The following is a 60,948-nucleotide window of genomic DNA, read 5'->3' as shown; positions in this document are numbered from 1 at the left end:
AGGCGACAGCTTGGATGCTTAGAGCTGGGGAGATTTAGAGTGTCCACTGTAGGCGGACAACCCCAATAGTCCCGCCTTTTTTTGTCCACAACCCCAGTTTATTTATCCGCACCCATAAAAAAATTATCCGCAGCTATAAGGTGGACACTTCCAATAGTCTCAAAATTTTTAGCCACTTATCATTTTACTTTTTTTCGTCTATATTAAATCAATTAAAATTATCGGAATGTAAATAATTAAAAAATGAGGTAATTGAGACCGAATATTCGTTGTATTGGAAACGGTAAAATTATACAATGAACATTTAAAAAACAATACAAATAAAAAAACAGCCACCGCTTACTCGGTGGCGGAATCGGATTCCTCCTCATCTTCTCCGCCACCTCCCCCGCTGCCGCCGGCCGCCCCAGTACAATCCTCATCAGACAAGCTGGGAAGGATAGCCGCCATATCCTGAAGGCTGGGAAGGATAGCCGCCATATCCCGATTCGTCAGTGCTGGGTGATTCGTCGTCTCCACCGTGCATTTTTAGAGAGTGAAAGTGTAGAGAGTGAATGAATTGAGATTTTTTGAAAAGAGTGTAAAATGGATGGTGGTGGAGTGGTATTTATAGTAGAATTTTTTAAAATAATAATAAAAATTAATAGGGGCCGATCACCGGCGCACTATAGATCGGCGCGCCTATAGGCGCGACGATCGGGGACCGGCGCGTCCTCGCACATAACTCGCCGGAGTGCCGTCCACCCCAACAAAAATCGTCCGCCCCGGGGCGGACGCTCCCTCTACTATAGGCCGGCAGGGCGGTATCGGAATGGGGGTGGCCGGCGTAACCCCCTATAGTGGACACCCTTAGAGTGAAGATAGAGATAGAGATAGAGATACAGATAGAGATAGAGATAGAGATTAGAGAAGGGAGGCAGAAGTCTGATAGTTATGTTTTTTTAGGGTTTTAGTTTTAAATATTAATGTAATACTATCACATATATAATATACTTATATTAATATTTAATTCAGTTTTTGGGTTTTTCAGTTTTTTTAAAAGCCTGAATCGAACCGAAAATTGAAATTTTTAATTTTTAAATCGAACCTGATATGAATTCGGGTATTCACAATCATAGAATACAATGATGTCGAGGGCCATGAGTTGATTGGGGTCCGAGAAGAGGGTGGACACATGTCAAGGAACCAAGCCGAATTCAGAGGTCTGATTCAAACTAGAATTTTACTATGAAGATAAAGTCCAAATGCACTCCTCAGAACATCATTGTCTTCATCGTCGAAAAAGCTTCGCGAGAGTATCTTACATGCCTCAATCGGAGCCCGGATGAGGAAGTTATGATCATTTTAAGAAAGTCGCGCAATGCAGAAAGAAACACGCTGGCGGGTGTTTTTCCAACCCAAAAACACTCGGTCTGGCGTTTTTGCTGAGAAATCAGTTTTTGTCTAGAGACTTCACGCGGGCAGGTGAAATGAGCCGTGGAAAACACCCGGTCGGGTTTTTTGTCCGGGATGTGGCTTTTTGACCAAGAATTGTTTTATTTTGCTTCTTTTTCACTCTAGTATAAATACTCTTGCTAGGGTTTATTTCATGGCAGCTTTGAACTCATTTGTAAACAAACAAAGTCTCAATATTGAGCATCCTTCTTCATCTTTGAAGACTTATCAAAATCCCTTGTGGTTGAATTTTAATCTATTGTCGGGCTTAGATTGAATATTAAGGTATGCAATTCTAATTCTTGAGTTGCTAGTTTTGTGGAGCCATTAGATTCTTGTTTCGGTGAAAATTGTCTTGGGTTATCTCCATTGTTTTGTAGAAGGTCCATAGGTTCCAAGCATCTATCTAAATCATAACGCATTCATCTTCTTCCTTTTTCACCATTTTTATTGTTTCATTTCTTATTGGGTATGTTGAGTTGTTGAAATATTTATAAGAGCAAGTCCGGGGCAAACATATGTTCTTGAATCTCTAAGATTCACATTAGAACCGAGCCGAAAAACCGAAATAACCGAACCGAATTTTAAATTTTCGGTTTGGCTCGGTTCGGATATTCTATTTTCGATTTTTTTGCTCACCCCGAGAAGCCCGTAGCTCTTGTGAACAGATCAGTTTGCAGTTTATTTAAGAGGTATAAGTCTTTTAAATTAATGTACTACTTTCTATAATTATGAGCCTATACATCAAACAGAAACCTTAAAAGAAAATTTTCAAACATTCACGGGGATAATTCTAAAAATTTCTTTTATTTATAAGGAATTTCTCTTCAGTTTCTTCGTTGTAGATGAAGTTATGTCTATTTTCTAGCCAAGTCCTTATATAGTTGTATTATTTGATAAACTCTACCTACACAAAGATCATATAAAGAGTTTGGAAAACTGATAAGAAGATCTGCGACAGAGCACATAGACATCACACGTGGAGACGTCGTGAGAGATCTTCGATCAATTTTCTAGTAAAGTCCTATTATTTGATAAATCATTAACGATATCTTACCTGACTGCAGAATTCATGTTTTAGAATTTAATTCCTTATGTATAGTATTTGTGTTCTAAACATGCAATTTATTATTTTACCATAAAAATTATTAATCCTATAATCGGTTAAATAGATTCTATTCCATGAATTTATTTGTTTTTATAGTCTTCTGCTGGAAATCCAACAACTATATGGACGTGGGTCATTTGTGGCCCAAATTGACTTTTGTGAGTGTTTCATGGGAAAGAAAATTTAAACTCATATTATCATTTTAAGTAATATATTTATTCTCTCATATTTTATTCTAACTTATACTTTAGTCTCTCAATCTCTATTTTATTCGATTTCTCTCTTACTTTATTCTTCCCACTTATTTTAATAAAGACTCCATCATTTTCTTAAATTTCACGCACAAAGAAATTTGAAATCTTTTAATGGGATGGAGGGAATATTTTTTTTGACCCAAAAAGTAGTTTATTGAGACAGTTCTTCATGTCTTATAAGACGTGTATTTTATTCTAACAATAATATCTATGCAATATCAATTTTTTTAAAAAAAAATCAAAATAATTTGAAACAGGAAATTGACACAAATATATTGGATATCATATTTAGTTCATCAAATACCAACAAATTGTTGTTTCATGCAAAAACATATTGGTTTCTTCTGCCTGTTCTCTCCAAACTTAAAGCAAAAAAAGAGAGGCTATGTATGTACACGTGTGGATCTCCTTTTCGGTTTTGTTGGCATCTCAGCAAGTTTTATAGCTACCTGAAAGAACGATAAAGGTTTCTTTTACCGCGGTAAGGGGAATGTCACCTGCTCAAGGCTAACTGGCGAAAAGGTTATCCTTGGGGGCTCAGACGGTAGTGTGGGAACCGTACAAGCCGGAGAAAGCCTCAAGTGTGGCGCAGGCGCCCTCAGACCACTGACTTGATGATGGTGGAGATCTGAGCAGCTGGATATTGCTGACCTATGTTCAGTTCTTGATCCAGGCGTATCAAAAATTAGTCGATGTGCCTGCTCCACTGAAAACTTTGTTGCCACTGGGACAAGGAGGATATACGATTATCAATTGTAAGCAAGTACATTTTCTAATGCTAAACATAACTTACAAACTTGCGTGTGAGGTGCACTTTTGTTATCCGTCTGCATCAATGCCTCGACAAATGCCTTATTGACGAATATTTTGTTGTATCTACTGTCAATAGCTTTTTTCTCCTCCAGAAAAGCCTCCTCAGCAGTCTGAAGCATTGCGTCATACTTCTTGCGTATCTCATCAACCTCTCTCTCGTATGCCAATCTCGATTGCAGTTTCTGCAGGTTGATCATTGGAGGCCCAACTGTTATGTGAGTTAGACAAGCTAATACTCGTGATTTGGCTCTAAATGTGGAGTTAGGATGACAAACCATATCTTTGTGCTGTTTTGAAGATTCAGTTTTGCATTTCTCTAGTTTTTCCAACTCCGTCTGTAGAGCTTTACAGACAGATTGAAGTACCTCAATATGAGTTCCTGGGCAGGTTTCTCGTGCTCTTACAGCTTCATTCGTATTTGGAGCTCTTTGCGTGGGGGCTCCTGCACAATGTTGCAAAGAAGATTCTGATTCCAGTTGGTGATCACTTTGATCAGGATCAACACAAGGCAACTGCGAAAGTAGAGCAGCAAGACAAGTCAGAAACTCGAATTTCTGGAAGACACAAGGGCACTCCAATGAAATAATATACAGTCTGGCCCAAGCAAATTCAGTTTGAGTAGAAATAATTAAAATTAGGATAAAAAGAATTAAAATACTACAATAAGTAGTAGTTGGCCTTGTCTGGGCCCATACTGGGCTTCTAATGGGCTTGGGCCCCTGGCCGGTCCAGATAAGACCTAATTGACGCTTGTTTAAACTGGTGAGCCTGTTTCGTTTTACTGCCAGACCGGTCCTATGCTAGCTAATACCGGGCTTAGGCCAAGCTAGGTCATGCCACTTGACAAGTCAACTAAAACCTTGTAAAGATAAAAGATGAAAATCCAATGCAAAATTATTACCAGAGACAGGAGCTTGGTTAATGATGGCTTATCCAGTATTGGAGTCCGTGTGTTCCTCGGAGAAGCTGCTTCACCTTGTGAGTTGGCCATGATGTTAGAATTTTTCTTTCCCTCACTAAATAATGTTAGCATAAACAGGAAAGAGAAACATCAGAAAGAAAGAGGCACATCCATAATAAGATACAAAGGATATTGGCAAAACCTGAAGTTTGGCAAGCAATGGTTCCAGCCGTTGTCCTGCATCTCTTGGTAGGTCCACCACATTCCTCGGGTGAAAAATCAAGCAATTGAACACCTTTCCTAGTCCTAGGTGATTTATAAGAAAAATACTTCCAGCTAGGCGTCCTCCCTTGGAGTATATTTATCCAGAAAATGTAGGGTGGTTCTTTGGTTAACATCTCCTCAATCACTGAAAAGTTGTCCATGAGAGGATACCCTAATTCACCTAACAAAGATATATCGGTGGGGTAAACACCTCCAATCTGCTGTACTTTCAAAATTGTTGAGCTTTTGATATCAGCATTACTCTTGTCATTGTTAGGTAATAGGTTTGATAGCTCGTGGAAAACATCTTCCACAAACGAGTTTCCATAAGAATCAATTGTATTTGTATCTCTGACTGCATGGAAGTCTTGAAGCTTTTCAAATGAATAGTAGGCACCCCAGGTAAGCAACTCATGGCATGTACGCCGGCTTATATGGCGCACATCGCCAACTGGAGCCATGCCTAGCTTGGTAAGAATCAATGCCTTTTCCTCTACAGTATATGCTGAATATAATCGGAACACCTTCACCTGTTTAAATTGGGAATCCAGATTGATCTTCCGTAGAGCCTTCAAGTCATTCATTGGGTCCCAATCACTATTGAAGAAAATAACAGAGTCTATGGATTTAAGTTTAATGCTTGGAGCACATGCACGAGTTTCCATCAAGAAGACGAATTTCCCACCATCTTTTTCATTGAAAGTGTCAAGAACTTCTCGTCTTTTCGACCGACCTATATTTCCATCAATACGTACAAATGAATCCCCACCAAACTTTTCATGAATAATATCATCCAACATATCTCCTATAGTGATTGGTCCAGAACCTTCAATTGACTGTTTCAAGAGATAAATATATTTGTATGTAAAATCCCTCGTAAGATTATATAGGTCAACCGTCTACATCAAATGTACTGAGAAACATAAAAGAGAAGCAATATAATTCAAAGACCGATAACTTAGTAGTCCATAGTGGAACAACTCAAGAATCAAAATGTAAAAAATGCTTTTAGTTGGCCAAGAATCAGAAATATGAGATTGATCAAAGCACCTGATAGAGGATAAGTACTCTTAATCCTCGCTTGTTAATCTCCATTAGGGCTTTATACAGGAGATACAATTTGCTACTCAGTTTAATTTGTGTATCCCATTGCTCAGCTTGCGGAATACCTTGTATCAGAGAGGTATGCAAAGACTGATCCACAAGATAAGGATGATCACAGCACTGGAACAGAGTGTTTGTCATATCACAAAGTCAGAAATAGTTAAAAATCATCAGACAACAATAGGTACAAACAAAAAGTAAAAATCAGCATTTGAGTATCAATTCTAAAGCTAATAACTATAAAATTTGTTTGAATCTGAACCTGGAGCCTCAAATTCCAATGAAGATGCTTACATTTTTGGTTGAGACAAGTATCTCATGAAGGACTTTTAGGTTGTCAAACTTATAAGAAGAGCACAAAAGAGTTGAATTTGAAAACAGAGATCCACAATACTGCTCTGTCTGTATGTTGGATAGCCTCACAGGAACCCAGTACTCTATAAATTCAGTTGTGGTAGATTTGTTCTCTTCTTCATAAGGATGCACAATTTTCTCTTGCAGTTTAGACTCATCCCCATTGCCCCGACTCTCTAAAACGTTGTTCTCTATATTCTGCAACTTTATTTTAGTAATGTCAATGGTTAAACCTTGGAATAGCATAAGATGGATATAAAATCCAAAGAACTGAAATATATAGATTGGTGAAAGCACAGGAAACCATATGTAACTTCCCCCACCAAAAAAAGGGTTAATTATATAGTTTTGAGCTTCTTTCAATAATGTAGAACCACATCCTTGTACTCTGTAAAACATATGAAAGAACTGTGATTCAAATCATTCAGTTGAATAGCGAAGATCATAAAATAGATCCTCTTCCAATCAGCTAGACGATCTATGCCGTTGAAGAGCATCAAAAAGATAATAAGGTTTTAAATATCTCAAAATAGTTTTAAGCACATAGTACATTGGTATACATCTAGTGTTCATTTAAATGAATGCAGTATGTCAGGAGAAATAGATGTTGCCAAGCATATAGAATGTCTTTCTAACACAAAATATCCTGTGAACAAAGTTTTCAAAGTTCCTGGTATCATTCAGTCATTCACAATAGCATGAAAGTAAAGAAATTTATATGAAACTCTGTGTGATAAAGTGTTAGCAAAAACAAACTCATGCAATAAACACAGAAGATCTAGTTACAGACTCTCCAAATTTCTTGGTAAAACTAAATATGCATAAGTTTGTCAAACAAAAAAGGCTTTAGGAGACTCCATTCTAAAGACCTAAATCGTTGCTCCCATTTCAGAGTGACCTTGAACAACTTTTACAACCAAGCAGCCAGGCTATTTTCACTAAAGCAACTTTAACGTTTGGATATACTCTTTTAATGATATTTGGGTCCCTGAGAAACAGAATTCAATAGTCTATACATAATTGTCAACAATATGAAAAGATAGCAACAAAAGATATCACAACGAATAAAATTCAGTTAATATATGTTTTGTGCATCAAAAATATCTCAGTGAAAGATTCCGTACAAGAGAGTAAATAGTGATATTACTAATCTCAAATGTGTTAGATGAAACAGAGAAAAAAAAGGGATCAAGACTGACAAAAGTAATAGGATAATACTATGAACAAGCCCTATCTTCACTGTAAAGTGCCCAAACTGTGATGCTGATAAGACAGAACAGTTACTGTAACTTGAAATAGCAGAAACTAACCTCAGTCTGAGCAGCAAGTTCTGGACTATAACTTTTTTTGGCATGACCGGAATTACTTACCCACCTCAGTTGAAAATCCGTCCTACCAAGAAACATGTCATTCGCTTAAAACATTCAGTTATCCTCTAGGAAAAGGAAAACAAAAGAGAGGAGAAAAGGTTTAAATGGTGGATGAGATGTCAGAGTTTCTCATTTATATTCTTAGCATGAAATAGTTCTCGCAGTTGCACTAATACAATAATCTAATTCAATTTGCTTGCCATCTTTTACATTTACAAGGAAACCAAATCCATGATATGCTATCTTACTTAGAGCTCAGACTTAATATACAAAACCCAGTTTGTATCTGAAATATCAGTTAATCAAAAGATGGAAAATCATAAGATGATGCTACTGTCATCTTAACTAACACTCTTTTAGTGGGTGTAAAATATTCAAAACTTCATAATGGTCTCTAATTAATATTTTTGCAAGATATTATACTAATAACTCTGTGGAATAAAAAAAAGAAATATAAAAATAAAAATGCAAATAACAAAAGAGATTAAGTCGATTCATTTACTGTCTCATTTCTCTATTGTTGATTTGCACATTTCACTTACTGACCACAAATTTGGAATTGTTGGGGCTGCTTCGGCATCTGTTACATTGTTAGTTTTAGACTTGTTTAGAGAATAAAGATTAGCTCTCCTGTAACCGGAGTCTTGTTTTTATGTAATTCAAGATTGGATATCTCGTCAACTTTATGTATGTCCCTTCTTTCAGGTCATTAAATGTTTATACAATTAAATGATGTTCAAAATTCATTATGGAGCATTTGGAGTCTGTAAATTCAATGATGGAATAGCATCTTAGACAAAAGATTTTTTATTTCTGAGAAAATAACTGGTACCTTTTCGGTTGTGAAAGTGACCGTGAGCCATTAGTATTGGTTGATTCATTGTCACTGGAATCTTTTGGTCCCGTAGCATTAACATGAGCTTGAGGCAGATAACTCTCTTTCTCAATTGAAGGGTCTGTCAAATAAGAGTTATATAATTCAGAAGAAACATATAACAGCATAATCAGAAAAAAGCCACTCTACAGATGAAAGTCTGACTCTGTTGACATGCATTAAAGATACTCTTAATTGTATAAAATGAACTTGAGAACTTTAACAAATCCTATTGTATACACAACTTCTTGATCACAATTAATTCTAGCTGCGATGTATAGACATGAAAATAGGTAAACTTAACCAAACCTGATCCTTTTTGTTTGACCAGTGATTTCAGCCACCCTCTATAGCTTCGGCCATTTAGCTTCCTGTCTTTTGAAATCTGGACAGCATACATTCCTTCCTTCTCTGTATTTTTACAGTTTCTCGTGTCACAATTTTTTATAGCATTTGCAGTTTCCCTTTCCATTCCCATAGATCAATAGTATCCAACTCTGTTCAAAGGGACATATAGAGAAATATTACCACCTGTGCATTGTTTTCTAACTTCCACATTAATTTGCTGGCATCCTAATTCAATTTGTTTATCTAAAGGCTCTTTCTGTTACTTGAAATATTCTCATTAGTCTTCCTTTTATTAATCTGGAGGCTTTTAGCCAATGCATCCCAATTTCACAGCATCTTGCTTACGTATTACTTTATCTATATGGTACTATCAACCCATTATTTCACTTGATCTTGATGGATATAAGGTGAATAGCCATGACTTGTGCTAAGAATACAGAGTAACTAAATACCTTATCTGAAAGTGCTCGAGTAAATAAGAAACGATGTACAGTGTATCCAAAGCATAGAAACATGCTAATAATCCCGGAAATTTCATGGTTAAAATGGTGTTGCAGGTAGAGTTTTAGTGGCTTACAGAGCAAGCTATAACCTAAACTCACCACAGAGATGATGAAGCTTCAGTCCTCGAGTTCAGGCCTTTCCGTCTAAAGCCAGTAGCAGCAGATCAGCATACACTATATAAGAATAACCAGATTAGTTAGATATCACATCTATTGGTAAATGGTATCTCAACTAAAGAAGAAGAAAACAGTAAGCGTAAGAACTTTATGCTGCCTCAAGCTGGAAATAGAGAGAAAGAGAGCATAAAGTTTATCATCTGAGTGCAATATCAACAACCAACGAGGCACAATATCTTGTTGGCAAATGGTGAAAAAATACCAACACAACTTCAAAAGCACAAAAGGAAATTGTACAGACTACAGACCTAGGTAGTACTGGAAAGAAAACCTGAACGAACTCCGAAACCTGAATCCAAATAAAATATGATACCCTCTCCAAAAAAAAATGGAGTCGAAATGCTCAAATAGCAAATGTTGAAGGAAAATTATGGACAAGAGAAAATCAAATGCCGAGATTTGAAGGATAATAGTAATAATTTATAGACATTCACCAGACTTGGTGAAGTTGAGTTTGGATTTCGATAGTGCTAGTGAAAATTGTGATTTGAATATACGCAGAGAATAGAGTCAAACGTAGTAGAAACGCAACTAAGCTCTAGAATCACCGCCGATTCGACGAAAGGTGTTGGCGGCGAAAAAAGCAGAGCGACGGAGATTGTAGATGGGAAAATTGTTGATTGAACGAAACGGCAGGCAAGAGCTCAACCTCTGTTTTGCGAGATGAAGAGTGGATATGTTGTATTGTGTTTTATACATACACGCGTTATGTGGTTATTGGAGGAATGGTCTGATATGCGCCTGATGCTGTACTAAGGATCTGCCAACATTAGCAGAATTGCAGCAGTTGATACGTTTTGGCGCTACAAATCAGAACCGACCCCACCTGTGATAATGACTGTAGTACAAAATTAGTTATAAATAAAAATAATATACAAAAATTGGTAAGTTTTATTATCATAAAATTGGTCGCATGTAGACAGAGAGATACTATACACTTATATTCATGGACTGATCAAATAGAAAAAGTAATACTTCCTCTTTCTGGAGATAAATGTTTTGGATTTTAAAAAATTGTTTTATTTTTGTATAAAAAGTGAATAAAAAATAGTACTCCCTCCGTTCCATGTTAATAGAGTCATTTTTCTATTTCGGAAAGTTCCAAGTTAATTGAGTCATTTCTATTTTTGGCAAAAAGTAATTCTCCATTTTACTTTCATCTCTCTTTTTTTATTATCTCTTACTTTTTCACCATCCATTTAACACACTATTCTTAAACTCCGTGCCGAAAAGAAATGCTTCTATTAACAAGGAACAGAGGGAGTATTAGTGAAGGTCTGATAAGTTGTATTCAAGGCCTTGGTTACTGGTTAGTATAACGTGCATAATTGGATTATATCTGCTAAACAGTTGCTAAAGTGTGCAGGGAAAGGGTTCTAGTCAGTATGGAAAGAGTCAGATAACTCAGGTGAAAAGAGCGCCAAAAGGGTGCGATACTGACCAGGATGCATGCCAAAAAAGGCTCGAGATGGAAAAGAAGGATTGCTGGGAAAGATCAACCACAAATAAGGGCAAAAGAGTCATTTCACGAGAAGAGTCTACCCTAAAAAATCAAGGGAAGTCCTCCCTATAAAAGGAAGCCACTTGGAGAAAAAAAAAGAAGGAACTTTACGACCTCTACACTTAGTTAGAATTCTCTCTCGGTAGATCATTCTTTTCAGCATTGTCCTACATCTTCTCGTTCCTCTCCACAACCATGGTCACCTGAAGTTCACCAGTTCGCCGGAGTTCCACATTATCTCGTTCCAGCCAGTTCGTCGCGTAGTGATAGTCGTTTCATCGACCGGAGTGGCAAAACAATCTTTAATTGCTTTCGTAGTTAACCTTACTTGTTTTTCTTATGTTGGATCTGTTGCATTTTCAATACTTGCTAACTTTGAAGTACTTTGGTTGAGATCCAAACGTTTTATTACTATGAAGTTGTTTTTGTGCATCGGTTTCTGTTTGATTCAGTTTCTTTCTGCCTAGATAGTATAGATCTAGTTGCTACTGTAATTTCCAAGTGTTGAATGCATATTTTCATTTCTAAGTTGATCGTTCTGAGTTTGTGAATTGAGTTTGATGTTAGATTTAGATTTAAGTGTTAAGTGCGAAGGCTTAGTTCACGTGATTTCTGCCACCTTGCATGCTACCCAGTGAGCGTAATTTCAGTTTCGCTAGTTTATTCTTTTGATTTGGAGTTTAAATTGTTAGATCTGTTTTCGTGAGTTGTTAATCTGAAACTCTCGTTGATGAATTCTGGGTTTGTTGATCTGAGTTTATTCATGTGGAAGAAGATAACACCTACATCTAAGTTTGAGACCACTTTTGCTTTTTAGTTACTTTTTGCTTTTGTCCTTTACTTTTCTCTACTTTTTCTGCTGGTACCCTACAAATCTGTTAGCCTAGTCACCTAACTACCACTTATTCTCTGATATTCTGTTTAGCCTTTTATAGTAACCCGTACCTTCCAGATATTTTCTGAAACATAATGTTCCCTCAATCTCACGTACACAGCTGCTTGTTAATCATCTTTCACACCTCCCAGTCAGTAGTGTACCACCTTAATTTCCAGTCTAGATAGAATCTCAACCCAAAGCGTGGTAGCTAACCAACAATTCCAGAATATCACCACAATTACCAAAGCGCATTCATCTCTGTGGGATTCGACCCTTACATCCACTATACTAGTCAGTGGAAGTGGGTTGAGGAATTATTGATACCAGGTTCAGGCATAGCTGGGACTTCCATCCTGATCAGTAGGATACATCCTTTGCTTAACGCGACACCTGCTCAAACCTGGCACTTATCAAATGGCACCGTTGCCGGGGATGAATGACGTTATTTACTGTTCTTGTGTGTGATACTTTGGCGTACATATTGTGTTATAACTTTTCTCTTTTCTTTTTCTTTCAGTTTATGAGAAGCAGTTCGGCTCCTGACCATTGGAGACTGAAGATACTTCAACGAGGGACTATACTCGTGACCACTCGTCCCGGCCCGTCGACAGCCCTGTCTGACCTAGGCACGAGTAGTGACGAAGAGCAAGACACCATAGAAGGAGGAATACCAGAACAGATGCTACAGTTGGAGGGTAACCAAAGGATAATGGCTGCCCATATAGATGAAGACCCGGAGATAGGGACGCTGAACGCGCATTGATAAGGCTAATTTCATGCATAGGTCTAGGGGATAAATTCATGAAATTACGGGGTCTAACACACGTCTTAAGCCATGTGTGTAGAAGAATTTTGCCAGGTCCAGGAAAGAGAGAGGACAATCACATGGTCCGAGGAAATTGGCGAAAAAGTGAGCATTGTGGAGGAAATTGCAAGACGGAGGAAATCTCGGAGCTGAAGGGTAGAATGGAGATTTCTACAAAGGCTTCTAGAAGATTATGTCCGCGCCTATATAAAGAAGGAATCATGCATTCTAGAGGGACCTTCTCGGTGGAGGCCTCGTTACGGATTGTAGCTAAGAGCTCACTTTTCTCTTACACACTTGGGTTCTTTTTGGGAAATTCGGGGGTTCACGTCTGGGTTCACTTCCTGTTTACAGTAGTTTCATTTGGGTGTAACACCATCCTGTCGAGGGCGAAGAAACAATTTCCAATTTATTTCTCGTTATTTTGTGGATTTCACCGAGCTTCGCTGTTCGAAGCTCGACACTCTGTTTACCCTTTATTTTGTGGGTTTATGCAAGCTATTTTCCATAATGTTGATGGTGTTTGTTTCTGCTTCAGTTACTGTGTTTTTCTGGAGTTCGAGCTAGTACTCGTTTTGGATGCTTTTCGTATTTGCTCACTGAATCTATGTAGAATTGTTTGAATTGGTTGTTGATCGGAGTAGATCTTTAGAATCGGAAGTTATGGGGATGATTCAGGGTTGTTGTAGGACTCGGATCGCTTGGATCCGGAGTGGATTAAGCATCCGATGAGAGATCTGAACAGAGTTGGTTTAATTTGATGCCTAGCCTTCGTGTTTTTATTTCGCCCCGTCTAGTTTATGTAGATCTGTGTTATTTTCGGTTTGTTGCAAGTTTCCGACGACCAAACTTTTATATTCTGTTCGAATTTCTGTTTCCTTAATCTTCGTGTCTGATTCAGCTAGAGAAATGCATGTCGTTGTTAGTTAAATTCCCAGTTCATTAATTGCAGCTTTTCTGTCGTACCTAGCTAAATTAGGTAGTCATTTACACGGTCTAGGAAGTGAATTTAATATCTAGCAGTCATGAGGACGTTTGATCTCAGCATGTTTACAGTTTTCTAGGTCCAGTGTTACATTTCTTGCCTAGGTCTAGTTGTAGTTATACCTCAACCCAGTTTGCGTGGCAGCAGCCGCCTTTGTCAAGAGTCTTTAAATGCTTTCTTACGTGTCCGTCTTCGTGGGATCGACCCCTGCTTCTCTATACTAATCCATAGTATTCGGGTCGAGGGATCTTTGAAGGGGAGTTTTGTGTGTACAACGACAGAGCATTCCGTGTTCCATTGAGTTCCTAGACCAAGTGATCTAGTGGGTTCATAGGAATTGGTATCTCGACCTAGCACAACACATCACCCTCTCTCCCTTCAAATGGCGCCGTTGCCGGGGACTGGATGGCGTAATTTGTGATTGTGTTTAGTGGATTTTGGCGTACATAGTTCTTAATTTTTCTTTTCCTTTTATTTTCAGGTTATGAGCAGGGACTCACTGTTTGGACACTGTGGTAACTCATCTGAGTGGAGGAACGATCAGTTTATTTGGCAAGTCAAGAACACAGCATCTACGGTCACCACCAGATCGGGATTATCTACGGGGAGATCCATTTCCGTTTGATTCGGAAGTGAAGAGGATTGGAACTCGTCAGGAATGGAGGATCCTAAATCATCTTCGAAAATAAGTACAGAGGAGGAAGAAACAGGGGACATGGCGAACATAATCGATCCAGATCCAGAGATCGGTTCGCTTACTGCTCATCTAGATGGAGAGCCAGCTCAAGCTATAGTAATGAATCCGCGGCAGAGGTCCATTGAGATAAAGACAAACGTGCTCGGCATCCTACCCCCATTCTCTGGACGAAGGAATGAGTGCCCATATGAGTTTTTGAATGAATTCAGCAAATTGTGTGGCATATAGAAAAGGCCGAATGAGGCGACTGAGGAGGATTATCGCCTGCATGCAATTCCGTTTGCCTTGAAGGGGGAAGCCAACACATGGTTATTGAGGTTACCCCCGGATTCTATCCGCACATGGAGGGACTTCAAGTTGGAATTCTTAGATTATTTCTTTCTGTCCAACAAGACGAATGCGCTGAAAAAGAAAATATTAGAGTGTAAGCAGGATTACGACGAATCTTTGAGTCAGTATTGGTCGAGATTCAAGGGGTTGTTGGATGCATGCCCGAATCACCGAATGATAGAGGCAGAGACCTACTCTCTGTTTTATGAAGGAGCAACCCCTGAGTCTAAGGACTTAATGAATTCCTCGAGTGGGGGAAATTTCACAAGAAAGAAGGGAAGTGAAGCAAGAGAGATTCTGGGGAAGTTGATACACGCTAAGAAGGCATATGATAACCCCAGGAATATAGTAAGGAGAGGATCGATGAATGCTATGAGAGAGCAAGAAGATGATAAAGTAGAAGCAAGGATCGACAAGCTCGAGAAAGCTCTTTTGAACTCTATTGAAAAGACAAATCCACAAGCTTCACAAGGGAAGGAGAAATCTCCTGGTCCAGGAGATAATAAAGTTCAACAATATTATGGGACCCAGGAAGGAGATTATCAGACCCAAGTCAATGCAATGAGAAGTTGGAATTCCGATGGGAGCTGGAATCCAGGGAGACAGAGAGATGCACCGTGGAGGAACCATCCAAATTTCAGATGGACTGATAACGAACAGAACCAACCAGCACCACAACAGAATTTGCAGTTTGCACCTCAGGCCAAGAGACAAGGTAACTGGTTAGGAAAGAATCAAGAAGGGCAGGGCAACTGGATCAATCGGAACCAAGGTGACCACTCGAGTTGGGGAAACAGAAATCAGAATAATCAAGGGAACTCTTATGTACCACCGCACCAAAGGAACTTTCAAACCACCTACCAAGGGCCAGAAAATCAGTACAACAATAATTCAGGTGGTCAAGGAAACATTCGCCAGAATCAAGCGAGTGGATCGAATCCGAGTGCAGGCCCAGGGCCAAGTCAGCCCAATTCTAAAACACCGAGAAATCTGGATGAGATGGTGCATTATCTCGTAAGTTCTCAACAGCATATGCAGAACAAATTGCAGTCAAATAATGACGTAGTCCACAAGCTTCAGGACGCTCAGCAGGAGCAAAAGGCGGCGATGGATATGCTGGCAAAACAATTGTCACAGATAGCCACTTCCTTGAGCGAGATGAGGGGAAATGAAGGCAAGATTCCCGCCTCAGTAAGGCCACCTGATAGAGCTAATATAAGTCAAATTACCTTGAGATTTGCGAAAGGATATGAGGGGCCGGTGGTAAGAACGAAGGAGGCGACAGATCCCAAGGAAGGCTTGGAGGGAGAGGATACAATTCCTAGACCCAGACACTTGAAGGGAGATAGTCCTTTGGTTAAAGATGACCTTAAGGCAGGAGATTTGGAGAGACCACTGCCTAGACCAATTGAACTATTCTTCCTCGATCCAGAGCCGGAGTTGGGAAGTGAGGCAGCAGGAAAGGAAACTGGAGAGTTCTCAGCTGAAAGTTCTACAGGAGCGGGGAAGCGACTGAAATCCTTCCCAAGCCGGGGGAGCCAAGAAGAAGAAGGAAGAGCCGGTAGACTTCATGGATATTTTTGGGAAGTTGGAAATCAATCTACCATTCTTACAGGCCCTGAAATTGCCAGTGTTTAGCAAATTCATCAAGGAATTTATAGCTGGGAAGGCTAGACTGATGGTTTGGCGAATTTTTGATGGTAACAAATGCGGGTGAAAAATATAGATCACGACACAAGGAATTACGTGGTTCGATTTACTGAGGTAAATCTACGTCCACGGGAAGAAAGGAGGGCAAGATTGTATTGCTTGATCTGGTTTACAGCTTACAAATACAGACTTGCTATATGATATTTGATGTCTAGAGCCCCTCCTCTATCTGATCTAAGTTCTATTTATACATTGAACTAAGATCGTGGCTTGCATCACCACTAACTAGGTCGTGGCTTGCATCACCACTAACTAGGTAGTGGATGTCGTGGAGGTCATGAGATCCTGCATGGGTCCACTATCTCTTTGTTTGGTCCGCTATCCTGCATGAGACCCTGCATGAGTTGACACCACTAAATAGATCGTGTAGTGGAGGTCGTGGAGGTTCTGCATGAGTCCACTATCTCCCAGTTCGGTCGAATACTGAGACCGAACTTCTGAACTATTGCCGAGCAGCTTTTGCCGATCTGAGAGTAGAGCTTGATTGGTCGGCTTTTACCGAGCTGTAGGCTGGGGCCGAACTCTTTGGTAATGCCGAACTGATTGGTTGGGTTTTACCGAGGTGTAGGTTGGGGCCGAACTCTTTGGTAATGCGGCTGGGGCCGAACTCTTTGGTAATGCCGAACTGATACTCTTCCTTGGGCTTTGGGCTGATGGGCCGTCACTGCTATTGGGCTTGTTTAGTACGTACCCCATCACTACCCCCCCCGAAAAGCGAAGTGAATCACTTCGGCGAAGCGAGTCACTTCGGCATTCTGGATAAAGGTACGGGGGAGGCTGACGTCAGGGGACGTGCCTTGCGCGTGACTGCATTAAATGCGACAGTAAAATCCGGCCGTTGAATCCTGAAAAGGTGGGATTCGAAACGGTGCGATGATTTTGAAATCTTCTCCGAATCTGATAAATACGTCCTTTCTTCATCATTTGAACACTTTTGCTATTGCTTCTTCTGCATTCTCTCTCTTTTGCGTAAAAATTTCCTTCCACTTTCAAGAATTTCTTCAGAATTTCTTCAGACTTTCAAAGAGTAAGAACCATGTCTTCTTCTTCTTCTTCTGAGTCAGGTAGCGGTAGGAAAGGGGGTAAGGGGTCTTCTAGCCGGAAAGAATCCGGGGAGAAGACCGTAGAGTATTTTCACAGCATCTTGAGTAAGGATACTGTGATATCCTTACACGAAAAATATTTTTTTCCTGGGGGGAAGGTTGCGATTCCCGACGACCTTCATAGGGCTGACTCGCCGCCGGAGGGTTACGCCACCGTTTATGAAGCTGGCTTGGAATGCGGGCTTCGTTTCCCTCTTCCCCCTGCCTTTGTAGAGCTGCTAGATTTTTTTCAACTCCCTTTAGGTCAGGTGACTCCGAACTCTTGGAGGCACTTATCGGCCTTTGCTGCCGAACTGCGTAGGCTAGATAAGGATCTGTCTCTGAGGGCAATCCTTAATTTCTTCCAGTTTAAGAGGAAAGGATCTTGGTTTTACTTGATCCCTTTACAGCCCTTTAGGGCTTTCTGCAAAACCAAGTGGCCAAAGTGGCAACATCGCTTCTTTTTTTATAATAGGACAGCGGCTCCGGGCTTTCCCTGGAGAGGGCCGAAGTCCGTGATTCCTCATCCTCGGTTAGAACCGTTGGACGAGCTCGAGGGCGAGCTCAATAAGATTCCTATGATTAGGAAGCAGTACCTGGAGTCTGAGCTCGTCAAGGGCGACTTCGTGTTCGACTCCTCGTCTTCGGACGAAGAGGCTGAGGGTGAGGATTTCTTTTTTATGCATTACTGCCTTGACGACGAAAACTAACCTTGTTTTCTTGCTTTTTGGCAGTGAACTTGCTAAACAAGTTCGGTCGCAAATCCTCCGAATCTAAGGAACCGGAGAGGCCGAAAACCAGCATGATATAAACGGGAAGTCCAAGGCCCGGGCTGACCCGACCACGACTCCCCTTAAGCTGCCCGGAAGGCCCGTCACGAGATCAATGAGACAAAGGCTTCGGGAAGGCGTTTCAAACTTCATTAGGAGGGGAATGGAGGAGGCAGATGGAATGCCCGGTCGGGCGAATCCACACCTCCAAAACGCCCGACCGGGCGTTTGCGCGCTGAGCATCGTCCACAGTCCAGAAAGTTCGCCCGACCGGGCGATTTCACCATCCCAGAACGCCCGACCGGGCGTTTGTGCGCTGAGCATCGTCCACAGTCCAGAAAGTTTGCCCGACCGGGCGATTTCACCATCCCAGAACGCCCGACCGGGCGTTTGAAGAAGCAGCGCCGAATCCAGAAAGTTCGCCCGACCGGGCGATTTCACTTTCCCAAAACGCCCGGCCGGGCGATTCAACTTTTACATCCGATTTTCCTTGTGTTTTTAGCCCTTTTCTTGGGTTTCCAACCCTAACTATAAATATCCTTTTTGTAAGACTTTAAGGGCAGACTTTGATGAATGTTATTATGAAGACTCCTTTGAGAGCATCTCCCATGTGAGATTTCTATCCAAATTCCTACATTGTAGGTTGCTTGTTTTATGTTCATTTGGCTAAATCAAGTATAGGTATGCATTTATGGTTGTGTAGTCATGAATGTGGAGCCAATGGAGTGTTTGCTTTGGGTGAAAGTAGCCTAGGGTTGCCCACATCTCTTTGTGGGAGGTCATAGGTCCTCAAAGAGGATTCCTCCTTCTTTACACTTTCTTCTCACCTTCTTTCTCTCCATCCAAAACCATTTTGAGTTTAGTTTTTGTGGCTAGCTCAACTTATCTTTACTTTATCTTTGAAAACACAAAAAAATTGAAATCAAACACCGCTTTGGGTATTTCTTGGGCACATGGAAGGTTTCCCTCACAAGGAACCTTTATCATTTGGTATCTAGAGCCTAGGTGCCTACCAAGTGTTTGATTTTAAACCTCTATGAAATTTCATTTTCCTTGTTTTTCCTTATTTCTTTTGTTTTAGCCTTTGCTTGTTTATTGGTCAATTGTTGTAGGATTGAGCTGATTTTTGGTGTGCATGAACCTTGATATATGAACTATTGTCCTGAAAAATCTCAGCCAAAAATTCTATCATTTGATAGGTCAAATTAATGTGTGAAGTTGCTGCCCTGTTTTGTGCCCTAGTTTGACAGATTTGGGGAAAACGTAAAATCGAGGGTCTTCTCGAAAACCTGCTATATTGGGGATATTTTTCCCTCTTTCTAAACCCTTTAATCTTGTTATCTACCAAGTTTCATCAATTTTGGGGTTGGGTAGCCATATCAAAAAAATTTCCTAAAGATCAGCCAAGAGTTACATAAATTTTCAGCTCAACTAAGTTTGTTTGTTAGCTTCCTTAGGCATTGAACCTTACTTTCACATGCTTGATTGGCCTTACTTGCTTGGTTATATTGCCTATGTGTATACCTTGATTGATTTGTCTTAGCGCTTGCATTTTGGAAGTTGGATATTGAGAGTGAGTGAACCTAGCCCTCACTATATTCTAAGCCTTTTTCCGAGTGACATTGGTGAGTGAATTGGGGGTGGGATTACCAATTGGGAAGTGAGTTCTTACTAAAATCTCCCCTTCTTGTGTGTGTGAGTGTGGATTTTACTAACCCTTAGGACTAGATCCTAGTTTTTTTTTTATTTCTTATTGTAGGTACCATTGTGAATGCCACCTCGTACTAGATCCACCACGATGGGGGATCCGCAACCGGGTGCGAGCACGAGTCTTAGTGTGGCGGGGGATGAGTTGAAAAACTTGATGGAAAAAATTATGACGGATTTGAGGGATCTAAAAGAAGGCCAAACCACAATGCATGTCACTCAAGATGCTATGTTCGGGGATTTGAAGGAACTCAAGGTGAACCAAGCATCCATCCATGAAAACCAAACTTTTCTCCACGACGAGCTCAACGCTTTGAAGGCCGTGCGACTATCAAGGTCAAACACCCCTAGGAGCAATCACACACATCATGATGCCTCCGAGGGGAGTAATGGAGAGGAAGAGCCATATGGTTGGTACGATCATGGGGGGCGCGGGGGACAAGGAGGAGGACGGAATGGGAATAGGAATGGTAGGTTCGGGAACATGATGGGCGGAAGAGGAAATGGAAACATGGGGCACCATGGGTGGAATGGTAGGCATGGAAGATATAGAAACTATGAGGAGGAGATGGAGCGGCGGTATGATGATCCCACCAAGTCTATCAAGCACACATTTCCCGAGTTCCACGGCAAGTTTGATCCCGAGGCCTACTTGGAATGGGAGTCACAAATGAGCAAAATTTTCTCACTCCATAACTTTTTGGAAGGTGATAAGGTGAAGGTGGCAATAGCCGAGTTTCGTGGCAATGCGGATACATGGTGGAATGATACGATGAGGAGGAGAAGGATGGTTAGGGGAGGGGAAGTGGGTTCGTGGGCGGAGTTGTGTGAGCTCATGAGGACTACCTTTGTACCAAAGTCCTATTTCCTCCGACTTCGAGGGGAGTTTCAAGATTTGAAGCAAGGGACGAAGAGCGTAATGGAGTACTACTATGAACTCCTATCATTGATGAGCAAGGTAGGGGTGGAGGAGCGAGAAGAGGCGACTCAAGATCGATTTATCCATGGCCTTAACATCAACTTGAAGCACAAGGTGCAAGTGGAGGCATTGAGGGGAATTTCCTTGGACGAGGTGATTGGGTTTGCCGACACTTTTGAGAGGCAAAGTAAGGAGTTGGTTTCTAGCCGGGCTAAATGGGCGTCTAGCCAAACCGGAGGGACGGGGACTAGCAAGTGGAGTGCTCCCGGCAAGAAGGTGGAAAACATGGCCAATCCAAACACCCAAGGGAGGCCGATCGCGAAGGCTCTACCGGGTACTCAACCTATTAAAGCTATAGCCCCTATGGAAGACAAGAAGGTTCAATGTTTCAAGTGCAAGGGGTATGGCCATTATGCACGCGAGTGCCCAAACCAACGGGTAATGGTTATCGGGCAAGATGGTAGCGTGTATAGTGAGGAAGATGAAGAAGATGGGGAGGGTGTGGGCACTAAAGAAGTGAGCCCGGACACCGACATAGCTTTTTCTAGTGGCGAAGAAGAAGATACACCCTTAAGGGCTATGGTTGTACTCCGAATGCTCAATGTACAACCCAACCTTGAGGAGCATAAGGAGCAAAGGTGCAACATCTTTCATATGAAGTGTAAGGTGAAGTCCAAGACGTGCTTGGTCATCATAGATGGAGGGAGTTGTACAAATGTGGTGTGTGACCGGTTGGTGGCCAAGTTGGGATTGAAGGTACTTAAACACCCAAACCCCTACAAATTGCAATGGTTAGGGGACTCCGGAGAGTTGAGGGTGAAGGCTCAATGCAAAGTTCCATTGAAGATTGGAGAAGTTGAGGAAGACATCCTATGTGATATCATTCCTATGACGGCATGTCATGTTTTGCTAGGGAGGCCATGGGAGTTTGATAGAAGGGCCTACAAAAATGGCTTCACGAATGAGTATTTCTACATGCTCAACGGGTTGAAGGTTCGTTTGAAGCCATTGCTACCTAGTGCCGTGTTTGAGGCTAGCCAACATCTACAAAAGGAAAGAGAGAGAGATAGGGAAAAAAGGCTAGTAGAAGAATGTGAGCTAAAAAAGCCAAGTGAGAGTGGGGGTGGTGAGAGAAAAATAAAAGCGCCCAAAGGAGAGCACCCACAAACAAGAGGGGGAAAGGAATGTTTGATAGCTAGTAAAACCGACCTTGGGTGGGCACTAAACAATCACCCCTCCGTTCTCCTCGTGGTCCGTAAGGATTTGTGCTTAGCTACTAACCTTGACCCGTATCCTTTGATTGTCCAAAGTGTGTTGCAGGAATTTGAAGATGTATTCCCGGAAGAACTCCCGAGTGAACTCCCTCCCATGAGGGGGATCGAGCATCAAATTGACCTTTTGCCGGGATCATCACTCCCAAACCGGGCCGCATACAAGGCGAACCCCAAGGAGACACAAGAGCTACAAAGGCAAGTCGAGGAACTCCTTGCCAAAGGTCTAATTCGTGAATCTCTATCTCCTTGTGCCGTACCCGTCATTCTTGTACCTAAGAAGGACGGAAGTTGGAGGATGTGTGTAGATTGTAGGGCAATTAACAAAATCACCATCAAATATAGACACCCTATACCTAGGTTAGACGACATGTTAGAGGATCTTTGTGGCTCTATATGTTTTCTAAAATTGATTTGGCTAGTGGATATCACCAAATTCGCATGAAAGAGGGAGATGAATGGAAAACCGCTTTCAAAACCAAATTTGGCTTATATGAATGGCTTGTGATGCCTTTTGGTTTGACTAATGCCCCTTCTACATTCATGCGTTTGATGAATCATGTACTTCGTCCTTTTATTGGGAAATTTGTGGTGGTATATTTTGATGATATCTTGATTTATAGTCGTAGTGTTGAAGAGCATGCTAGTCATCTTAGGAATGTGCTTGAAGTGTTGAGAATGCATACTTTATATGCCAAGTTGCCTAAATGCACTTTTTGTGTTGAGGAAGTTGTGTTTCTTGGTTTTGTTGTGGGAAAGGAAGGAGTGCGGGTAGATGAGGAAAAGGTGAAAGCCATTAGGGAATGGCCAACACCTAGGAATGTGAGTGAGGTTAGGTCCTTTCATGGCCTTGCTAGCTTCTATAGGAGGTTTGTTAGGGATTTTTCCACAAAAGCTTCACCCTTGAACCACCTTGTCAAAAAAAATGTTGAGTTTAAGTGGGGGGAGGAGCAAGAGAGAGCGTTTAGTACTTTGAAAAATGACCTCACGCATGCTCCCTTACTAGCACTCCCCAATTTTGATAAAACTTTTGAACTTGAGTGTGATGCAAGTGGTGTGGGGATCGGGGGAGTTCTCATGCAAGAGGGTAAGCCCATAGCTTACTTCTCGGAAAAACTAAATCAAGCCCAATTGAACTACCCCACATACGACAAGGAGTTGTATGCTATAGTCCGTTGCCTTGAGAATTGGCAACACTACTTGATGCACAAGGAGTTTGTGATACACACGGATCATGAGTCTATTAAGTTCTTAGGAGGTCAACATAAACTTGATAAAAGGCATGCTAAATGGAGTGTTTTCCTAGAGACTTTTCCCTATGTCATTAGGTACAAGAAGGGAAAGGACAATGTGGTTGCCGATGCTCTTTCTAGGAAGCCTTTTGAGACCTTGCATGATGGCACTTTACTTGTGAGTGATACCGTGTGTTTGAGAAAGCGTGTGCTTACTATGTGTGCCTCCAAATATGTTGGATTTGAGTTTATTAAAGACCTTTATGAGCATGATCATGACTTTTCTTCTATTTACGGAGCTTGTGAAAAAGGTGCTTTTGATAAATACTATAAGTTGGATGGCTATCTTTTTAGAGAGAATAGGTTGTGCATACCTTCATGCTCTTTGAGAAACTTGTTGATTAAGGAGGCTCACCTAGGGGGCCTAATGGGTCATTTTGGGTTGCTTAAAACTTTTGACATACTAAGTGAGCATTTCTTTTGGCCTTGCATGAAGAAGCATGTTGAAAAGTTTTGTAGTAGTTGCTTAGAGTGTAGGCAAGCCAAGTCTAAATCTAACAATTATGGTCTTTACACCCCTTTGCCTACTCCTACACATCCTTGGGTAGACTTGTCCATGGACTTTGTTCTAGGTCTCCCAATGTCTCCTCGGAAAAATGATAGCATCTTTGTGGTGGTGGATAGGTTTTCCAAAATGGCTCACTTCATTCCATGTCGGAAGACAAGTGATGCCAAATTCATTGCTAGTTTATTTTTCAAGGAGGTTGTAAGAATCCATGGGGTCCCGAGAACTATTGTAAGTGATAGAGACGTCAAATTTTTGAGTTTCTTTTGGAAAACGCTTTGGGGTAGGATGGGCACCAAACTTCTTTTCTCTACCACCGCACATCCCCAAACGGATGGTCAAACGGAAGTCGTAAACCGCTCATTGGGAACTCTTCTCCGTGCCTTGGTTTTTGAAAATAAAACTTCTTGGGAAGAATGTTTGCCTATAGCCGAATTTGCTTATAATAGGACCATACATTCCACCACCCAACAATCTCCTTTTGAGGTTGTCTATGGTTTCAATCCACTCACCCCGTTGGACTTGTCCACGGCCGATTTGCCTTTGTCTTATATGGTTGATGTAGGTGGGATGAAGAAGGCCAAGTTTGTACAAGACTTGCACACTCGAGTGCAAGAACGAATCCGCAAGATGGGGGAACAAGTAGCTCAAAGGGTGAACAAAGGGCGAAAGAAAATGTTGTTCAACCCCGGAGATTGGGTTTGGGTACACTTTCGGAAAATACGTTTTCCCGACAAAGCAAAATCCAAGCTTGCCCCGCGAGGGGATGGCCCATTTATGGTCCTAGAGCGTGTGAACGACAATGCCTACATCATTGATCTTCCCGGTGAGTATAACGTGAGTTGTACTTTTAATGTGGCTGACTTGAGCCCGTTTGATTTTGTAGGGGACGACCCAGATTTGAGGACAAATCCTTCTCAAGAGGGAGAGGATGATATAAACGGGAAGTCCAAGGCCCGGGCTGACCCGACCACGACTCCCCTTAAGCTGCCCGGAAGGCCCGTCACGAGATCAATGAGACAAAGGCTTCGGGAAGGCGTTTCAAACTTCATTAGGAGGGGAATGGAGGAGGCAGATGGAATGCCCGGTCGGGCGAATCCACACCTCCAAAACGCCCGACCGGGCGTTTGCGCGCTGAGCATCGTCCACAGTCCAGAAAGTTCGCCCGACCGGGCGATTTCACCATCCCAGAACGCCCGACCGGGCGTTTGTGCGCTGAGCATCGTCCACAGTCCAGAAAGTTTGCCCGACCGGGCGATTTCACCATCCCAGAACGCCCGACCGGGCGTTTGAAGAAGCAGCGCCGAATCCAGAAAGTTCGCCCGACCGGGCGATTTCACTTTCCCAAAACGCCCGGCCGGGCGATTCAACTTTTACATCCGATTTTCCTTGTGTTTTTAGCCCTTTTCTTGGGTTTCCAACCCTAACTATAAATATCCTTTTTGTAAGACTTTAAGGGCAGACTTTGATGAATGTTATTATGAAGACTCCTTTGAGAGCATCTCCCATGTGAGATTTCTATCCAAATTCCTACATTGTAGGTTGCTTGTTTTATGTTCATTTGGCTAAATCAAGTATAGGTATGCATTTATGGTTGTGTAGTCATGAATGTGGAGCCAATGGAGTGTTTGCTTTGGGTGAAAGTAGCCTAGGGTTGCCCACATCTCTTTGTGGGAGGTCATAGGTCCTCAAAGAGGATTCCTCCTTCTTTACACTTTCTTCTCACCTTCTTTCTCTCCATCCAAAACCATTTTGAGTTTAGTTTTTGTGGCTAGCTCAACTTATCTTTACTTTATCTTTGAAAACACAAAAAAATTGAAATCAAACACCGCTTTGGGTATTTCTTGGGCACATGGAAGGTTTCCCTCACAAGGAACCTTTATCACAGCAGCTCGGCGTCTGATGCCGAGAAGAATCCGAAGAGGCAAAAGACCTCTTCGGATCCAAAGAAGCCGGAGTCGACTTCGGCAAATAGGAAGGGGAAGACCCAGAAGCCCCCAAGAGCGCCGGAGAAAGACGTGGTCTTGGCACCTCCTTCGGATCATATCTGTGAGCCCTTTTTATGGCCCACGGACTTCGCCGAGGTGAATTCTCTTCTTGATTTTCTTGCCTTGCTTTTTTTTCTGTATTTTGTGTGGCCCCTCGGTTGACTTTTTCCTTTTTCCATTTTCAGAGGAACGATATGCTCTCCAAGCTCGTCGCCGTTGAACTCTCCAAAGCGTCCAACGATTATGCTGAGATGCAGAGGAAGTTGGCGGCTGCTCGTCACCAGGCCGAACAGGCTAAGGCAGACTTTGAGAAGGCCCGAGCTGCTAGGATCTCGGCCCAGGATGAAGCCCAGTTTGCCAAAAACCAGCTCGTCATCCAGCGAGAGCAGACGAAACGGAGGGATGCTGCCGCCGTGGTTGCCCAAGGGGAGGTTCTCCGTGCTTTCGCGGAGAAACTCTTTCTGAGCAATCAATTTTCGGCCTTTGTCGGTGATCTGCTGAAACTGATGACCGATAATGCCGAGCAGGGGCCCGAAGTCGTCCTGCCGCTGTACGGCCGAGAGATAGCAGCTCGTCTCCAGAGTCTGCCGCTCCTTGAGGAGCTTGCTTCGTCCTCGGTCCTGCTTTCTGCTGACCGAGTTTGTAGTTGCCGAGCTGACCGGGATGAGAATATGGAGGCTATCTTTGCCTCCTTAGGGCCAGTTTCACCCGCTCCAATTTTCCACGGAGAGGGTGAAACCGAGCAGCTTGATCAGCAGACCGGAGACAGGCAGGCCGAGCAAGAGGTGCTGCTGATCGGTGATGGGGGCACCGAGCAGGCTGGGGGGAGCAAGGAGGCCGAGGCTGAAGCTGAGGCAGACAAGGAGAAGGAAGCTGAACCTCACCGAGGAGCCGGAGACGAAGCTGGCGGAGTATGATTTCGTCTCCCTTCTCTTAGTTTAGTTTCTTCCTTGTTGTAAAATGGCCTTGAAGCCCTCGTGTAAAAATTTTTTCTTATGAATGAAAAAATTCTTCTTTCTGCACTTGTGTCTTCGTATAGCTTTTCATACTCTCTTTTACTCCTGTTGTGGTTTACTACCTGCTCAGTAAACTGAAATGCCGAACTGACATAGGCTGCTTTGTATTCTTAACTCTTAAGGAGCTGGAGGTACTTCACTGGAAGCGGCTGTACTCTTCCGCTTTAGACGAAGCTGAGAAAAAAGCCATAGCTGACCAGATGAAGAATGACGAACTCTTGGCTTGTTTAGTGAAGCTGGAGGCCGACAATAAGGACTTAGAGTCCGAAAAGAAAGATCTGGAGGCCGAGCTGAACACTGCCGTCGCTGAGAGGACTGCGTATGAGGATTTCATCTGCAGGCGCGGGGGAATGACCATCTCTGAAGTTCAGGAACGAGTTGACGAACTGTGGGAGGAATATCACGTACTCCGGAGGAACAATGCACTGGAGAGCTCGGCTTGCCAACAAGTCGTGAAATCATTGCGGCGCTGGGCTTCTCGGTACGACATCATTCTTTCCCGGCGTCCCTCAATCGAGAGATTCCTTAGGCATTTCCCGCCAACAGATGATCGCACTCCAGCTCAAACCCCTGATTCACTTGCTCAAAACCCTACTCCAAGTCAGCAACGAACTCAGGAACAGCCGGAAACGTCAAGACGAGAACGGACTCAGGAGCAACCGGAAACGTCAAGACAAGGACGGACTGAAGTTCGTAGAGGAGCTGTGATTATGAGTGAGCAAGATCAACAAATGCTTCGTGAAGAGACTCTTCGCCGCCGAGGTGCTAGAGCTTCCCGGGCTCAGGGAAGAGGCAGTAGGTCGATTAGAGCATCTCGTCGACCTGCTTATTCTTCAGCTGCCGAGAACGCCCGAACTCGGCTTCACGAGGATTTTGTGAATAGATGGCTCAACTTTAGCAACCAGGGACAGTAGAATAGTCCTTTGTAATAGCGTAACGCCTTCTCGTAGGGCAGCGGAGTTGTATGCCGAACAAGTTTTAATAAATGAAATCTTCATTTCGCTTCTATCACTGCGTATTTACAGCTCAGCGAAAAAATTTCATCGTACTCGTCCTCGGTCTTATGAAGTAAACTTCTTTGACCGGACTCGTCCTCGGTCTTATGAAGTAAGCTCCTTTGACCGGACTCGTCTTTGGTCTTATGAAGTAAACTTCTTTGACCGGACTTGGTCCTCGGTCTTATGAAATAAACTTCTTTGACCGGACTCGTCTTTGGTCTTATGAAGTAAACTTCTTTGACCGGACTCGTCTTTGGTCTTATGAAGTAAATTTCTTTGACCGGACTAAGCTTGTGTCCTAATTTGGCGAGTTTTATCGCTCGGATCGGACTTTCCCTTGTCCTAATTTGGGGATCGAACTTTCCCTTGTCCTAATTCGGCGAGTTTTATCGCGTGGATCGGACTTTCCCTTGTCCTAGTTCGGCGAGTTTTATCGCGTGGATCGGACTTTCCCTTTGTTGCAGTTCATTTCAGACGAACTGCTTGTTTCTTAAGCTGAATTGTGGTCTTGTATCCTCCTTAGAAGCTTGGACTCACAATCGTTGGCTTATATATGTTCTAAAAAAGGGGATCAGCCTTCAAAGAACAAGATACCTCAGTAACATTTGTAAGAGACGACACGCATATAGACAGACAAAACGCACATAGACGAACAAAACGCACATAGACAAACATGAAAAACAAGTAAGAAACAAAGAAAGCACATACCCCTAGGACCGAACTAGACACAAGACTGACTGACCGGACTGTCTCTTACAAATGGAACTTCTTGAGGTTGGAAATGTACCATGTTCGGGGTACTTGTTCTCCTGACATGTGAGTCAATTTGTAAGACCCTTTGCCGAGGACTTCTGACACCCGATATGGACCTTCCCATGTGGGTTCGAGTTTGCCCAGCTTTTCTGCTCGGCTTACTTCATTGTTTCTCAAGACGAGATCTCCCACTTGAAATTGCAGCTTTTTCACCCTTTGGTTATAATACCGGGCTACTTGCTCCTTGTACTTGGCTGCTTTTATGTAGGCCAATTCTCTTCTTTCTTCGGCCAGATCTAGTTCGGCTCTTAGTCCGTCATCATTCATTTCTGAGGAGAAATTTAGAGTTCGGGGACTGGGTACGCCGATCTCAACCGGAATCACGGCTTCAGTGCCGTACACCAGACTGTACGGAGTTTCACCGTTGGAGGTTTTAGGTGTAGTTCGGTAGGACCATAGGACTTGAGGGAGATTTTCTACCCATTGTCCTTTGGCTTGTTCTAACCGAGCTTTTAACCCTTTCACCAAGATACGGTTTGTTACCTCCGTTTGTCCGTTTGCTTGTGGGTGGGAGACCGAAGTGAACCGCTGTTGAATATTCAGCTCTTGGCACCAATTCTTGAATGTCTTGTCGGTGAACTGAGTCCCATTATCCGAAATGAGGATGTGGGGTATGCCAAATCGGCACACTATGTTCTTCCAGACGAAATCCAATGCCTTCGAGCTCGTTATCGTAGCTAATGGTTCAGCCTCCACCCACTTCGTGAAGTAATCCACGGCAACGATAAGGAATTTCATTTGCCGAGGAGCTTGTGGTAGTGGTCCTACTATGTCTATGCCCCATTGCATAAAAGGCCAAGGGCTTTGCATAGCACATAGATCGGTCTGCGGCATCCTTGGGATATTTGCATGAATTTGGCACTTCGTACATGTCTTGACGAGCTGCACTGCTTCTTGTACCAAAGTTGGCCAATAATATCCCCATCTCAGAACTTTTTTAGCTAAAGCTCTAGCTCCGATGTGGCTACCGCAAGATCCTTCATGAACTTCTCTAAGGATGTAGTCCGTCTCTTCTGGTCCTACACATCGCAATAACGGTTGAAGGTAGGACTTTCTGTATAGGACTCCTTTATGAAGTTCATACCGAAGTGCTCGGCATGTGATTTTCCGAGCTTCTCTCTTATCCTCGGGCAGTTGTCCTTGATCTAGATACTGTAAGATCGGCGTCATCCAGTTCGGCGAGCTGGTTACTGAATGTACCTCAGCTTCATCAATGCTTCGGTGTAGTAATTCCTCCACCTTTGAGCTCGGATCTGAGGCCAACTTACTTAAGGTATCTGCTCGGCTATTTTCCGCTCTGGGAATACGGATTATCCGAAAATAGGAGAAACTTCGGCTGATGCTTTGCGCTTTGTCCAAGTATTTCTTCATTCTCTCATCTCGGGCTTCACTTGTACCCAGCATGTGATTCACTATGACTTGTGAATCACAATGGATTTTGAGAGATTTGACAAATAGACTTTGCGCTAATTGAAGTCCGGCAAGGAGGGCTTCGTATTCGGCTTCGTTATTAGTAGTTGGGAATAAGAACCGAAGTGAATAAGTTACCTCGTGTCCGTCGGGAGCGATAAGTAGAATACCAGCTCCACTTCCCGTCTTATTCGAAGCTCCATCTACGAATCCACTCCAGCAGTCCGGCGGTTCTACTTCGGATTCTTGGGGCTGTGTTAGTTCGTCATTGGCAGGATTTTTCTGTTCGGCAATAACAGGGATTGCTTGATCGAACTTTGCTTCTGCAAGAAAATCTGCCAAGGCTTGTCCCTTGATGGCTTTCCGAGGTAGATATTCTATTGAGTGTTCTCCCAACTCTATGGCCCATTTGGCGATTCTGCCTGATGCTTCTGGCTTGGTCAAAACTTGCCGAAGTGGCAGATCGGTTAAGACGCATACCTTGTGAGCATAGAAGTATGGCCGCAGTCTCCTTGCTGCATTTACTAACGCCAGAGCAATTTTTTCCAGAGGTTGATACCTTGTTTCTGGACCTCTTAATGCTCGGCTTGTAAAGTAGATGGGAAGCTGCTTTAGGCCTTCTTCTCGTACAAGCACCGCGCTAATGGTTTGATCTGATGCCGCTAAGTATAAGAATATCACTTCGGCATCTGTTGGAGCAGAGAGAATTGGAAGCTTGGCTAAATAACTTTTGAGCTCGTCAAAAGCCTTTTTCTGCTCGGCTTCCCACTCAAACTTTGGTGCCTTTTTCAACACTTTGAAGAACGGTAGTTGCTTTTCGGCTGCTTGGGAAAGGAATCTATTCAGTGCGGCTAGACATCCAGTTAGTCTTTGCACATCATGTATGGACTTCGGCATCGCCATGTTCTGAACAACTTGAACTTTTGAGGGATTTGCCTTGAGTCCGTCCCTTGAAACCAACAACCCAGAAACTTTCCCGAATCTACCAAAAAGGTACATTTTTGGGGATTGAGTTTGAGGTTGGCTTTTTTGAGCACGTCGAGGGTGGATTTGAGGTTGTCTTCGTACTCCGAAGTGCTTCTGCTTTTGACGACTATGTCGTCAACATACACTTCAACCTCTTTTCCGATCAAATGCCGAAAGAGCTTATCTACCATCCTTTGATATGTGGCTCCGGCATTCTTTAAACCGAATGGCATCTTTTTATAAGCAAAGATGCCGAAGTCAGTAATGAAAGCCGTTTTTGAAGCATCATTCTCATCCATTAAAACTTGGTGGTAGCCTTTGTATAAATCAAGAAAACAGAAAATTTCGAAGCCGATCAAAGCTTCTACTTTTTTATCTATGTTCGGAAGGGGATAGCAATCTTTAGGACAGTGCTGGTTTAGATCGGTAAAATCTATGCACATCCGCCATCCTCCTTCTTTTTTCTTGATCATCACAGGATTGGCCACCCAAGAAGGATATTTCACCTCGAATAATACATCCGCTTTCAGTAATTGGCGGACTTCGTCATGGATGACTTGATTTCTTTCTGCCGCAAAGAGTCTTTGCTTCTGTTTTATAGGCCGGACTGAAGGATCAATATTTAGCCGATGAGTGATTACCTCAGGGGGCACTCCGGTCATGTCCAACGGAGACCATGCAAAGACATCTTTGTACTCCTTGAGGAGCTGGATGGTCTTTTCCCGGAGTAGGGGCGTTCCCGCGAAACCGATCTTGACCGTTCTGGATGGATCATCTTCGTATAACTGAACGGTCATTGAGTTCGACTCTGGTGTGACTTCGGTCATTTCGCTTGCCTCTGACTCCGGTTGCTGTGATTGCTATGCTTGATGATGCCGATCTGATTGCTCGGCACTTTTAAGCGCAATCTGCAGACACTCTTTTGCTCTCTTTTGATCACCTCGGATGACCGCTATCCCACCTTTAGTGGGAATCTTGATGGTGAGGTGATAAGTAGAGCAAACGGCCCGAACTGCGTTGAGCCAGTCTCTTCCCAAGATGATGTTGTACGGGGACCGAGCTTTTACCACAAAGAACTCGATCATCGTACTGGAGCTTGTAGGTGCTTTTCCCACCGTGATCGGAAGGCTGATAATACCTTCAGGGCGGGTGTCCTCCTGGGCGAAACTTTTCAGAGGAAGTGGAGCCGGACTGAGCCGAGCTGGATCCACTTCTAGTTTATCGAAACATTCTTTAAAAAGAATGCTGACTGACGCTCCGGTATCCACAAACACTCTGTGGATCAGTTTGTTTGCCACTCCGGCTTGGATGACAATAGCGTCTTGATGAGGAGAGATGGCCGGGACGGGATCTGCATCTGAAAATGTAATCACTTCGTCCTGCTTCAGCCTTTTATGCGTTGGCTCCTCTCGATTGAAGCCTCTGCGCTCTGACTTCAGGGACGATTTAGTCTTCCCGGCAGGGAGAGCATCAATAGTCAGGATTACTCCATCATATTGCAGCTCGTCATCGTCTTCGGGGTCCTGTTGCTTTTTCGGATCCTGAGGAGCGCAGTTCGCACCTCTCTGCTTTTTGTTCTTTTTCGGCTGCTTGCTTTGGTATTTTTTTAACGTCCCTGCTTTCACAAGAGCATCAATACCTGCAGCCAAATGTCGGCACTCCTCGGTATCGTGACCGTGGTCTTGATGGAAGGAGCAATATTGATCCTGAGGTCGACGCGCGGCCGATTTCGTCATCCGCTTTGGTTTTTCGAACATATCGGAATGCAGTTCGAAAATTTCCGCTCTCGACTTGTTCAATGGTACGAACTGAGCGGGCGGCTTCTCAGGATTGAGACGTGGCCCCAATCGGTCTTGCACCGGAGCCCTTTGAATCCTTTCAAAAGGAGTTCGGCGAGGATGTCCCTGATCGCCAAAAGGAGTTCGGCGAGGATGTCCCTGATCGCTATGATCGGGCTTCCTCCTGTCTCCTCGGGATGAGCTGTCTAAAGACCGTTTGCGACGGTCTGCCTCATCGGCACGAGAGAACTGGTCCGCAATGTCCCACATCTCTTGAGCTGTTTGCGGACTGCATTCCACGAGCTTTCTGTAGAGAGCTCCGGGCAGGATTCCATTTTGGAATGCCGAAATGACAAGTAGATCATTGAGATCATCTACTTGTAGGCATTCCTTGTGGAATCTCGTCATAAAGTCGCTGATCTTTTCGTCGCGACTTTGACGTATAGAAAGCAGCTGAGCCGAAGTGATTCGGGCTTCCGCTTTCTGAAAGAACCTCCTGTGGAAAGCATCCATTAGATCTCGGTAAGATCTAATGCTGCCTTGGGGGAGGCTATCGAACCACCTTCTTGCGTTCCCGATAAGCAGCTCGGGAAACAGCTTGCACATATGGACCTCATTGAGACCCTGGTTCGCCATGTTATACTGATAGCGTCCCAGGAAGTCATGAGGATTCTCTAACCCGTCATAAGTCATCGACGGAGTTCGGTAGTTCTGTGGCAAGGGAGTTCGGGTGATATCGTCCGAGAACGGAGTCTTCAATGCTCCGTACATGGCGAACCCGACATCTCTTCGGTATGGAGGAGATGGAGTTCTCCTGTGATTCCGGTACCGAGGAGGAACAGGAACATGTCGGGGTTGAGGATTCTTCTTCCTGGAAGACACAGCACTACTGCGGTAGTGACTTTCATGTCTGGATGAGGAGGGAGAATCCACCGTTTTCGTCTCCGGCTTTTGGCTCTTTTGCAGGAAAATTAAGAACTCTTCCTGCTTTTCGGCCAAAAACAATTTGACAGCCTCGTTCAAATCGGGCTGCTGGGAAGACTCGGTGCGATGAGTCTTTGAGCGGCTTGTTCCTTCTCCGTGAGAACTGGAAGTAGATTTCTCCCGAGGCTGTTTTCCAGACCTGCGGGCTGGACTAGCTTCCTCAGGGTTATCACGAACGGTATTATGGGTGTTATGTGATCTGGTATGCATTTTTTTTTTGGGGTGGAAAAAGGGTCAAAAATTCGCTTTATCACAAATTTGGTTCTCTGCTTCCCACAGACGGCGCCAGTGATGGTTTGGCGAATTTTTGATGGTAACAAATGCGGGTGAAAAATATAGATCACGACACAAGGAATTACGTGGTTCGATTTACTGAGGTAAATCTACGTCCACGGGAAGAAAGGAGGGCAAGATTGTATTGCTTGATCTGGTTTACAGCTTACAAATACAGACTTGCTATATGATATTTGATGTCTAGAGCCCCTCCTCTATCTGATCTAAGTTCTATTTATACATTGAACTAAGATCGTGGCTTGCATCACCACTAACTAGGTCGTGGCTTGCATCACCACTAACTAGGTAGTGGATGTCGTGGAGGTCATGAGATCCTGCATGGGTCCACTATCTCTTTGTTTGGTCCGCTATCCTGCATGAGACCCTGCATGAGTTGACACCACTAAATAGATCGTGTAGTGGAGGTCGTGGAGGTTCTGCATGAGTCCACTATCTCCCAGTTCGGTCGAATACTGAGACCGAACTTCTGAACTATTGCCGAGCAGCTTTTGCCGATCTGAGAGTAGAGCTTGATTGGTCGGCTTTTACCGAGCTGTAGGCTGGGGCCGAACTCTTTGGTAATGCCGAACTGATTGGTTGGGTTTTACCGAGGTGTAGGTTGGGGCCGAACTCTTTGGTAATGCGGCTGGGGCCGAACTCTTTGGTAATGCCGAACTGATACTCTTCCTTGGGCTTTGGGCTGATGGGCCGTCACTGCTATTGGGCTTGTTTAGTACGTACCCCATCATAGACCCAATGGAAAAATTTAGATAGGCGAGAACGTCCCCGCTGTGATTCAGAAGAGGAGGATGCCTTCAAAATGCAATGACCCAGGTATGTTTACCTTGCCCATCTCTATTGGTGATGTAAAAATTGAGCATGCTATGTGTGACCTAGGCGCGTCGATAAATGTGTTACCACTTTCCATATACAAGAAACTGGTAGGAGTAAGTATGATAGATACGAAAGTGGAGATCTAGCTAGCGGATAGGTCATGCATTTGCCCTGAAGGAGTGCTTGAGAATGTGATAGTCAGAATACAAGATTTCTTGTACCCAGCTGATTTTCATGTGATAAAGATGAGTGACAATGAATCTGCTGAGTCTAGTGGCGTACTTCTAGGGAGACCTTTTCTTCGTACAACCAAGACCATAATTGATGTTTTTTATGGAACTATATGCCTTGACTACAATGGGGAAAAATACACCTTTAGCATCGATGGAGCAATGAAGAAACCTCTTGATGTAGAGAATTTGCATGCTATTGTTGTCATTAACCCCTTAGTCCAGGAATATCTTGAGACAGAATTAATGCAGGAACAGATTGAAAATTCAGCGATGAGTTGCTCTATAGACAGAGAAGTGGCTGGATGGTGTGAAGCAATGAACACAAGTGAATTATCAGATGAAGAGCTAGCTGAGGCAATCGTGGAATTCTGTAAAAATTCAGGAGTAGCCAGGTCGGGGAAGACACCCCATGTGGAGAGCATGGAGGCTTCTTCTAGGTCAAGGAGAGACATGATACCTGAAGGAACAGAGAAACATCCCTTACCCCAGGAGGCAAGCACACTGACGAAAGAACTGAAAGTGCTCCCACCAGGTCTCAAGTATGCTTATCTAGAGGAGAATGAACAAGAAGAGGAACTACTAGAGGTGATCCGGAGAAACAAGAAGGCTATTGGATGGACTCTCTCTGACCTAGTAGGAATTAGTCCAGATTTGTGCATGCATCACATCCGCTTGGAGGAATGAGCAAAAGCCTGCAGAGACCCACAGCGTAAGCTTAATCCGAATATGAGAGAGGAAGACCTGAAAGAAGTCTTGAAGTTACTCTCCCTGGGAATTATCTACTCTATTCCGGACAGTTAGTGGGTCAGCCCAGTTCACATGGTACCGAAAAATCAGGGATTCATGTAGTCAAGAATGATAATAATGAATTGGTTCCCACTCGACTTGTTACTGGGTGGAGGATGTGTATTGATTATAGAAAGTTGAACGAAGCGACTAGGAAAGATCATTTCCCGCTTCCATTCATTGATCAGATGCTGGAGAGACTGGCAGGAAAACAATACTTCTGTTTCCTAGACGGATACAGTGGATACTTCCAGATCTATGTAGATCCAGAAGATTAGGAGAAGACTACATTTACGTGTCCTTTTGACACGTATGCTTACAGAAGAATACCGTTTGGCCTATGCAATGCGCCAGGCACTTTTCAATGGTGCATGATGAGTATCTTCTCGGATCTACTGGAGGACTGCATCGAGATTTTCATGGATGACTTCACGGTGTATGGAAATTCTTTTGACTCCTGTTTAGCAAGTTTGGATGTAGTATTAAGGAGGTGACATGAAAAGCATTTGGTCCTTAATTTCGAGAAATGCCACTTTATGGTCCCTGAGGGAATTGTCCTAGGGCACGTAGTCTCGGAAAGGGGGATACAGGTAGATCGAGCAAAGGTTGATGTGATCTCAAAATTGCCATACCCGACGAATCAGAAATAAGTGAGAGGATTCCTAGGGCATGCGGGTTTCTATAGAAGATTCATTAAGGATTTCGCGAAGATTGCTCAGCCGCTTACTCATTTGCTGCATAATGAAGTGGAATTCGTTTTTTATGAAGAGTGCAAGAAAGCCTTTCAGCTACTGAAGGATAAACTGGTTTCTGCTCCCATCATTAGAGCGCCCGACTGGAATCTACCCTTTGAAATCATGTGTGACGCAAGCGATTATGCAGTGGGAGTAGTGCTAGGTCAAAGAGTTGATGGGAAAAGCTATGTGATTTTTTATGCTTCTAAAATGCTCAACCAGGCCCAGAAAAATTATGACACCACGGAGAAGGAAATGCTGGCAGTCGTGTATTCCTTTGAGAAGTTCCGACCATATTTATTGGGGTCAAAGGTGATAGTTTTCACGGACCACGCAGCTATCAAGTACTTACTGGCAAAGAGAGAATCCAAACCGAGGTTGATCCGTTGGGTGTTACTTCTACAAGAATTTGATTGGGAGGTTAAAGACAAGAAAGGAACAGAGAACAAGGTGGCTGACCACCTGAGTCGTATTTTCCAAGGGGAGACCGAGGAAGCAATACCAGATGCATTCCCCGAGGAACATTTGTACTATTTAAAAGCATTTCCTAGACCTATCAGTTGGGAAGAGATTGTGGCGTTAATAGGTCCAGGGGATGCCGAGAAAGGGAACTGCCGGATAAATGCTGAACCGTGGTTCGCAGACCTAGCAAGGTCACTAGAGAGGTGTCCAGTTCACAAGAAATCTCCCGGGCTCAGAAGATGAAACTGAAAATTGAAGCCAGATACTACTTTTGGGACAACCCGTATCTATGGAGAATGGGAGCCGACCAGGTAATTAGAAGGTGTATTCCAGAATGGGAACAGAGAGATGGGCTCAATCACTGCCATTGACAAACTCATATGGTCATAGGTGTAATTGGTATGGTGAAGTGCTAAATGTCGACTTTATCACTCGAAATTGTCTTTATCTAGTCGATTATTCTACCTTTCGGAGTTTTATGTGTTTGTTGGGTGTTCTAGGAAAAACAGATGAAAAGAGGGGAAAATGAGGCATATAGTGCTTAGAGGCAGGAGAGAAGCGAAAAGGGGGACCCGGCCGGGTTGATTTCCTGTGTAATAATCAGACCCGGCCGGCTAGAGCCAGATTCCAGCAACGGTCCTAAAAGGGGGACCCAGCCGGGTGGATTTCCTGTGTAATAATCCGACCCGTCCGGGTAGAGCCAGAGTCCAGCAATGAGTCTAAAAGGGAGACCCGACCGGGTGAATTTATTGTGTAATAATTCAACCCGGCCGGGTACTATAGTCTAACGCGTCTGAAAGCTGAAAACGCGATTTTTTGATGGGAATAAAAGAGAGAGAAAGCCTAGGGTTCGAGATATTCTGCACCTACCACCTTCTACATTCACACACACCCCAAGAACACTTTGGAGAGAGAGATTTGAAGATTGAAGAGTCCACATCGGAAGATTGAAGCTTCATTCCATAAATCGATCTCACAGGAGTACTTAGTATCTTTATTTCATGTTTTTGCTAAATTCCTATGTGTTGAACATGGTTTTTGTCATGAACATGAGTAGCTAAACATCTCTTGTAGAATTCTTGGTGATGATGCACTAATTTCATAGTTTTTATCCGATTGATTTTGTTCTTGCCTTGCTCGTGTAGTTATTTGATTATTCTTGGATTTATTCCTTTCAATTGCTTGATCACCACTTGATTTTGTAGGATTAATTAGATTAATCGGGAGATGAAATAGTTAATCCGGAAAGAAGAATAACTCACACCTTAATACAATAGAACTCGGGAGAGTTGAGGTTTTGAGTGAGGTCATTAACCTAATCTAACTTTTGGGAGTTAGAGGTTTTAGGATTAGAAGGGGACTTCAATTCTAGCATCTAATCTACAGGTTTCTCACCTCGGGAGGGGGTTTAATCTATAATCGTGGTTGACTTAGTAACTCTAGAGACACCAAAAGGTAAGACGAATCAATTGGATAAGAGCTTGGAATTGTGCATCGGATCCTTTAGTTCTACAATTTCTCCATATTATCTTTCATATCATTATCACACCGTGTTTTCTTGTTATTAATTGTTACTTGCCTATTATGTGCTTTTAGTAGTTGTTAGAACAAACAAAACTGCACTTGATTGTCTAGATAGTAGTTGATCTTTGTTCGTGGTAGTTAAGTTGATACAAAATTGTCTCTGTGGGATACGATACTCTTGCTTACTGATTGCTACACTAGCCCCGTACACTTGCGGGTATTACTTGTGTTAAAATAAGTCGAGTCAAGTTTTTGGCGCCATTGCCGGGGACAATTGTGTGTCACTATAGCTTAATATCGTGATAATAATTGAGATTACTAATCTAGATTTTACTCGCTTTATTTGTACTTTTATTTTTGAGTTCTCTAATAGATGTGTTTCCTTGTTCAGGTTGTATGCACACGCGTTCTAAGGGTCCACCTTTAGAGCCTATCGATCCCGAGATCGAAGCATCCAACAGAAGGAGGAACGCGCAGAGAAGGGTAAACCAAAGGGTTCGGGTTTCTTCACCCGCTCACAGGCGTCCACCTTCTCCTATCCAGAGAACTCCATCACCCAGTCCATCTCCACTTCCGTCACCTATACAGTACGAGCCTCATTCTCCAATTCTAATGGAGAACGAAGGGGAGAACAACAATGAGGATCCTGTCATTCATCAACTCCGTCTGCAGCTGGCTGCTATGCAGAGGCAATTGGATGAGCAGAACGTGAGGCCAGTGCCCGTACAAAATCAGTTTGCCTACAAACAGGTTACCAATCCACCAGTCAATAATGCGGGGATAGCGGCCAACAGTTTTGAATTGAGACCGGGGTTGATAGATAGAGCAGAAGCAAACGCATTTGGTGGGACAGGTTCAGAAGATGCCAACAAGCACCTCACCAAGTTCATACAGATCAGCAACACAGTGAAGGCGAATGGGGTCACAGATGAGCAAGTCCGCCTCCGATTATTTCCATTCTCTTTGAAAGACGAGGCGAGGGACTGGTATGACAGCATGGGTCCTAATTCTGTGCCCACATGGGATGCAATGGTGGAGCTGTTCTTGGAGAAATACTATCCACCTAGCGAGGCACTCAAACCCCAAGCTGAGGTCATTCAATACATGATGCACCCTCAGAAGAATATCATGGAGGCTTGGAAAAGGTTCAAGCAGCTGATGAGAAGATGCCCCAATCACGGGCTAACTCCGGGACAACAGATCTTAACCTTCTACAGGGGAGGCACGCTGGAAGCAATGGGTGAACTAAACATGAGCGTCAGAGGATCTCTCTTGAAAATGGGGGAGGCTGAAGCACTTGAAGTGATTGAGAGGGTGGCTTCATATGATGATGGATGGAGAAACGACAGAGGCAAATCTTATAGGGTGGCATCCACCTCCGATAACGATAGGATGGATGCAATATCCAAGCAGCTGGAATTCATAACTGACAAGCTTGGGTATATGGGAACGAGTCAGGTTGGGACTGAGATGCAACAAGGAGTAGAAGATGTGAACTATGTTCATCAAGGTGGCAATAACATAAATTTCAACAATTACCACCCCAACCAAGGAGGAGGCAATTACAACCACTATGGGAACAAGGTGCATCCCAACTTGTCCTACGGGAACCCGAATAATGCCCTGCAACCACCACCCGGATTCCAGGTATCAAATGGCCAAATCGTAGAACCGAAGAAGAATGAGCTGAAAGATGTGCTAATGGCCTTTATGAAGCAAACGGGAGAGTGCATGAAGGACTCCAACAAACGGCTAGTGCAGGTTGAAGCTAATGTGAATGACCTGAATATTCACATGAAGAGCATCGATAACCAGATGAGCCAGATTTCATAGGCCGTGGGTATTCAGCATCAACCGGGCCAATTTCCATCACAAACGGTTGTCCACACCATATCATCCTCAGTCTACTACCTCTTGTGAAGCCAGTGAAGTGGCCAAATTTCTTAAGTCTAATATTTTTAGTAGGTATGGAGTGCCTAGGGCTGTTATTTCGTATCAAGGAACTCACTTCCGGAACCGAACGATTAAAGATTTAATGAAAAAATATGGAGTCCACCACAGGTTGTCCACACCATATCATCCTCAGTCTAACGGCCAGGCGAAAATATCAAATAGGGAGATCAAAGCAATACTAGAGAAGACGGTGAACCCGTCAAGGAAAGACTAGAGTAAGAGGCTTGACGACGCACTATGGGCTTACAGAACAACATATAAAACGCCCATTGGGATGTCTCCTTACAGGTTAGTGTTCGGCAAGATGTGCCACTTGCCGGTTGGACAGGAGCACAAGGCATACTGAGCGGTCAAGGAGATTAACATGAACCCTCGAGCTTGTGAGGAAGAAAGGAAACTGCAGCTCCAGGAGCTGGAAGAATTGAGGCTTGAGTCTTACGAGTCCGCGTGTGGTACAAGAAAAAGACTAAGCTCTGGCATGATAAGAATCTCCGGACCAAGGAACTACAAGTTAGGCAGAAAGTTCTCATATTCCTGTCCAGGCTTAAGCTGATGTCTGGAAAGCTAAAGTCCAAGTGGATCGGACCATATACTATCGTTGGCCTTCGCTCAAATGGAGCAGTAGAGATCCAAGGAGGTGCCTCGAATTCTGTGCCTTTCCTCGTCAATGGTCATCGCGTGAAGGTATTTAGGGATAACTCGGAGCTGTGTGTAGTGGACGAAGTACCTCTACGCGCACTCCCTGATATCTCCTAACCACTCTAGGAAGGAAGTGTTCTTGAAGAAATCCTGGGTCAAGTAAATTGAGAAGTTTTTTTATCCATACCCTGACCCAGGGAATCTCAAGAATACTTGAAAGAAAGTGTAAATATTTAATCGCTTTTCTTAAACAAGAAAATCCCAAACAAAGTAAAAAATAATAATCTTCCAAAAATATTTTCGAAATACCAGACTCCGTAGGCAACTTGAGTTATCATTTGTTAAACCCTTGACCTGGGAGTCTGGCGTTTCAATTTTGTTTTTTTTTCTTTTCTTCTAAGTGTGGAATTGCAGAGAGCATTTACATGGGGCAGGGAATTGAGGAACAAAAAATTTTGGAGGGAGGTGGCGCCGGTTCGAATTTCAAATGATGACTTTATAGGGAGACGTACGGTTGCTCGCGTCATGCTTGCAACCGCCTGCAAAACCGTCCCAGTCCATACCTACCGGCTATTTCCGTGCTTTCACTTTTATTTTCCATTTCATATTCACTCTCTATCTAAAAATTCCCAAAATCACTCTCTATCTAAAAAACACGCTCTCTCGCAATTTCAAATTTTTTTTACTAACCCTAATCGGAGTATTTTTATTCCGAGTTCTTGAGAAATTGTCCAGATCCCGACTATGGCCAACGCAGCAAACACATGAAACTCTTCCACATCCGCGGATTCTGGTGCGGCCTCGTTCATGGCAGATTTAATGGAGAAATTTGGCGGCCCAGAAGAGGCAATGAAGGCCTTCGCCATGTTTACGGCGATGATGGGGCAGACTAGGACACCCGCTGCAACAATCTCCGTACCAGTTGATGTAGAGGGGGAAACCCCAGTTGGAGAGTTGGAGGGGGCGACCCCTGGTATTCTTGAAGAGTTTGCTGGGGAAAAAACCCTAGAAAGTGTCGAGGGCGGCGATGCCCTAACCTCAACTGAGGACGTTGCTGAGGGGAGCACCCCTGTGAAAACTGTGGGTCGCGAAGCCCAGGAGACACATGGACCGGTTGGGGTGGAAACCCCCATTTATATCGAGGGGACAACCCCCAATTTGTCTAGGGATGCAGAAACCCCCATTACTGAAAACATACTGGAACCCGTTGAGGACGGGGCGAATTTGATTGTGGATTTGATCAATGCCCCGGAGGAGACAGTTTCACCGGTAAATACCAGAGAAGCCCGAAGACAAGCTCGCCAGAGCTTATTAGATGAAATTGATGACTCCGTCCAGCAGACGAAACAAGGAGCGCTGGGTCCAGAGACCGCAGCAGCAGAGCATGACAACTCTCCTAGACCCAGTGATGGGGAGAGTGACAAGGAGGCACACTACCAAGCGGTTGAGAGAAAAAGGAAGGGAAAGCAGACAGCTCCTTCCTTGACCAAGAAACCAAAGGGCAAATCTGTTGAAGCCTCTCTTCCTCCACCCGCTAAGGTCCCTTATGCTGCTAAGTCTGACAACCCTACTCAACCTAGCGAATCCGAAGAGGAACCTGAGGAGGAGCTCAATTTCCGAACCCACTGAAATCTGGTTGACCAAGGAGTTGCTTGATGCAATGAGAAAGTTTGATGACCCCAAACGTGCAGCAACTTATAAAGAAAAGAGTACCCAAGGTAAATATGCAAAGTCAGGAAAATGATATGATCCCGAGGAATTGAGGGAAATAGCTTCCGACGGTGAATTCCGGGAGTACATAGATGCCATCGGTTTCAACTGGTTACTTAAGCATAGCTCTTTTGAAGTTCCAACGGGATTAGCACGAGAGTTCTTCTCGACCTTCCGCCGGAAGTCAACTACCGATCTGGATGCTGATTCTATCACGTTCCGCCTCTTCAACGAGGAGTAAGAAATGAGCATCCGGGAGTGGTCGCTCCGCTTGGGACTGTTTACACGCACAGAGGATGATGAGGGCCTATGGCATGATAGGATGGTTGGCCCGCCCAAGTTTACCCCAGGATTCAAACCACAAGCAGCTTGGGATTTCATAACCCACCCAAAGGTGGGTCAGTTTAAAACGAGTTGTACAAAAGCCTCACACATAGAGAACCGGATCCTGTGATTCGCTCAGACCTTCATCAGTTACAATCTGATGGGAACGGCAAATGCTGCCTTGACTACGGCAGATCTCTACTTCACTTGGTGCATGGCCAAAGGAGTCAGAGTACACCTGGGCTACTGGTTAGCCCAGGCATGCCATCAGATGACCGCCAACCCTTCCAGACACATGTATACATGCCATCTCCTAGGGGCCTATCTTCAACGCAACATAATACTAAAGATCGCCAAATCTTGCCGTGATGTGGAGATGTGCTTGCCACCGGAAGTTTTTAATGTCGATTATTTTTTCAACAAGGGGCTTTTATACATGCATGGGAAGGAGGTGTGCTTTTATGAAGTCGATATGTCTGAAGCCCAGGTCAAGCAGGAATCGGAAGTCGTCGAGGTAGCGCCCAGTGTTGAGGTTGAAGAGGTAAGGAAAGAAGTGAAAGGAGTGAGGACAGAGGTGGAGAAGATGAGGGCAGAAGTCAGGGAGGAGATTGTGGCCCTTCGGGGTAGTGTGACAAAGGTAGTGGAACGATCGGCAGCCCACTGTGATCGGATGGCGGAAGCCGTCGAACTGATGATGATGATGACTAAGTGGATGAAAGAGCACTTTTTCGTTCCCCAGGCGGATCCACCTACTGGACCCAGCTCGATGTCCACCCAGCCTGGTCAAGGAAGTGTGCCTCCCCAGTTTCCTCCGCCTGCGTCAAGACCCCTGCTTGCTCCATCTGCCTCAAAGCCAATAAGTCTGAAGAGAACAATCCCCAGACCAAGTGAGGAAGTGAAAGAGGTGTCGGACTCACTGGCAAGGAAAAAAACGAAAGTGACCAGACCGTACGTTCCATCCCAGTCTGGCTCCCGCAGGGGCCAGACCCCGAATTGATTCCCCCCAAGACCAAGTAACTTTTCAATTTCTGTTTTGTTTTTTTTCTTCTTTCTTTTCAGTTATGTGTTCTGTGCTCAGCATGCTTTAACTTGTTTATATGTGTTGTGCCTTCACACACTTAGCCCAATGTTTGGTCTAAGTGTGAGAAGAGGTTGTTTTGTTTTCAAGCATGTTTTGCTTAAGTGTGTTGTACCTTCTCCACTTAGCCAGATGTTCGGTCTAAGTGTGAAAAGTTTGTGTTTTTTTTTTGCTTATTGGTTGTTTGTTTTGTCTTGGTTTGTACTGTTTTCTTACACTGTTTCCCCCCTTCACTAGGATAGCTTGGGGACAAGCCGGAGTGAAGTGGGAGGGGGAGGGAGTAAGTGCAGTTTCTTTTGTTTTTTTGTCTAGGTTTTTGTGTTTGTGTATCGCATGGGCTAGTGATATAATAAGGAAAGATCCCCTTAGTGAGAGCGATTGAAGATAGGATGCATATCAACTTTGATGTCTTTTTCCTTAATAAGCTGAATGCGGCCTGAATGAAGTAAGGACGATAGAAGATGCCTTAGATAACCTAGTTGTGTAGCCCTACTATAAGAGTGAATTATAAGCCTAAACACTTTGAGCTGACTTGTAAAAAAATGGGCAGCCACTTGATGCTTAGGGAGTAGAGTATAAAGGGAAGAATGCGTTTTGGAGGTATAAGCTGGACGAAGTCCAGAAATGGAGGTATAAGTTGGACGAAGTCCAGGGGATAAGTAAATTGAAAATATTTGGAGGTATAAGCTGGACGAAGTCTAGAGAATATATATATATATATATATATATATATATATATATATATATATATATATAGGTCCATGATCAATTGAGATTTTTTAGGCTAATTGAGAAATGAGATGCAATCTCAGCAACTCATTTTTATTAAATGAGTGGTCCAGAATTTGCCACATGAAAAATATTTTTAGATTAATTAATTATAAAAGGACAGAATGGTAATTTCATATTTTAATTAGGGATTGTGAGGGTGCTGGTGTGTGTGCTTCGAGATGTTGGCTTCAACAATGGTGGCTTCCAGCGCTTTCAGAGCGCTCCAGATCTCCGCGAAGAGCTCCGGCCGATCGTCGCAACAGATCGACGACTTGATCTGCTCCGATCCGTCTTCAATCTGATCGACGATTACCTCGTCGATCTCGCTCGGCACGCCGCTGCTGATTTTGCTCGCCTCCTTCGCCCTCTGCCGCTGCTCCTTCACGTGATCCACCACGTGCCCCAATGGCGCCACCTTGTCCATCTATATTGATCGGAATCGGTCAATTCAGTGAGAATTTTGATTCGATTCGAGAGAGACAGAGAAAGAAGGGAAAATACCTTTTCAGATTTAGGGATGAGTTTGCGGAGAGTTGAGCGATTTAGGGATGAGTTTGCGGAGAGTTGAGCGTTGATTCTGTCTCTGCGGCATTTCTCGGATGTTGTTTATTTGTTGAAAATCTGCGGCATTGGCTATTGGTTTTTGGGTGAACAAATTTGCTGTTGACATTATATTGAAACTTCAGTTGTAGACATTTGCTGTTGACATGTTGAAATGTAGGAGATGCTGGTTTGTTGACATTGTGAATTGAAGATGAAAATTTAGGATGACATTTTGTAGGTGCCTTTGGAGGTCTGTTGACATATTGACATTTGCGTTGCTAGTGACATTTCTTTGAAATCTATGAATACATTATGTGATGTTTTTTGTTGACATTTGTGGAATTAGCATGAGAACATACCTTGAGCTTCGTAAGACAACTCCATAAAATACCAATTTGGTAGATGAGATTGTATAGAATATTGACATGTCATGTCAACTACGGTACATATCGTGTCAACTACACGTACAAGCTATGTCAACTGTGTTACAAGCCATGTCAACTACACGTACAACCATGTCAACTACACATAGAAACCATGTCAACAACAATTATAAGTCATGTCTACTAGACATACAAGCTATGTCAACAATCCGACACATTAAAACATGAAATGACACTTATACCCCCGTGTTGACATAATGTGATAGCTGTTGACATTTCGTTAATCTTGTGGATTAGTGGCTGAGATTGCATCTCATTTCTCAATTTAGCTAAATAATCTCAACCTAACAGGACCCTCTATATATATATAGAAAAAATTCTAATATAGAGAAAGGGAAAAATTCCTTAAAGGCAGGAAGCAATAGTAACCTGACCTAGGAAATTAATAGAGAAAAGGAGTAGTAAGAAGGAGAAACTCTCATAACCCGGCGCATCAGTGGTGTAACTTTGATTTTAGAGCGCTTCGAACCTAACATCCCTAGTGATGAATGAGTGATTGAGCGAACCTAACAGCTGGGAAATCGATAGGCTATCTTGACGAACTGACAGACCATTTAGGCAGAAGAGGGAAATGGGAGGATTTGAAGATTGTAGACGATTGGATAGAACTTAAGCTTGTGGGGACGATCGCCTAAAAGTTGAAACTGGTTCATGCTTATGTGTTTTGTTTTCTTTTGTGTTTGTTCTCATTTTGTGAGTCTGTAGTATGTCTAGATCTAGGAGTCTGTACTTTGTTCTTGTTTGTAGAGTCGTTCATAGGAACCGTGGGTTGAAATTCACCTTATTCTTTTTCTTGTCTTTCATGCATGAGGACAAGCATGGTTTAAGTGTGAGCAGTTTGATAAGGCTAATTTCATGCATAGGTCTAGGGGATAAATTCATGAAAATACTGGGTCTAACACACGTCTTAAGCCAGATGTGCAGAAGAATTTTGCCAGGTTCAGGAAAGAGAGAGGACAATTACATGGTACGAGGAAATTGGCGAAAAAGTGAGCATTGTGGAGGAAATTGCAAGACGGAGGAAATCTCGGAGCTGAAGGGTAGAATGGAGATTTCTACGAAGGCTTCTAGAAGATTATGTCCGCGCCTATATAAGGAAGGAAGCATGCATTCTAGAGGGACCTTCTCGGTGGAGGCCTCGTTACGGATTGTAGCTAGGAGCTCACTTTTCTCTTACACGCTTGGGTTCTTTATGGGAAATTCGGGGGTTCATGTCTGGGTTCACTTCCTGTTTACAGTAGTTTCATTTGGGTGTAACACCGTCCTATCGAGGGCGAAGAAACAATTTCCAATTTATTTCTCGTTGTTCTGTGGATTTCACCGAGCTTCGCTGTCAGAAGCTCGGCACTCTGTTTACCCTTTATTCTGTGGGTTTATGCAAGCTATTTTCCATAATGTTGATGGTGTTTGTTTCTGCTTCAGTTACTGTGTTTTTCTGGAGTTCGTGCTAGTACTTGTTTTGGATGCTTTTCGCATTTGCTTACTGAATCTGTGTAGAATTGTTTGAATTGGTTGCTGATCGGAGTATATCTTTAGAATCGGAAGTTATGGGGATGATTCTGGTTGTTGTAGGACTTGGATCGCTTGGATCCGGAGTGGATTAAGTATCCGACGAGAGATCTGAACAGAGTTGGTTTAATTTGATACCTAGCCTTCGTGTTTTTATTTCGCTCCGTCTAGTTTATGTAGATCTGTGTTATTTCCGGTTTGCTGCAAGTTTCCGACGACCAAACTTTTATATTTTGTTCGAATCAGGGTATGTGCTCTGTTTCCTTCATCTTCGTGTCTGATTCACCTAGAGAAATGCATGTCGTTGTTAGTTAAATTCCCAGTTCGTTATTTGCAGCTTTTCTGTCGTACTTGTTATTTCTGGAATGATGGTCCCCACTATTATTCGTTTTCTGTCTAGCTAAATTAGGTAGTCGTTTACACGGTCTAGGAAGTGAATTTAATATCTAGCAGTCATGAGGACGTTTGATCTCAGCATGTTTACAGTTTTATAGGTCTAGTGTTACATTTCTTGCCTAGGTCTAGTTGTAGTTATACCTCAACCCAGTTTGCGTGGTAGCAACCGCCTTTGTCAAGAGTCTCTAAATACTTTCTTACGTGTCCGTCTTCGTGGGATCGACCCCTGCTTCTCTATACTAATCCATATTATTTGGGTTGAGGGATCTTTGAATGGGAGTTTTGTGTGTACAACGACAGAGCATTCCGTGTTCCATTGAGTTCCTAGACCAAGTGATCTTGTGGGTTCATAGGACTTGGTATCTCGACCTAGCACAGCACATCACCCTCTCTCCCTTCAAATGGCGCCGTTGCCGGTGACTATGGTGTTATCTACTTGATTTTGTTTCTATGACACTGTAATTAGCTTTCGGCTTTCTTTAATTTTGTTTTTGATCGTTTTCTTTTGTCCACACATGACTTCTTATCCAAGGTGTTTTCCAAGGTAGAAAAAATCAAGGCTGAAGTGGAGAAGGAAAGCTCTCTGATTACATGTGGCTGAAAGAATGCCTATGGGGCCAATGAGTTTTCTTCTTCTTTCAATTTTATGATTAATGGTTGCATATATGATCCTTGGATACTTTAGAAGCTCATTTTTGTAAATACTTTTAGTCGACTTTTAATTCTTGTAAATAGTTTTCTAAGAAAAAATCCAAAAACATTTAAAATTAAAAAAATTAAAAAAATAAAAATTAAAAAAAATTAAAAAAAATTTAAAAAAATTAAAATTAGAAATATTTCAAAAATATTTTTAGTTTTTTTATAAAATTCCTTTTTCTAATTAAGTTTGTTTAAAAAAATTTTATTTTCAAAAAAAAATTAAAAAAAATTAAATTTAGGGATAATTCGGAGTTACGCGTAATGGAAGAAACTCCACTACGCATGCACCTTTTTATTGCCTAGCGGGTCAGTTTGCTAAGTACTCTTCAGGAATCTGCTGGGTCAGGTAGATAGGAAGGAATTTGAAAATTTTTGGACTGGACCAGTAGTATACTCCCAAGAATACTTTAGTAAAAGTTGTACTTAGTGTGAATATGTTTTTTCTGAAATTTCTTATTAAAATCCAAACAAAGAAAAAAATTTAATCCCAAAAATATTTTCGAAATTCTAAGTAAATTTGGGAAAGAAGTTTATAAATGAAAAAAAATTGGATCTTACATCCACTTGACCAGTTTGCTTAAGAATTTCAAGTTTTAGTTTCGTAGGTCAGGAAGAGAGTACACGGGACCTCCAACGAATTCCAAGGACGAAGCTCCCAATTCAGGAAATAAGGAAGACGACTACCTGACCCAGTAGAATGGCAAGTCAGAAACATGGAAAAAGAGGATTATGCTTAGCAGGGGTGGCCAAATCTGCTCTACAAACTCCAAAACTGTCAATGTTGACGTACCAGCAAGTGTGAATGCAACCCCCATGATCAGTAAGAGGACCAAGAAGGCAAGCACCACCAGCACCCCCAGGAAGGCTGACTCCCAAAGGAGCCAGGGTCAGAATTGATCCACCACCCCCCAGTAACCAAGTAAATTTTAATTTCTGTTTTTGGCTTTTAGTTTTTTCAGTTTTAGTTTTTTAGTATGCATGCTAGGTTGTTTATTGGTGTTTCTATGCCTTCTCCCACTTAGGTCATGGCTTGGCCTAAGTGTGAGAAGTTTGTGAGCTTAGCATGTGTTGTTTTTTGTGTTTTCTGTGTATATCTTCTCCCACTTAGCCCATTGATACGTTCTATTAGTTGATGTTTGTGTCTTCTCCCACTTAGCCCAATTCTTGGTCTAAGTGTGAGAAGTTTGTGTTTTCTTTGTGTCTGTGATCTCTGTTTTGTTGTCGCCACTAACTGCCCTGTTTTCCACCTCATTGGGATTTCTTGGGGACAAGCATGAATGAAGTGGGAGGGGGAGGGAGTAGTACAGTTTGTGTTTAATGTGGATAGGAGTCTTTAGGTCTTTTTTTTTTTGTGTCGCATGAGCTAGTGAATATAATAAGGCAAGATTCCCTTAGTGAGTGCAATTGAAGATAAGATGCATGTCAACTTTGAGGCCTTTTTTCTTAATAAGCTGAATTCGGTTTGAATGACGTAAGGACGATGGAGGATGCCTTAGATGACCTAGTTGTGAAGCCCTATCATAAATGTGAGTTATAAGACATACACTTAGAGCTAACTTGTATAAAAAGGGGGCCACCACTTGATTGTTAGGGAGAAGAGTCTGGAGGTATAAGCTGGACGAAGTCCAGGAAAGGAGGTATAAGCTGGACGAAGTCCAGGTGAGGAAGAAAATAAAAAATTTGGAGGTATAAGCTGGACGAAGTCCAGGGAAAAAGAAATAAAAGAAAAAAAAATGGTAGCAAAAGAAAAAATTCCTAAGGGCAGGAAACAATAGTAACCTGGCCCAGGAAGTAAAAAGGAGGACTGTAGGAAAGAGAAACTCTCATAACCCGACGCATCAGTGGTGTACCATTGACTTAAGAGTGATTCGATCCTAACATCCCTGGTGAGGAATGAGTGATCGAGTGAATCTAACAATTGGGAAGTCAATAGACTATCTAGACGAACTGACCGACCGATTAGATGGAAGAAGGAAAGGGGAGGATTTGGAGACTATAGACGAATCGGATAGACCTTAAGCTTGTGGGGACGGCTGCCCAAAAGTTGAAGCTAGTTCATGCCTTTGTGTGTTGTTTTCTTTAAGTGTTTATTTTCTTTTTGTGAGTCTGTAGTATGTCTAGGTCTAGGAGTTTGTGTTTTGTTTGTGTTTTTAGAGTCGGTCAGTTGATAACCATGCATTGAAACTTGCCTTATTTCTTTTTCTTGTCTTTCATGCTTGAGGACAAGCATGGTTTAAGTGTGAGCAGATTGATAAGGCTCGTTTCATGCATTAGTTTTTTGTGATATTATATGCCTTTTTGGGGAGATAATGCGCAAATTTGAGATTAAGTGTGCAGATATTGGCTGGGTCAAGTAGATATTGCAAATTGACCGAGCAGGTGCAAAATGAGCAGAAAAGGAGTAAAAAGTGTCAAAAATCCGCTAGGTCAAGGAGAATTATCAGGAGAGCAGGTGTGTGAAAAATCTGCCAGACCCAGGAAAGCACACAAATTACCCGGGGCGGGGAAAATGGAGCAGAAAAAAATTGAAGAAAGGAGCAGATTTAAAAGATCCTATTTTAAGGGTACAAACATCAAATCATGAAGAGCATACCCTAGGGATTCGAGCTTGAACCCTGCCTATATAAAGGGACCAACATGAATGAAGAAGGGAGCGCTTAACGCTATGGTAGTTAGGTAGGAAGTTCTCGGTAGCGCTTAACGCTACCATTCTCGTAGTTTAGGTAGGAAACTCTCATAGGCGCTTAATGTTAGGGTTTTGTATACTAGAAATCACCTTTCGAGTGATTTGATACTGTAAAACTCTAATGGTTATTTTCCAATAAATGCAACAGATTATTTTTATCATAATGTTGTTATGTTTTACATTTAATGGTTGTTTATTGCATATTTAAATGTATGAGCAAACGTAACAAAGTCTAAGTCTTTGTTTTAGTAGACTGGTTGTGGGCGTCGTCCAATTTAAGGTAACACGGTCAGTTCTAAACAAAGAAAAATAAGAATTTCACAACCTAGATAGGCCTAGACTACCTATCGCGAAAGGTTGCAATGTCAGTCCGATTATTTCTAAACCTTATTGAAATAAGATGACGTTGGTGTGGTATAGCACTGAATTGTCACGACCGCACTTCCTAAGGATAGGAAGCACGGGAAATCGTGACTCGTGGGGGATTTAAGAAGCGGGGAAGAAGGGGGAAAACAATTCAAGGCAATACAACTTAACAATCAAAGAGGAAATTCCATTTAAATCAATCAACGTTTCAAAAACCCAAGTCTCATAATGAAAGATAACAGAGTTCAACAATAACGGAAATAACAGAGTTTCTTAAGACATTGAATAGCGGAAGCAATTTGAGAGTGTAGTTACTACTACGTATGAAGACGTAATAGTAACCAGACCAATTCTTGATAACATCACTCAACATCCTCCGCCTCCCGACCTCGCTCAACCTGCACATAGGGAAAACATATGCAGGGGCTGAGTACTTGATGCACCCAGTGAACTCATGCCCGAAATACATTTATCATTTAAGTTATGTCAAGCCATCATCGTGTGAATCCCGGGTTTTTCTTTAAAAGAGACCGAGAAGCACATAAATCCATTTCCATAAAATAGTGTCCGCGCGGACTAACATCATCCTCCATCATATACCATATCTGAACCATCATGTGAAGCGAGAATGTGGCCACAAACTCGATCACTGGACCGGCCGACCTAGGGGACGGCTCACGATCCCCATCAGTGCACTAGTCCGAGTAGGGACTCACTCCCTAGTCAGACCCGAATTCGTTAACCATCAAAGTCTAGTAGAGTGTTATTCTAGTAGACAATCAGATAGGCAGTTTCAAAACATAAACACGGCATGACATACTTGTAAAATCATCCTTATCACACCATAAATATATCAATTTAAGAATAAACTTTTAAAGAATAAAGCCCACCTCAAAAGCTTAGGTTTTCCGTAACAATCCTCGTTCCGACTTTTAGCGTGCGTGCGAACCACCTTTTCGCAAATTACATAAAATTCATATCAAAATTCGGTAACGATGATAATTAGAATGCATGCACTCTAATTAAATTCTTTTAAATCTTCTTTCTCGATTTCCGTGTATTTTCAGTTATTCGGCGGCCGCCCAAGGCGTCGCGTGCGACGCCGGTCGGCCGCTTACGCTCGTTCTTTCCTTCGTTGGCTCCTCATATGTTTTCCATAATCGTCGAAAATAATTTCTAAAAAAATTATTTAAGCGCATACTTTAATTTCTGTATTTATTTACCGTTGAAAAAGTATTAATTCATACTTAGGTAAATTATTCATTTTTCAAAAGTCTTCCGGGAATTAATTAAATAATTTTCCCCGATTAAATTTTAATTGTCGGCCCAAGAGACTAAACTTAGCCCACCTTATTCCTCAAAAAAAAAACAATTAGTGAGCCCATCAATTAAAAGAAAAGCCCAACATCAATTTAATTAAAGTTCCAATTAATTAGTAAAAGGCCCAACAATTAAAAGAATATATGGCCCAAACTTAATAAAATGTTGGCCCAAACTCATCTCCCTCTCCAACATACTCTCTCTCTCTTCCTTCTTTCTCTCTCTCGGCAATCACACAACAGCCGTGGAGCTGCCGTCGCCGTCGTTCTCCCTCCGGCTCGCCACCGTCGCGGCTGGAGCCGCCTGCCGCCGCAGCTGGAGCCGCCGAGGAGGCTGCTGTCTTCGCTGCTCGCCGGCGGGAGCTGCTGCCGCGGAGGAGAGTCCACGTCGCCGCTGCCGTGCGGCTGGAGCTGCTGCCTCGCCACTCCGGGAGCTGCTGTCTCGCCGTCGCGCCACTGCCGCTGCTGCCTCCCGTCGCAACTTGAGATGCCTGCCGTCGGGAAGACGTCAAACGGCTGTCCGCCGCTGCCCGTCGCCGGCGGCGGCTTCTCCTCTTCCGAAACGACTCCGAAACATCCCGCAACATACGTTATGTTTATAAAGTTACGTTCTTTCTTAGTTTCGGTTACGCGCGGCGATCGTTTGGTTGATTCTTACGGATTATTCATAGCTTGGTTATGAAAATAAAATCAAGGCTATATGCATGCAAAGTTAGTAAACAATTCATGCTTTGAGGATGGAAGAAATGGTATACCTCAAGAGCTTAAACTTGATGTGGTTGAACAAAAAAAAATGAAACCAACTCCTTCTTCTCCCCTCTCCTTCCCGTCGACTTCTCTCGGCCCTTCTCTCTCTCTCTCTTTTTTTCTTGAAGTGTGAATGATGAGAGGAGTTAGTGAGGAGGGTAATGAAGGAGTGGTGGTGACTCTTGGGATGGTGGGAGATGGAAGGGTGAGAACTTGGAGAGTCTCCCATGAAGAATAGGGCCGTCGGCCATGAGGAGGAAAAGAAAAGGAAAAAGACTTAGGCTTGATCCACTAAAATTAAAATCCACTTGGGCTTCCAAGATTTAATTTCCATTGGGCTAAAGAAATAAATAAGTTGCAAGCCCAAAAAAAAAACTACTACTTGATGGATTTTAAAGAGTAATTAAAATCCAAATTATCTTGTTTTTAATTGGACTTCAAATTTATTTTGAAAAGTCCAAAATAAATTCATAGTTTATTTTTTCCGCATTTTCCCTCGTTAATTAAAATTCACGGGTCTTTATTTATTTTGTTATCTCGTTCTTCACAACCAAAATTAATGTACGTTTACCGGCATAACTTATATTTGGTGTTATTCCAAATATAATATTCCTTCAACCATTCCTCGATTTACGCGCGTCGTTATCCATAAAAACATATATTCCTTCCCACTACATTCCTTCGTTTGCTCAAGAATAGCAATTTCATCATCGATCTTTCACGAGACCTTAAACGTGTCTCCAACGTTCACAATTAAATATAAACATGCACTCTTCTTTTCACATTAACCACAATAACCATAATTCTCCGAGAGCACATTTATCGAGAAGCATCATAATTTGAAATAATTTTATTAATTATTTCGTGATATACATTAAATTAGTACTTTAAAAAGTACGGGTGTTACATTCTACCCACCTTAACAGAAATTTCGTCCCAAAATTTACTTGTTTCCAGCGAAAAGCTCCGGGTATTTCTCTTTCATTTTATCCTCGAGTTCCCAAGTAGCCTCCTCGTGGCCATGGTGTTTCCAAAGTACCTTCACGGACGCGATCGATTTATTCCTCAACTCTTGCACTTTCCTGTCTAGAATAGCTTCGGGTTTCTTCTTATAACTCAAGTCGGGATTCAATATCATTTCCTCTTGATGAACCACGTGTTTGGGATCGAACACGTACTTCCGTAATTGTGACACATGAAAAACGTTATGCACAGTCCCAAAACTCGGTGGTAGTGCCAATCTATACGCTACGGGTCCCACCTTCTCGAGGATTTCATAAGGCCATACGTATCGTGGCTTCAACTTCCCCTTTACACCAAACCTCGTTATTCCCTTCGACGGAGATACTTTCAAGAACACCTTATCTCCATAATTGAACTGTAAATCTGTACGCCGAACATCAGCATACGACTTCTGTCGGTCTTGAGCTTCTTTTATCCTTCGTCGGATTTGTCGCACGATCTCTATCATTTCCTCGACCGAATCTGGCCCGAGTATTCTTCTTTCACCAACCTCATCCTAGTAGAGTGGTGATCTACACTTTCTCCCATACAATGCTTCATATGGGGCCATATTTATTGTCGCCTGGAAACTGTTGTTGTAAGCGAACTCGATTAACGGCAATACAACTTCCCAATTTTCTCCTCTGTCAAGAACCACGGCTCTCAACATGTCCTCGAGAGTTTGAATCGTTCTCTCGGACTGTCCATCGGTTTGTGGGTGGAAAACAGTACTGAAATTCAGTCGTGTACCCAGTTCTCGTTGTAGACTCATCCAAAACCTTGAAGTAAACCTTGTATCTCTGTCTGACGTGATTGTTACTGGTACTCCATGCAATCGAATGATTTCCTTCACATAGATCCGGGCCAGTTTGTCGGACCCATGAGTTATAGGGATAGGTATAAAATGCGCACTCTTGGTGAGGCGATCTATGATTACCCAAATGGCTGTATTCCCTTGTCGGGTCTTTGGTAAACCTGTCACAAAATCCATAGCGATATGTTCCCACTTCCACTCCGGAATCTCCAATGGTTGCAACTTCCCATAGGGTCGTTGATGTAAAGCTTTTACTTGTTGACATGCCAAACATCTTTCCACAAACAAAGCTACGTCCCTCTTCATTCCATCCCACCAGAATGATCCCTTCAAGTCCTGGTGCATCTTTGTACTTCCAGGATGAGCGGTGTATGGAGTCTCGTGTGCCTCGGTCAAGATTTCATTTCGGAGTCCATCGTCACTAGGCACACACAGTCTCCCCTCGTAGGTAAGAGCATTATCAGCTTCTTCTCTAAACTTTTCTTGTTCGCCCTTCCTCACCCTCAGTCGAATTTTCTCCAGATTTTCATCATTCCGCTGCCCTTCTATTATCCTTGTCCGTAGATCGGATGCAATTACCAAGGTGGCAATCTTTCCCTTCACAGTTTCCGGAGCTCTCACTACCTCCAGTCGCATCTTGCTAAAATCGCGAATCAACTCCGCTTCCTGAGTGAGAAAAGTAGCCAACTGCGGTTGAGCTTTCCGGCTCAAGGCATCCGCCACCACGTTTGCTTTGCCTGGGTGATAGTTAATGCCACAGTCATAATCCTTGACTAGTTCGAGCCATCTGCGTTGCCTCATATTCAAGTCTTTCTGTTCAAAGAAGTATTTCAGGCTCTTGTGATCGGTAAAAATCTCACACCGAACTCCATAGAGATGGTGCCTCCAGATCTTCAATGCGTGCACAACAGCCGCTAGTTCTAAGTCATGAGTGTGGTAGTTCAACTCGTGTGGCCTCAACTGCCGCGAAGCATAGGCAATCACCTTACCATTCTGCATCAAAACACACCCCAATCCAACCTTCGATGCATCGGTGTAAACCACATAGTCTACCCCTGGTTCCGGCACGGCTAGAATAGGTGCGGTGGTCAACTTTTCCTTCAACAATTGGAAGTTGGCCTCACACTCCGGCGTCCAATTGACCTTGGTCCCCTTCTTTAGTTGTTGAGTCATTGGCCGTGCGATTTTCGAAAATCCTTCTATAAATCTCCGGTAGTATCCTGCCAGTCCAAGGAAACTCCGAATCTCGTTTGGGGTCTTTGGCGCCTTCCACTGTTGTATGGCCTCAACCTTTGCAGGGTCAACTCGAATCCCTTCGGCCGTCACAATATGCCCCAGAAAATTCACTTCCTTTAGCCAGAAGTCACACTTACTGAACTTGGCGTACAACTTCTCCGTTCGTAGTGTTTCCAACGTGATCCTTAGGTGCTCCTCATGTTCTTTTTCATCCTTCGAGTAAACCAGCACATCATCTATGAATACCAGAACAAACTTGTCCAAGTATGGATGGAATACTCGATTCATTAAATCCATAAATACCGCCGGTGCATTCGTCAGTCCAAACGGCATTACTACGAACTCATAATGCCCATACCTCGTTCGAAATGCTGTTTTGGGTATGTTCTCCCTTCGTACCCTCAACTGGTGATATCCCGACCTTAAATCCATTTTCGAAAATACTCCTGCTCCCCTGAGTTGGTCGAACAAGTCATCAATTCTCGGCAGAGGATACTTGTTCTTGAGAGTAAACTTGTTCAATTCCCGGTAGTCTATGCACATCCTCAGTGTCCCGTCTTTCTTTTTCACAAATAGTACCGGTGCTCCCCACGGCGACACACTCGGTCGGATAAAACCCAAGTCCAGCAGTTCTTGTAGCTGGATTTTGAGTTCTTCCAACTCCTTCGGCGCCATCCTATAGGGTGTTTTCGACACTGGTGCGGCTCCTGGTTCCAGATCGATAGTAAACTCTAACTGTCGGTCAGGCGGAGGGCCTGGCAAAGCATCGGGAAATATGTCGAGAAAGTCACGTACTACTGCCACATCTTCAACTTTCTTCTCTTTCTTGTCATGTCCTTGCAGATACACAAGATAGGCTGGACGCCCCTTTCTAATCAGCGTAGATGCTTGAAGTGCCGATATCACACAAGTTTGCTGATTCATCGAAATTCCGTGGAAGGTAGAGGGCTCCTTCCCCGGGGTTTGTAACGAGATTTGTCTCTCTTGGCATCGGATAGTGGCATAGTTTTCAGCTAGCCAGTCCATCCCCAGGATAATGTCGATGTTATCCATCGGCATAGCATGCAAGTTGTGAGCCGTTAAACTAAGTTCTCCCACCGTGAGTTCTATGTTCGAACAAGACTGTGAAATTTCTATAAGGCCTCCTACTGGTGAGTTCACGTTCATCTTATGTTCCAGTTCATCAACAGGCAGTCTTAAAGCATTCACGCAAGAGTGCGATATAAAAGAGTACGACGCACCCGTATCAAACAGAACAGCAACAGGCATGTCAAGTAGTGTTCCCATACCTGCCAGATTATCTTGTTTTGGCTCTCCCTGTGGGGCTTTAGCTTGCTTGCGTCCCAAGGCATAGGCCCTAGCTTGAGTTGGGTATGGTTGGCGACGCTGCTGCTGCTGCTGAGGTGGTGTAGGATTCCCTCGAGGTCCGTTCGGTGTTCCCCCACCTCCAGTGTTGTTGTTGCTCGGGCACTCCTTGGCGAAGTGTCCCATTCCCCCACACTTATAGCATATGTTGGTCCCGACTCTGCACTCTCCCATGTGGTTCTTCTGACATTTGGCACATGGAGGTGCTCTCTGACGGAAATCTCCATTTTGGAATGGAGCAGCCTGCTTTCCTTTTCCCTGGGAAGAGTTTGGGGTACCCTGGAACCTCTTGTTGTCAAAGGGTGCGCGGTTCCCGTCCCATTTCCTCTTATCCCGGAAATTCTGCTGTGGGGTCGGCGGTGTTGGAGTAGTGGGTGTGACTGTCCTTTCCCGTGGCATCGCTTCCTCCACGTCCAATGCACGAGACAATGACTCGGCATACGAGAGTCTGCCACGGCATGCCAAAGCCATCCTGATTTCGTGCCTCAGACCGGCACAAAACTTCTCCGCCATCTTCTCGTCTGTGTTTACCTGTTCGGGTGCATATCGAGACATGTCACATAGGGCACGGTCATATTCTGTCACAGTCATCCGCCCCTGTTTTAAGTTGTAGAACTCGGCCTCCTTTGCCTTACGGTAACTCCTTGGAATGTATTTGTCATACAGTTCCTCCTTAAAGTCTTCCCACGTCAGGGTGTCCAATTGCTCTTGCGTCATTGTACGCTGCTTAGTCTCCCACCAAAACTCTGCGGACCCGGTGAGCTGATAGGTCACGCACGATAGGCGCTCCTGGTCGGTGCACCTTAAGAACTTAAAGATGCGTTCTATGGCCCGAATCCAGGTCTCGGCCTTGGTTGGATCTCCCATTCCGTCAAACACGGGAGGACGTTCCTTTCGGAACTCCTTCTCGATGTTCCGTTCCGGCTGTGGCGGTGGTGGAGGTGGTGGTGGTGGTTGTGATTGTCCTTCAGGACCCACACTGCTCTGGGTCTCGTTGCTTGCCTCATTCTCGTGGTGAATGGCTGCACGTCGGGGAGGCATTCTGTTCAACACATACGTTAGTATAACATCCAACTTTACCATCACCACTCCACATAACCTTTCCAAAGCGATAACACAACTTTCCATACACAACGTGGTAAAACGAACACAACGATAAAACAACGGAAAACTTTATTAACTCAAACCAACAAGTACGTGTTTCCACAAGGTCTTTGAAGCAGGGAAGGAAAAACAAACGTCAAAAGAAACTGTTACATAGTTCGTCAAAACAAAACATTCAAAAGCTAACAAACGGTAAAGAAACACTACTCCTCGGGAGCTCTCTCGTAATTCGCCCCTTCCTCGCTGTCAACCTCAACCTCCCTTTCAAGGGGCTCTTCTTCGGGGTCTTCTTCATCCTCGAGAGGATCTTCCTCTTCTTCCTCATCATTCTCCCGCACATAAGTAGCGACGTCGATATGCTTATCGACCACAAGAACTTCCGTCGCGGGAGGTGCGGAGGTGCGCATCCCAAGCCTTCTCCTCTTGGGGAAGTTTGGCTGCGGCGTCTCACTCTCATACCCACCCCCGCTGTAGAGGCTGCGACTCGATGAGGATGTCTCCTTCCTAGGAGGAGCATAGGGTGGCGGTCCATCACGAGCATCAACCAGTGCTTCCAAGAGAACCTTCACAAAACCATGCATGTCCCCTTGCATGCTGTAGTCGGGAAGCTTATGCCAGACGTATGACCGTAAAGCCTCGTCGGCCCACCTATTCCAAGGTGCCGGTAGTCCGTCAATCAATCTCTTGATTCCCTCATAGTGCCTCACTCCACAGCCATGAGCATCCCGCCATAAAGTCAAGTAATCTGTGACATAAGATATCAAAGGGGTCCTCTCGTCCCTCTCGAACTCACGATACATTTCCACCGCCCGCAATCCATTTTTGACGTACCTTCCCCTTAGCGGTGCGTGGATCATGATCGCCATCTACATAAAAGTGAGTCCCCTTAGCAACCAGTCGTAGAAAAGAGTAAAGCAAGGTAGAGAAAGATAGAACGCATAAAGAACGTCATACGTACTACCGTGCATATACCTGTCGATTTCCATAAGGAAAAGTCGTAACAATTTTTTTTTTTTTTTTTTATCCTCTAAGGATAGATGTTTAGTATTTTATAAACGTGGTACTTTTGCAACTTCGTCTATCCTTCCATCTATCACAATCGCGTTTCACAAGGTTATCCTTGTCTCGTCATTCCATCGTCCTTTGGAATTCGTGCCCTTTCGCACCCCATTCATTCTATCACTTCTATTATGCTTCGTTTCAACTTTTGCCCTCTTTCGTGTTGAGCGCGGTGAGACGGAGTGTTGAGTGTTAAGTGAATACTCTTTTAGTCTAGCGAAACGAGTCTAGACTAGATTGAATAAATGACTCTCGGTCCAGAGCGGAAGGAAAAATTGCTCTGATACCATTCTGTCACGACCGCACTTCCTAAGGATAGGAAGCACGGGAAATCGTGACTCGTGGGGGATTTAAGAAGCGGGGAAGAAGGGGGAAAACAATTCAAGGCAATACAACTTAACAATCAAAGAGGAAATTCCATTTAAATCAAT

General features: G+C 43.3%; 1 protein-coding gene and 1 pseudogene across 5 annotated transcripts; one reads left to right on the top strand and one right to left on the bottom strand.

Moving 5' to 3' along the window:
- Positions 1–3,043: 3,043 nt before the first annotated feature.
- LOC121792218 (helicase protein MOM1-like) lies at positions 3,044–10,202 on the bottom strand. 5 transcript variants are annotated; one of them, XM_042190083.1, is made up of 12 exons: positions 10,037–10,202; positions 9,427–9,501; positions 8,786–8,973; positions 8,435–8,558; positions 7,543–7,624; positions 6,173–6,436; positions 5,825–5,998; positions 4,713–5,610; positions 4,511–4,575; positions 3,885–4,121; positions 3,590–3,791; positions 3,044–3,520 (listed from the first exon to the last, which is right to left on the bottom strand). In XM_042190083.1, exons 3-12 carry the CDS (start codon positions 8,952–8,954, stop codon positions 3,270–3,272), a joined length of 2,466 nt encoding a protein of 821 aa, XP_042046017.1. In that variant the 5' UTR covers positions 8,955–8,973; positions 9,427–9,501; positions 10,037–10,202; the 3' UTR covers positions 3,044–3,269. The 5 variants fall into 5 exon arrangements, with proteins under 5 accessions (XP_042046017.1, XP_042046014.1, XP_042046016.1 ...); XM_042190080.1 differs by having other exon boundaries at positions 4,511–4,584; positions 10,037–10,201; XM_042190082.1 differs by having other exon boundaries at positions 4,511–4,584; positions 6,173–6,430; positions 10,037–10,201.
- A 10,253-nt stretch (positions 10,203–20,455) lies between these two features.
- Positions 20,456–40,587, top strand: LOC121778444 (annotated as a pseudogene).
- Positions 40,588–60,948: the final 20,361 nt, after the last annotated feature.

The sequence above is a fragment of the Salvia splendens genome, chromosome 2, assembly GCF_004379255.2.
Source record: "Salvia splendens isolate huo1 chromosome 2, SspV2, whole genome shotgun sequence".
Taxonomy (NCBI): Eukaryota; Viridiplantae; Streptophyta; class Magnoliopsida; order Lamiales; family Lamiaceae; genus Salvia; species Salvia splendens.
The sequence above is the reverse complement of the archived record's forward strand: the minus strand, read 5'-3'. Positions and strand labels throughout refer to the sequence as shown.

What these genes read in the sequence shown, in the direction of transcription:
- LOC121792218 (XM_042190080.1), bottom strand. Translation starts at nt 8,954, where the DNA reads ATGGGAATGGAAAGGGAAACTGCAAATGCTATAAAAAATTGTGACACG. An exon ending in AACTTGCTGCTCAGACTGAG is followed by an intron (nt 6,437 to 7,542) that starts GTTAGTTTCTGC and finishes ACTAAAATAAAG; the next exon opens with TTGCAGAATATAGAGAACAA. An exon ending in TGCACCTCACACGCAAGTTT is followed by an intron (nt 3,521 to 3,589) that starts GTAAGTTATGTT and finishes TCCTTGTCCCAG; the next exon opens with TGGCAACAAAGTTTTCAGTG.